Source organism: Lactuca virosa, chromosome 6 (genome assembly GCF_052849685.1).
Source record: "Lactuca virosa cultivar CGN04683 chromosome 6, Lactuca_virosa_CGN04683_v6, whole genome shotgun sequence".
Classification (NCBI taxonomy): domain Eukaryota; kingdom Viridiplantae; phylum Streptophyta; class Magnoliopsida; order Asterales; family Asteraceae; genus Lactuca; species Lactuca virosa.
The window spans coordinates 72,148,601-72,220,689 of NC_136431.1; the positions used below are offsets into that span (position 1 = coordinate 72,148,601).

A 72,089-nucleotide genomic window follows, 5' to 3' on the forward strand; every position below is an offset into this window, starting at 1 on the left:
ATTTAACAACGACTCTCAAGATGAATTATCTTTAATGACTACGTAAATTCAAAATAAGATTGCGGATCTGCTAACAAAATGCTTGGAATGAGAGGTCGTTTTGAGGAATGGTACAAAAACCCATAGATTAATAAGTTATTGCGAAGGAAAACCCAACCTAGTTGACTGGAGATCCTAAGATCTAGGTTCAATGGGACAACCTACTTGTATATAACATTTGTGAATCACTGTGGGGGTTAACCCCAACCCATTCCTAAAATAAACAGTGATGCAGGTTAAGCTTATAGCCGAAGATTATAAGTTGGAAATCACCATGCATTAGCTTTTAATGATTATTATAGAATCACCTATGTGAGAGAGAAGTGGGGTCGCTTCAAAAGGAATTGTATGGGCACATTCCTAAGAGCTCTTACAGAACCAGGCAAGTGTCCATGACCATAACGGACACATCAATGAGAACCTAACTAGGTTAGGGAGAATCATGTGAGACACATATTGATTATTTACACAAACGGCAGAACAGTTCAAGGACATCAAGTCTACTGGTCCGCTAGTAAAATAAATATGTATCTTAAGGGAAGGTTCAAAGGGTAACACCTACCTATCCTATGCATGATTCAACTGTTGGATTTTATCTAGGTAGCTTGAAAATGCTTGATCAATTTTCATTCATGTGGGGGATTGTTGGAAAATTGGTGTTAACCAATTTATAAAAATGGGTTTTCCCCATTTTTTTAACACGTCCAAAATGGATTTATATGAATGAGAAATTAATCCTTAAAGTAAGGGTGTTGGAAGAAGTAAATAAAAGAGTTTAATGGTTGGGAGAAAGAAAAGAAAAGATTGGGGGCCTTTCTTGTAAACATTTCTTTCTTTTGTAACTGAAATTGTAATTAATATTACAATTTAATTACATATTAACACACATTAATTTTTGTGATTAATAGAGGTGTTTAATTGGGAGGTTATAGAATGTGTAGTATAAATTCTACTACTATACAACCATTTGAGTACACCAAAAAGAATGCAAGAAAACTCTCTTCTTCCCCACTTCATCTTCTTCTTTTTCTAACTATATTGAAGGCAAAATTCAGGCCTAATGAGGGTTCGGGTGGTCTAGAAGAACCACTTCTAGTTGTTGTATCCTGGGAAACAAACACCCGATAGCGGGCGAATTTGTTTTAAGGACAATGTGTTAAACACATGCCTCAACTTTTTCCTATTTCTTATTTGTTTTCGTACATTACCGGAATATTATTCCTACATCATCATCATCCAACTCATCATGCACTTTTTGAACTCTGTTGCGACTATCAACGGTAACTCGAGGTTACTTTCTATGTGGTTGTATTGATATTGCGGTATCAGAAAATTCGTCAACCAATTCATCATCTTCTGAACTTTCTAGGTTGACGACTTCTTCCCAAATCCATTTATAAAGAGCCAATGTCCGTGTTCGGATCCTCATTTTCTGGAACAAATACTCAACCATTATAAACTGTTAGTTCATATGATTAAAGCATGGAGTACCTCATCATAAACTTCCCGATATAACTGGGATTTGTAATGACTAAACTACATGGTAAACATAATTATTTGGACATTGTCACCATCTGATTTAGCTTTGATTTTGGCATTATCAGTAAGACCTTCGATTATTTGGACATAGTCATCTGATTCAACTTTACCTTTATCCTCCTCACTGGAAGTTTGGAACTTCTATATTAAAATGAAAAATTATAAAATATTAAATTAGCTAAAAAGTTAACCACTCTAGCAATCGAAACAATGACATATGATAATCTGAAAGAAAACATAAAAATGAATGGAATGTCTAATTGTTCAAGTCTTAGACATAAAAATTAACATAAACTGATAAAAAAAACCTAAAATTTTGGAAGCAGAGGAAGTAAAACACACGTAAAAATCACATTGTGCAATAAATTTCCTTGGTTAGGTGTTCTTCAATCACATACATGTTTTTGGTCAATTTCTGGTCCATGATTGATGAAACGATTCAAGCAATTCACAAAAGTTGATTCCAAAAATAAGAACTCAAACGTACTCTTATATAGGGGTAAAATCGGTGACGTACACACATCTACAATTTAGTTTGTGGGGATCGTGTGTGATGCCGGAGGAGGAATAAAAAACGGATTGAACCAAATGTATGAAGTGTTTGTAGAAGGGAGCTACATATCAAGCGAATAACCATCAAGTACATGTAAATAGCGATTAGAACAGTCCATAAGAAAATAAAATAAAATTGTATGGTCCCTATTAATCAGTAGGTTATTCACTGACATTTTATAAATATATAATAAACTATGTTTTTTTCTTTTTTGAAAATTATTAGTCGAATTTTCATATAACAATAACTATCACACTATCATAAAGGTCGTTCCATTCGGGGCCTTGTACGGGTGCAGATGCCATTCTCCAATATATTGGGAAGAAGTTGGAGATACTCAACTAGCTAAAAAGCATGTTGGAGACACTCTACTCACTGGTCCCGAGATCGTTCATGAAACGACGAAGAAGATCGTTCAAATAAAGGAACGATTAAAAGTCGCACGTAGTCGACAAAAGAGTTATGTTGACATCAGACGCAAACCATTGGAATTTAAATATCGTGTCTTGCTAAAGGGTGTCATCAGATTCGGAAAAAGAGGTAAGCTAAACCCCCCGTTACATTGGGCCTTTCGAAATCCTGGCAAGGGTTGGTCCGGTGGCTTACAAGCTCAAATTACCTCAAGAACTCAACAAACTTCACAATACCTTCCACGTATGTAATCTCAAGAAGTGCCTATCTCATGAGAACCTCGTCATTCCACTCGATGATATCCAGTTTGACACTAAGCTTCACTTCATGGATGAACCAGTGCAGATCATGGACCGGGAGATCAAAAGAATCAAGCAAAATCGCATCCCTATAGTAAAAGTACGATGGAACTCTCGTAGAGGGCCGAAGTTTACTTGGGAACGCGAGGACCAAATGAAATAGAAGTATCCACATTTGTTCAATGATGCCCCCTGTACTAGTGGAACGACATAATGAAAGTACAAAGTAGCCTAGAACTAAATAATTACGGGACGAAATTCCCTTAACGGGGAGGTAATGTGACATCCCGTAATTTAGGTTATAGACTACGAACGACTAAATTACAATAAATCTTTTTGTAATTTAACTCATTCAATTTTATGCATCTAATGTAAAATAAATGAGTTCATTTCAAATATTATAAGATATAAAATGATACCTTACTTCCAAATGTGTAAACTGTCAAACGAATCAAACAGCACAAACTGCAACACCGGTAATGCGTCTGAAAAACTTAAAATTCGTATTAAAAAGTTTTGAGCAAAGAAAACATTAGAACCTTATATTACATGTTCCCCTATTTCCAAAAATATAAACAACGTCCAAAACAGAGTTCATATGCAAAAGATACGATAGTTTTAAGAAAACGGATAGTAAAACACTGGTTTTCTTTAATTGCGTAAAACCAAATTGATCTGTTGAGGCACTTGAACATCTCTGATGGGAATTTCAAGAGCGTTTTTGGACTCAGGCTATGTCATAATATTTAATTTCATACTCAAGATATTTTTTGCGAAAATATTTGCAAACGTCGGAAAATCGAGCTTTACGGGTCATTTAGACGCGAAACTTTAAACGCGATTTCCCGGAGTTCCGTAACTCGAAAATTTAATCCCTTTGGGTTTTTGGAATCCTTGAAGTAAACTCTATCTAACACCACGTTCTTTAAAAGTTTCTCGACATTCGGATTCCGATGAACCAAAATAAGTTGATACTTGGGCATTTAATGAATGTATGACATCATGTAGGACCCACATACCTTGCCCAAGAGTGTAAGGCCAACTCTTAGTCCCTCTTGCTTCCTCCCTTTGTCAAAACCCACATGACTACTCTACTCTCTTCACCTTTTGCCCAAGACTCCACCACAAAGGACTAGGAATTACTAGTTGAGTGTTTAGCACTTGAATGAAGTATGGAGCTTACTTAGAAACCTCAACTATAAATAGAGATCATTAGGAACCACATAACACACTCACAATATCATCTCTCTTCTTCCTCTCGCAAATATATATATATATATATATATATATATATATATATATATATATATGTATACCCTCTCTATCTATTTCTCTCTCGGTTACACACACATACACACACCACTATACACCACCGATTCCACCACCCTAAACCACCCTACACCACCCGTATAACCCCTCCCTTAAACATCAACACCTACCTAGCCCTCCCTCTCGTCGAATCTAGCTCAAAAACAGAAGAAGAACCGAAGACACCAAGCCCTCAGAACCCCCCTGCCACTTCGTCGGAGCTTCCTGCCGCCGTGTGCCACCGCCCTCAGCCACCTCCTTCGGCTATAAGTGACCTCCTCCACCTCCTTGACATTTTTGTTTTTGGTTCTTGCCTCATTTGACGATCATAGAAGCCACATGACCATTTCTCTTTTGGTTGTGCATGGTGCATGACGAGAAGAACATGAGGTTACAAACCTCTTGTTAACCAAACATGCATTGTCTCTTAAATGTTTCTAACCCCAAGTCAAATTTCTTTTCAGAACTAGTCTTAGCCATTTCAAACTTCATTTTAAAATGTCACAAACTACCCCCACTTGAAAACTTTATGAATATAAGTCCCAAACAACTAACTTTCATTTCATTTATTTACATATAACACTATCTTGAGATTTATTTCCAAAATAAGTCCAAGATTCAAACTTATAAATGAAATAAACTATTTTAGTCTTTAAATGGAAATTATTAGCAAACTTAGTCCATTTAAGTTATTTAAATTAGCAAATGGACCATATGCTTTGATTAAGTTACCAAACAACCCTCCACATATTAATTTATGTTAACATTTTTTTAGGAAACTAAATTTATCCCGCAGTATCGTATTCACGACAATACATCCTGGTTTTCTCGCATCAATTCTCGAAAATGAATCAAGAACCACACTTTAAGGTGAGTGTTACGACATCTATTATATACATTTTTGGGGGGAGAATACATGTACTACTTATGCTAGATAATACAAAAATACACATAAAGTATTATTTTATAAAATATAACTTGTTTATAAATTATTGGTTTAACTTTGATATGTTACGAACACATAAACTAGTTTTAAACTGCAATATTCTCATATGTTGTGTTGTTAAAATAATACATCTTTTAAAAATAACATATGCCTTTTTATTACAAGACCCTATGATTTTTACGTGACATTGGGTGTCATAAAATGCATGACATAAAACTTTGTAGTATTCCTAAGGATTTGAACTATACGTGTATACATACACAGTTTATACAAGAAACATACTTAGTTTATAAAAGCTAGTGCCTTATACTATACATGCATACTAATTATGCTCGACTTTTATAAACTCTTTACGATTCATTATTCCTTGAACTTATCAACTTTTAAGTTAGGGCTGAGAGCTATTGATACCTTAGTTAAGGGCTTTATCTTGAGACACTATTCATTAGCTAAAGTCTAAACACTTAGCATACCCACACTACTATAACTTTTAATCTTCGAAATGAGATACATATGTATAGATCTATACGGGGTTGACATCCCCACCTATGGTTGCTAGCTACAACCTCGATCGATCAATCGAAGCGGGTGATAAGTGTCTATAATTGTTACTACAACGTCCAATGAAGCGTTGTAGTAGGGTACATTCAGTCATATAGAAAATACTTTTTGAACGATTTTAAAAGTATCATTATTGCTGTTAGCAGAAAACCTGCAACCTTCACCGACCTTGTGTTGACCCTCAAAACTACATGTATTCTCAGGGAATCAGTAATCAGGCAAATTCAGGCGACGGATAGTCATGGATCTCACGCAATTTAGTTTACTACTTTTTGTTATGCCCGCCTACATGTTTAAGGAAACTCATATATTATATTATTATCTGTAAGAACCCTGTATTCAAACTTAAAAATGGAATATAAATGCTTTTTGTTTATTGTTGTACTTGTGCTATATATTCAGTTTATATGTGATCCGTGAACTTAGTCGCACAACCCGGCATGTTCCGTCGCCTCAGCCGAGGCTGTGACAGATTGGTATCAGAGCTACATTGACTATAGAGAACTCGTATCCTCGAAAGAGGAAGTACAATTATAGCAACAAGCTGCTAGTAAAAGTATTATCATTAATTACACTACTTCTTGGCTACGTACAGTACGAGGAATCTGGTTTGAAGGACCGCATAGGGTTATTGGATTTTAGAACAACTTAGTTACCAAAATGATCCTGCCTTCCGGTATTTCCTGTCTATACATATTAGCCTTGGAGTACAAATTTTTTTTTTTAATAATACCACAAACCTCACCAACACTAATATATAAGAGTTATATATATATATATATATATATATATATATATATATATATATATATATATATATATATATATATATATACTCTGACCAGCGATGAGAACACTTAATAAAATTCTAAACATCCCTTCAACTAAAACTACCAACTCAAACCTTTAGGTCAGACGCCTCAATTTAGGTTAGTACTGTACATAAGCTATACCAAAAATAAACCTGGAACGCGCGCCAATGTTATTTATGGCCGGGACGATGCACAACCAACCTTGAGCAAAGAGTTTGACAGACTACAACGGTTGAAAGTTTTAGAGATTGAAGAATGTTCTCAAGATTTTATGTAGATACCTAGTACCTTAGAAACCTTATATCAACCCCAAAACAACGTATACATTTTAAATCATAAAAATATTTAAAAATCTGGGATAACGTTCAGATTTTCCTAGTTTGCCTAAATCAGAAGAACCGATAGCTTTGCTACCTTCGTAGTAGAGAAACTTATAAGTTCCCACTCAACCATTTAATAGTCTCCAAACTTCTCTCTTCCAAAGATGATAAAGATTTCAATTCTGTTTATTATTTGAAATTGAAAAGATTTCAATTCCCTCCCTATCATTTATAAATTTGGAGGATTTCCGAATCAATCACCTTTCCCCTGGCGTTTGGAAATCGGTAGGATTTCAGAAATCAATCTCAATCTATAATTTGGAAACCTATAGGAGCTAAAAACAAATTATACTAACACACTATCATACAATACAACTCCTACGTACTTGTTTATGATTAAGTAATATAAAACAATTTAAGTGTGTCTTTCTAAACGTTTAGGATAAAGGCCCCTCGAAGGAATTCGCGAGTTCACCCACCACCATCATTTCGAATGGACTCAGCACTAATGCAAACCCTGATCGCACAAGGGATTTCCATAACTTTAGCTATGTATGAGGTCGCCCGGAACGAATCTTCCGTGAACAGTGGAAATAGTGGCGATATTCCAGTCTTTAACAAAAAACATCCCCAAATCATGTTCATACAAGTATTTCTTAGCCTATCAAACCTCAATCATTCTTCGGTACGGAAGGAGCCATTGGTCTATCATGTAGGATATAATTGATGTAGGCATTGTTTCACATCAGCTCTCGCACTAATGACTACCGTGTTAAGTATGCCACTTGTACGCTAATGGATTCTGACCTGACTTTGTGCAATAACCATACCAAGTCTATAGGAATCGATGCAGCCTGTGCCATTACTTTGGAAGCCTTGAAATATATGTTGATCGAGTAGTATTGTCCTTGCCAAGAAATTCAGGCTCTAGAACAAGAATTGTTGAACCTTACTATGATAGAGTCATAGGCGACTACTTACACCTCCCGGTTTAACTACCTCGCCAACCTCTGCCCGAGTATAGTAAACTCGGAATACAAAAAGATTGAAAGGTACATTTGGGGGATAACTCCCCCAATTCAAGGTCTAGTTGCTGTATTCAGACCCACTACCTTTGATAGTGCTAAACAATTGGCATACCATTTGACTGAACAATATCTCCATCTGAGTACCACAACCCAACAGACGAAACAGAACCGAATGGAGGGTACGAAACAGAAGTACCACGAGGAGTCCAAAAGGAACTTCAAACTCCTCAAGCCCAAATCGGAAAATATAACTGACTACAATGCAAACACAAACACCCCTATCCGTCTAAGTCCTACTTTGGGAATTTACCGCATTGTACCAAGTGTAATTTTTACCAATTTAGGAATTGCATGGTTTGCAACAACTGTAACTTAAGAAGTCACACCACTAAGTTCTACAGAAAGATATCAACCACTGATGTAAGAAAAATGTGTAACTAATTCAAATGCAACCAACCGGGACACTTCAAGAAGGATTTCCCTAAGCTGAAGAATCAGGGTGGCAAAGGAAGAACATAGTGATTGATGCAGAAGATGCTCACCAGGACCCAACTGTGGTTACTGGTACCTTTCATATCAACAATATTTATGCTTCCGTATGATTTGATACAGATAACAATATAAGCTTTATTAACCATAGTTCTAGAAACACGATGAAACATAAATTTTGCAAACTCAATAAAACTTACATAATAGAAATGGCAATCAGAACAATTAGAAAACATTTTAGAAATACTCACAAATGGCCTTCTTACCATGAATAACCACATCTTTCATGTCAACCTAATGCCTATGACATTGAAAGTTCGATGTGATCATCAAAATAGATTGGTCACACCACATCAAACGGAGGTTTAATGATATGAAAAAGCCATTTGAATACCTTTACCTAACAATGAAGACCTCATGATATACGAAGATAATTTATGAAAGAATCTAAGAATCATCTCTTTCATGAAGGTGAGAAAGTGTTTACAGAAGAGATGCTTCACTTTTTTGGCCCACTTGGTGGATATGCAAGAAAAGGGTAAGGAAATCAAACACATACCGCAAGTGTGCGATTACCCGGACGTATATCTAGAAGATCTACCTGGAGTACCTCCAGTTAGATAGGTCAAATTTTGAATCGACCTAATTCCGGGTGCAACACCAATGGCACAATCTCCTTATAGTCTGGCCCTATCGGAAATGCAAGAACTATCCAGTCAACTTCAAGAACTTCTTGACCAAGGTTTTATCTAGCCAAGATTTTCTCTATGGGGAGCCCCGGTATTATTTGTCAAAAAGAATGATGGATCATTCAGGATGTGCATCGACTATCGAGAGTTGAACAAACTCACCATCAAAAACCGATATCCACTCCCGAGGATTGATGACCTGTTTGACCAACTGTAAGGATCCTGCTACTACTCGAAGATTGACCTAAGCTCTGGCTACCATCAACTTAGAGTTCAAGAAGCTGATATTCCAAAGACGGCATTTCGAACTAGATATGGTCACTACGTGTAACATCCTGACTCCCAGGTATAATATTAAATTAATTTACATTCATGATGTCAGAGCAAATCGACGAGTTGGATGCCTAACTCGTCGAGTAGAGGAGCTAATGGCCGCGTGATTTTTAGAGTCTACTCGACGAGTAGGTGTTGAGTGAGAAAACCCTAATTTTCAGGGTTTGTGTCCTATTTAAAGGACCTTAAGCCTTCATTTCCACCTCCTTTATCACACTAACACTCTGTGAGAAACTTTAATCGAGCTATATCCTTGTGTGAGAGAGGCTAATACTTCATATTTTAGTGCATTTTTTAAGGAAGATTGAGGAGAAAAAGGCTTAGGACGAGAGGGAGCTCTTGGATCCGGTGTTCTTTCATTTATAGCTTCTGTTTGAAGGTAAAAAGCTACCACCTTGCTCATTCTTTGGTTAGATCTTGTTTATAGGGAGTTTAGGGTCTTTTTCCATTCTTCTTTGAGTCCTAGAGTGTTGTGAGCTTGCCATGGAGTTGAGACTTCAGATTTGGACCATATGTAGTCCGTTGAGCCCAAAGATCCAGGCTTTATCAAGCTGGTGGCAATTTTTTATGCATTAAACCCTATATAGAGCTTGTTTTGGCATTTCGAGCCCTAGATGCCATGCATGAACGTAAAGCTTGCAGCTTTACGTGGTATTTCAGCATTGGGAGGCTAGATCTAGAGTTTGGTACATTATTTCTGCTTAGAATCATCTGAATGAGAAATGGTCTAGATGGACTCGGCGAGTGCATGAGCCAACTCGACGAGTCAGCTAGGGTTTTCCCCGATGACTGAACGCGCTACAACTCGACGAGTTGAGTTGGAGTTTTCCCGATTTTCTGAGAACAAGAGGAACTCGACGAGATGCATAGGTGCACTCGACAAGTTCAGTCAACATGGACTGTTGACTTGAGCGTTGACCTTCGTTAACTGTTAGGGTTGGTCAACTGTGGACCTTGGAGATCATTATGGGGGTAAAATGGTCTTTTCACCCTTTTGAGATTTAGTGGAGGAGTTAGCTTAGCATCTCGGAGTGGTTATTATAAATTGCTTATTAGAGATAATTATATTATGTAGGCGGAGTCTAGACTGTTTGTGGGGTACTAGATCTACTTGCTTACTTCCGAGGTGAGTATTCTCACTATACTTACCTGAGTGGTAATACGGTGCGACCGGAGGGTCTTATGTGCTTACATTGAGTATGTCATATCATGCATTAGTCTATGTGATTTATGGTGTATATTATCTTGTGCTTTATTGGTTAGGACTGGAGGGTCCAACCCGAGTTGTGAGACCGGAGGGTCTTCACTGAGACACATGAACGGAGGGTCCTGATTGAGATATAGCCATGAGAGGCTAACTATTGTGTGTGGTATTTTGGGGAAATCACTAAGCTTCGTGCTTACCGTGTTGTGTGTTATGTGTTTCAGGTACTTCTCAGGATCGCGGGGCTTGATTGTACACACCTGTTCAAGACTATGATGAGGATTCTGGGATATTATAAGTTGTTTTGTTAAATTATGTTTTTGACATTTGATACATTAGGGTTTTGAGTAAATGTGATACTGATTTTATGTGATTTAAAAATGAAAAAAAAAATTGTTTGAAAATTTAGAGTGTTACACTACGAGTTTATAGTTATGCCATTTGGACTGACCAACGCACCAGACGTATTCAAGGACCTTATGAATCGGGTGTGTAAACCCTACTTGGATAAATTCGTGATTGTCTGCATTGACGAAATATTGATATATTCACGAACCAAGGAATAACATGGTCGAAACTTGCGTTTAATTCTGGAACTATTAAGAAAAGAGAAACTTTATGCAAAGTTTTCGAAATGTGAGTTTTGGATTAACGAAGTACATTTCCTTGGCCATGTGGTCAGTATTAAAAGGGATTCATGTCGATCTTGCAAAGATCAGAATGGTTAAGGATTGGAAAGCACCAACGAATCCAACCGAAATACGCCAATTCCTAAGGTTTGTAGGCTATTATCAGAGATTCATCGAGAACTTCTCCAAAATAGCCAACACTTTCACTGCAGTAACCCAGAAAGACAAAAAGTTTGATTGGGGAGATAGACAAGAGTCTGCCTTCCAGAAATTGAAACAATTGTTGTGCGATGCACCAATTTTGTCTTTTCCAGAGGTAACATAATACTTTGTAGTATTCTGCGACCTCTCACAAAGGGTTATGATGCATATTGATGCAACAAAATAAATTCATTGCATACACATCAAGCCAAATAGGACAAACTACACCACCCTAGAAACCAAAATAGTGATGAGTACTTCATATCACCCTCAAATGGATGAACAAAGTGAAAGGACGATACAAACCTTAGAAAACATGTTCCACGCCTGTGCGATAGACTTCGTTAATGCATGGGGTACTCACTTCCCGTTATTAGAGTTTTCATATAACAATAACTATCACACTAACATAAAGGTCACTCCATTCGGGACCTTGTACGGGAACAGATGCATTCTCCAATATGATGGGCAGAAGTTGGAGATACTCAACTAGCTAAAAAGCATGCTGGAGACACTCTACTCACTAGTCCCGAGATCGTTCATGAAACGACAATGAAGATCGTTCAAATAAAGGAACAATTAAAAGTCGCACGTAGTCGACAAAAGAGCTATCCTGACATCAGACGTAAACCATTGGAATTCAAAGACCGTGTCCTGCTAAAGGTTGCTCCGTGGAAGGGTGTCATCAGATTTGGGAAAATAGGTAAACTAAACCCCCGTTACATCGGACCTTTCGAAATCTTGGCAAGGGTTGGTCTGGTGGCTTACAAGCTCAAATTACCTCAAGAACTCAACAAAGTTCACAATACCTTCTATGTATGTAATCTCAAGAAGTGCCTATCTGACGAGAACCTCGTCATTCCACTCGATGATATCCAATTCAACACTAAGCTTCACTTCGTTGATGAACCAGTGCAGATCATGGATCGGGAGATCAAAATACTCAAGCAAAGTCGCATCCCTATAGTAAAAGTATGATGGAACTCTCGTAGAGGGCCGAAGTTTACTTGGGAACACGAGGATCAAATGAAATAGAAGTATCCTCATTTGTTAAGTGATGCCCCCTGCACTAGTGGAATGACATAATGAAAGTACAAATTAACCCAGAACTTAATAATTACGAAACGAAATTCCCTTAACGGGGAGGTAATGTGACATCCTAGAATTTAGGTCACAGACTACGAACGACTAAATTGTAGTAAATCTTTTTGTAATTCAACTCATTCAGTTTTAGTGCATATAATGTAAAATAAACGAGTTCTTTTCAAATATTATAAGATATGCAATGATACCTTACTTCCAAATGTGTAAACTGTCAAACGAATCACACAGCTCAAACTGCAACACTGGGTAATGCGTCTGAAAAACTAAAAATTCGTATTAAGAAGTTTTGAGCAAAGAAAACATTAAAAACTTATAGTACATGTTCCACTGTTTCTGAAAATATAAAAAAACGTCAAAAATGGAGTTCGTATGCAAAGGATACGATAGTTTTAAGAAAACAGACAGTAAAACACTGATTTTCATTAATCGCGTAAAACCAAATCTATCCATTGAGGCACTTGCACACCTCCGATGAAAATTTCAAGAGCGTTTTTGGACTAAGGTTGTGGCCTAATATTTAATTTCGTACTCAAAATATTTTTAGTGAAAATATTTGCAAAAGTCGAAAAATTGAGTTTTATGGGTCATTTAGACACGAAACTTTAAATGCGATTTCAGGGAGTTCTGTAACTCGAAAAATTAATATGTTCGTTTTTTTGGAATCCTTGATGTAAACTCTATCTAACAACACGTTCTTTAGAAATTTCTCGATATTCGGATCCCAATGCACCAAAATAAGTTGGTTTTTGAGAATTTAATGAATGTATCATGTTTATATGGAAATATAAAAAAATATCCCTTATTCGGTCTTATAGAGAGTGATGAAGACATGTTTGGACTAATATATATAAATGTGTGTGCCGTTTAGTAGATATAGTTATGTCTATCTGATTTCAGATAAACATAAAGCCTTTAAAATGTTTAAAGCCTTCCATAATGAATTGGAAAATAAGATCGGTAAGACCATTAACGCTTTCTGATGTGATCATGGTGGTTAGTAAATGATTCTAGATTTTCCAGATCATCTAACAAATTTAAAAATTGTCTCGTAGTTGACTCCACCTTGTACACCACAACATCAATCGGGTGTTTAAGTAGGGGAATCACAACTTCTTAGATATGTTCTAATACATGATAATTTTGGCTACACTTGTAATATCTTTTTAGGGTTATTCATGTTGGGTTTTATTCAAAAATAGTCTAATTATAAAGTCAAAACTACGTGATTAGCAATGGAAGCATTTTAAGATTTAAATAAACCTAAAACCATTTTAACCAACCAATTATCATTTTGAAATCATGGAAATATTAATTCAACCATATAAAGGAAAAGATTACAACCTCTGAAATCTTTGATTCTCATGGGAGATGGAAGTTGATGAAGTAATGCATAGAGCTCCAACGTATAAGTTCTTTAAAGGTATCCACCAAGCAAGAGTAAACCACTAAAACATGCTAGTATTCACTTGTATATAAGTTTTTCATATGCCTTAAGACATATACCAAATAAGTCTTAAGAAGAGGAAACTTATAAGAACATAAATCAAGAAAAAAAAAGCAATATCATGAGAGGGGAGAGAGCATAGAAACCCATGGTTTTGGCTGCCCCAAAAGAGAGAAAAGGAGATGAAAAAACTAGCTAGTTTTTGTGTCATACTCTTCTTTATATACTTGGAAATTTGTACTAAAGTATCATACCTTCCATAAGTCAAAGCATGGTCTTTAACATCAAGTGTAAGATTTAAGAAATAAGATCACAAGCAATGTTAACCCTCTTGAAGGGTACTTATGTTTTTTGACAAGGAAGTCATAAATTTTGAGTTCTTTCACTTAATATCACAACTAGATTGTTACATGCCAACTAGATGATTACTCAAAGTGTCCATTTAGTTTGTGCATACCTTATATATTCATACTATATGAATATAACTAGTTTTTCTTCTCTTTTATTATTCTTTCCTAGAAATAATAATTACCCAATTAGTTTTTAAAATATTATTTTCATAAAATAATAATTCTACAGTGAAATACAAGTGTTGATTTTATTTACTAATAATCAAATTACTTTAATAAATAATCAATAGTAGTAACTTGCTCTAAGGTGTGACCTGATAGGCTCATATGTCATTAGAAAATATCATTCTATAATGACACTTAGGAATAAAGATATTTTAATCTTCCACTTGCACAAGACTCATCATAGATTGAAATAAACAGTGGTGAAAGTCTAACAACATTTCACCGCCCCAATAACACATGACATAGAATGTCATTCATCAACATCTAATTCCCAAAAGCTTAAAGCTACAATTGATGTATAATATAAGTTTATCTGTTATCGCTTTGTTACAGACATCCTATTGAACATGGTACTTGGATCACAATTAATCTGACTTGGTGTTCGACTTTAAGTAATACACGTTAGATGTCTAGCTCTAAAAACATAAGAGGAACAAATCCCATCTTGACTGCATAAGCCTCTTGTATAGTTCATACCACACCTGCTAATAACCTTTATAATTACATGTTTAAAGATTAGCATTTAACCATATCAAAGTATAACACTCCATACACTTAAGTCCCACTATGTATCTCAGGTATTAAGGATACAAAGACAATACATTTTATAAAGCATCAGTCATGATAGCGATCCATGAAGTGATCTTGATGCGAGTCATGTATAGTACTTGTTCTCTAACAAGACCTATGAATCTTGGTTACAACCTATTGCCTACTTTCATCTTATGAGAGTCAACCAATCCAATTCATATTAGTCTTACTTCATAATTGCTCCCACAATTATGACCGACAATGAACTTTTAGAATAATTATATTATTCATGGATTAAACATGTTAGAATACAACAAGTATCTCAATATATCTAAACAATATTATAGTTTTGGTCATAATGTTCTGATATCCAAATACTAAATACAAATCAAATCCCATTTCTAGAATAACAAAGTCCTATGACTCAAGCTTGAACTTTCATTCTTAGTTTAAAGGAATGAACTTATTAATGGGTATGACTAAATTCTATTTATGTGAATTCTACGAATACGATCATCTCCATAGTTGACTTTATTCTAAGTATAGTTAAATATCTCGAAGAATATGATTAGTGTTCTAATGTGATTTAGAGTCTCTTAGCTTGATTAAGTATACTCTTCAACTCACAAAAGATTTCTATGTGATCCTTGAATGGAAGGACTCAACTTAGTTTTTCAATGAACTCATTCATCCAATCATATTTGATTGGATCTTCTGAAGTAGTAGTGTATTCTTATTTTGTAGTAGATTGTGCTATTATGTTTTACGTGTACCTCATTCCAACAACACTTACTCTTCATCCATAATGAAGTCATAATCCAATTATAATTTATAATTATATCTATCTGTTTTGAAGTCAACGTCTTGTGTAGCTCTTTACATAAAGATCTTCGTGTAAACTAATTATCTCATGTATATTATCTTACTTCTTCTTAAGTACTCTTAGAATATCCTTACAGTCATCTAATAACTTCCCCATGCATTTAATTGGTATCTTATGATATGTTCATAACATAATCATATACCTAGTCTTGAGCATAATTTGGCATAAATGATGGATTCATTTGTCAAAGCCAATAGAATATAAATCATTTTATCTAACTCAAACCTATGTGCTAGGTCCTCTTGAGGCAAGCTCAAAGTGGCATCATGTGGATTTTCTTACAAAAAGAAAACCATCCATGCATGTTTTCTAAAAACAAAGATTATACCAAATAATCTAATAATCTAACCAATCTTGCACAAAATAGCTCTGATGCCAATTATTGGGTTTTATTCAAAAATAGTCTAATTATAGAGTTAAAACTACGTGATTAGCAACGTAAGTAATTTATGATTTGAAATAAACATAAAACCATTTTAACCCACCAATGATCATTTTGTAATATTGGAAAAATTAAATCAACCATAGAAAAGAAAATATTACAACCTTTGAAGTCTTTGATTCTCACAGTATATGGAAGTTGATGAAGTGATGCATGAATCTCCAAAGGAGAAGCTCTCTAGAGGTATCCAGCAAGAAAGAGTAACCACTAAAACATGTTAGCCTTCACTTGTATATAAGTTGTTCTTAATCCTTAAGACATATACCAAATAATTCGTAAGGTGAAGAAACTTATAAAAACATAAATCAAGCAACAAAAAGGCAAGATCATGAGAGCGGAGAGGGCATAAGAACCTATAGTTTTAGCATATCCTCTGTCTTTAGTTTCTATACACACGTAATTATATGTAAACATATAATATTTTGATTTAGTTATGAATACTACAATGAGTGAAGGGATGATAATTACTTTTATTAACCTCATGGTCAAGTGAAATAAAGAAATATGTATGTACAATTATGAACATTAAAGAGAAATATGTATGTACAATTATGAACATTAAATTTTGTTCAGAAATGAATGTATGGGTATGTTTAGTTCTTAACATATATGTATTTTTAAAGTTCAACACATACTTATGTTCCTGAAAGAAATACCACATAAATAACCATATACATTGGCAATTTCATGAAACATATGACCAATGTTCGGTTATGAACATTGATCAGTTATGAACAATTGGAATTGCCTTTGTATGAATAATGTTCATATTAAAAAAATTCATGAACATATATGTATGATGAATGTTCAGTTATGAATAATATCAAGTTATATACTATTGTAATTGCCTCTTTATGAACAATGTTCATATTTACATAAAATTGCATTTGAATATTAAATGTTCATAACTTAACATTTCTGATTTATTGACATTGTTATTAACTTTTAGCAATTGACATGGGTAATTTTTATTGAAATAGAACCATGAACGGGAGGTAATAGTTCATAACAATTGGGCAATCTTCCTTGATGATTATTGAAATCAACTATGCATGAACATTTTAAAATCCAAAAATAAACGTTGAACAAACTGTAACCCTAAAGTAGAAGAAATCATCATACCATTTAGAGAACTTGGTGTCCGATGAATCGTAATTGTAACCCTATAATCGATAATGTTTTTCGAAAATCGAATTACTTTTATATTTTCTGAATTAGTTTTGTATTATGTGAATTAGTTTTGCATGTTTTTAGTCCATCTGTATTTATTTTAAAATTAAAAATTATATGGGTTGGAAGGAATATGAAGGATGAAACCTATATATATATATATATATATATATATATATATATATATATATATATATATATATATATATATATATATATATATATATCATACATACTTATAAAGCTAGCATTTTTTTCTTGAATCTCATTCATTTGAAACCCCATTTTTTAACTTACTCAAACCACATTCATTTGAAACCCCATTTTTTAACTAATGCAACTTAAAAGTTCTCTTTTATATATATATATATATATATATATATATATATATATATATATATATATATATATATATATATATATATAACTTCTAAATTCATTTATTCAAATATGTGTTTAATTTTAGTATGTAAAAATGATACAAGTAATGTGCCAATTTTGTATGGCATAACATCGATTTTTTATGCAATTTTAGGTTTAATGTATATCGTTGGATTCTATTAATAAAGTTATTATAAAGAATTATAGTGTCATTTATTTAATTATGACGTTATATTTTTCGACAAGATATATAATTCTAAAATAAATAATAATTTATGAAAATCAACAAGAGCAGTTATGTCATTTACCATTACTGGCACTCCAAATTCCATTTTATATTTCAACATCCAAACTTCATTATAATAGAGGTAAATTTATTAGCAAAAAATTGATTTGAAACTTCTACTACAACTCAAGTGTTTTTCTAATTTATATGTAGTTATGATTTCAAATTAAATGTAATTAGTTAGTCACTACAATTCTTGAGTTTTTTAACTCATGGTTATTAATTGGTAATGTCTTTTTATTTTCCAAATATGTATACACATTGTAGCTATTTTAGTAATATATAAATAAGTTTTTTTCATAAAAAAATCACGTGTTTAAAGTGATTTGTTATTCAAATATGAAGGGTTAAAAAAAATAAGTTTTTACGCATCAATGGTTATTGTAATGCAAACTTTTGTTTGGATAATAATGTTTCTATATATCAAATATATGTTGATTTCTATATATTCTTTTTGTATGATTTATAAGTGCTTAATAAGTTCTTTTTGTTAAATTTTTTATAGTAGATGTTGTAGTGTTTTTATGTTTTTAAAAGTTATAGTATTTTTTCATGCTATACATTATTATTTATATATAAAAACATCATATGTTTGATATAAAATTTAGACAACTTAAAATGATGTATACAATAACCAAAAGTTGTAGTATTTATTTTTTTAATACAATTTATTATTTGTTTTATAAAGAAATTAACATACTTTTGATATACAATTTATACAACTTAAAATGGTTTATAAAATAATCAATTAACGGTAGACATAACCAATTATTTAAAACTATGACAATTAATAAATATTATTGGTTAACTATATGTTTGTTTTGCTGATTTTCATGTATAAATATTGAATTACAATTTATAGTATCGTTAATTTAATTATGTAGTTATATATTTCGACAAGATATATAATTAAAAAATAAATAATAGTTTATGTAAATCAATAATGATAGTTATGTCATTTACTATTACTGGCACTCCAAATTCCATTTTATATTCCAACATCTAAACTCTATTATAATACAGGTAAATTTACTAACACAAAATTCATTTAATACTCTCACTACAGCTTAAGTGTTTTCGAATTTATGTTTAGTTATGATTTCAAATTATTTTTTGGAAACGGCCGAGATTTTTATAAAGAAGACCCCCGCTAGCAAGAAACTAAACGAGGGTCATTATGATTTCAAATTATAACTAATTAATTTATCACTACAACTCTTGAGTTTTTTAACTTATCGTAATTAATTAGTATTGTCTTTTTATAATTTTCCTCTTATATATAGACATTGTAGCTATTTTAGTAATATATAAGTAAGTTTTGGTCACAAAAAATCATGTGTTTAAAGCGATTTATGATTCAAATACGAAGGGTTGAAAAAAATGAGTTTTGACACATCAATGGTTATTGTAATGCAAAACTTTTTTTTGGATAATAGTGTTTCTATATATCAAATGTATGTTAATTTCTATCTATTCTTTTTGTATGATTTATAAATGCTTAGTAAGTTCTTTTTGATATAAATTTTATAGTAGATATTGTAGTGTGTTTATGTTATTAAAAGTTATAATAATTTTTTCGTGTGATATATATTATTCTTTATATATAAAAAGCATCATATGTTTGATATAAAATTTACACAACTTAAAATGGTGTATAAAATAACCAAAAGTTGTAGTATTTTTTCTTACAATTTATTATTTGTTATATAAAGAAATTAATGTACGTTTGATATATACAATTTATACAACCTAAAACGGTCTACAAAAAATTCAATTAATGGTAGACATAACTACTTATTTAAAACTATGGGAATTAATAAATATTATTGGTCAATTATAGGTTTGTTTGGTTGATTTTCATGTATAAATATTGAATTACAAATTATTAAAAAATATTCTTGTAACTATATAAATATAATATCGCGTAACGCACGAGGATTCACTTAATTCTATATGTTGTGGGAAGAGAGGAATGGAAGTGAAAAGACAATGAAAAATTGATGTGGTAATGAGATTATAAGTGCATAAGTTGAAAGTAGATTCGAGAAAAATCGATATAACCTGTCAATCCAACCAAAAATTAATAGGTTAGATTGAAATTTTCAACCCATTTAAGTTAAAGGGTCAACCGGTATAACTCATTTCATTAAATATGTTGGATTTGGTAAAACTATCACATTGTTTTCAACCCGCCAACTCATTTAATTTTAATATATATTTTAAGTATAAATTTATAAATTACATTGTTGTATTATTATTTATGTTTAAAAAATACGATCATAATTCTCATCTTGTTTTTACGCCGACAACACCAGTCATTTTTCAAAATCATTTCAAAATTAAACAGTTTTAATAATTTTTAAACAATGTATATGTATTTATGAATTTGGATTGTGCTTTTGTCATTTTTGAAAGTTTATTCAAGTTTTGAACTAATTTAAGTGCTGTAATTTTTAGTTACTTTATTTACTTTTTGATTTTAAATGTTTTACCCAAGTTTAACTCATTTAGTTAATAGATTGGATTGAAAAATACATAAACATGTCCATATGGTAACAATACATTTATCTGAAAATGTTGGGTTACAAATATCAACTTATTTAAATAAAAAAGGCGGATTAAGTTGAAATCTTCGACCCAATTAATAAATATATTGAACCTGAACCCAATACAGATCAATCGGTTATCAACTTTAGTCGAAAGGGATCGAATTAGGACTCTATCCACCTTTAAGTCGTTACAATTTTTACGGTGATAATGTCACTTAGCAACTACGTACTCACCCTGCAGATATATAATTGTTCTAGATCTTTCGACAAGACGAAATGATTTTCATTAATAATCATTATTCTATATTTTCAGTTTCGATTGATTCAGACTTTTAAATTGTTGTAAGTTTGTAACATATTTTTAAGACAAAACTTCAAAAATGGTCCCTGTGGTTTTCGAAAATATCAAGTTTAGTCCCTAAGTTCAAAAAACCTCACAGATGGTCCCTGTGGTTTCAAACTTTTAACAAATGGTCCTTTTCGCTAACTCCGTTAGCTTTTGGCCGTTAAGTGAAGGGTATTTCCGTTATTTCACAAAAGAGGGACCATTTATGAAGTTTTTTGTTATTTAAAAAAATATAATTATTTAATAAAGGGTCCCACCCTCTCTCTCTCTCTCTCTCTCTCTCTCTCAAAAGAACCCATCTTAAACTGGATCTTCACTTCGTCGACGAACTCATCTTCCGCCATATCAAACGAAGAAGACTTATCCCCTTTCATCATCAAAACCTTCGCCTCGGGTAACCCCGAAACCCGACTCCACCACCTCCGTCATTTCTGCAGATCCAAAGAGGTTGAGATCAAAGAAGTCTGCAAGGTTCATTATCAGAACTTCATAATGGCTTTCGATGACCTGCGTTCTCTTCTTTCAGGAGTCGAATCGCTTAAACCATACATCTCCAATTCAAACTACAAGTTACAGTATGTTGTCGGCCCTCTCTTAACATCTCTCGATTCTTTCATAGAAGCAAGAGGGTTTCCACTTCCGCTTGGAATTCGCGATCGACTTGACCAGTGTCGCTGGACAACCATTTAATGGGGACTTTACGGCCGTCTGCGAGGGTGGCTTTGAAGACGAGAACAAATCCTCCACATCTGATTATGTTTTCTTGATCGAAACTGTTGGTTGATTTCAAAAGATCTTTGTTGTTTCCGTTCGATTTCTAGAAAAGAACGACTAGTCTCGATTCGTGTTCTTCTTTGTTGCAATCGGTTTCATCTTCTTTTTCTTGATCGACTTCTTGTCTGGTTGTTGCACGAAAAATGATCAAGAACATGAGTAGAAGAATGAATAATGTTCCATTCCGATTCCGATTTCTATACCTGCAATTGCACCTTTGCTTTACCTGGATTTCCTATTTTGGGATTGTGGAAAGAGTTCGTTTGATTTCTAGCAAGTGTAATCGCATAACTTGTTTCCTTCAAAGATTGAATTTGTAAACATTGTGAACTGATCCCTTTGAATTGCAACTGCCTGTTATATGTTTCTTGTATTGATTTGGGGGGTGGCTGTATGCGATTCAATTAGAGGGATAAAAGGGGGATACATGCTTTAATTTCTTCTTCTGTTATGTATTTTCTTGATGTATTTAAGATGTCGATACTTTTTTTTCATATAAATGGGAGCTGGGTATTTCTTTCACAGAACAGGGTCTTAATGGAAGGCCAAATCTGGTTGTGATAGTGACGACTTTAAAGGTGGAGCTAGATCCTAATCCATCGATTGAACTAGATAGAATGAATCATTAATGTGTGTATGTGAAAGGGAGGGAGAGTGAATCATCAATGTATGTGTATGTCTATGTTGGTCCGATTGAGGTTTCAGAATAGAGTGATATATGTTCTTCAGTTTGATGTGTGAGAGAGAGAGAGAGAGAGAGAGAGTGTGTGTGTGTGTGTGTGGGGGGGGGGACCCTTTATTATATATTTATATTTTTTTAAATATCAAAAAACTTCATAAATGGTCCCTCTTTTGTGAAATGATGGAATTGCCCTTCACTTAACGGCCAAAAGCTAACGGAGTTAGCGAAAAGGACCATTTGTTAAAAGTTTTGAAACCATAGGGACCATCTGTGAGGTTTTTTGAACTTAGGGACTAAACTTGATATTTTCGAAAACCATAATGACCATTTTTGAAGTTTTGTCTATTTTTAAATAACCAAAATAATTATATCAAATTATGTCAATCAAACATGAATTGGGAACTGCGGAACTAATCGTGTGCAAGATTTCGTGATATCTCAGAGTAATAAATATATTTTATAAGTATTTGACATAAAGATCGTTTATTTTTTTATTACTTGTAACTTGTACTGATACCGTGTTTACCATTTCGTCTTCATGTCTGGGATAAAATTTCACATGTCTGTGATGCTATCTCATTCTCATAATCTGTATAATTAATCTATACATGATATATATATATATATATATATATATATATATATATATATATATATATATATATATATATATATATATATATATATATATATATATATATATATATATATATATATATATATATGTCTTTTGATATTGTTAGACAGAAAAAAATAGAAAAGAAATCATATATATATATATATATATATATATATATATATATATATATATAGGGGAAGGTTCATCCGAAAATACAAATAATTTGCGAAAACAAGAAAACAAGAAAAACCTATGATATTGTGTCACCTCAACATTATATTTTGGAAAATAATTCATCCAAACTTTGAAATACATGATGATAATCGATGATAGATGAGAAATTGTTTCATATTAGCAAAGTATGATTTTTAACATTTTTATTATGAAAACATGAATTTAAAAATGATTAAGCACGTGAAAAAAAATTATTAAAATCATCTTTAAATCTATATTACCATAACATCATCCAATGTAAACGTACTATCATTAATTTATTGCTAATAAATTTATTTTTTCATAGTACATGTGTTTGATTTTTATAAGATAAAATCTGTTTTCACATTTTCGCAAGGTATTTATGTTTTCGCATGAACCTATTTCTATATATATATATATATCTATATATATATATATATATATATATATATATATATATATATATATATATATATATATATATCTTATACTATATTATAAAACATATTAGTCATATCTTGAATTTTAAGAGGCATAAGTTACAAAGCTTTATGTACAAATCAATTATGCATAAATAGATCATTAATACTTGCAAAATTTTAAAATATTTGAATTAAGGAAAGTAATTAATAAATTCAATTTGGAGAAAATGAAAATTCTAAACTATTAAATTCATGTATATAAATTTATTTACATATCTTAAACTAGACACAAATATTAATTAATTTACATCAATAGTATAAACACACAATATAAATATAAGGTATAAACATAAATATTTTATTAGAAAAATGTTAATTTATTATTACATAATAACTAATAATAAAACCTAATAATTATTCCAGTATAAAAAACTATTCACCAAAAAACTATTTATCGCTGTCGCTTTGCGCGGGTTAACATCTAGCATATATATATATATATATATATATATATATATATATATATATATATATATATATATATATATATATATATATATATATATATATATATATATATATATATATAGGTAAAGGTTCAAATGAGAACCAAAAAAGATTAAGAACCCCTAAGAACCATTTCATTAAGGGTATTTTTGTCAAATACATTCATAACATTACACCCATTAAACATCAGATCTGATACACTCAAACTTCAAAAAAACTTTCAAACTCTCTCAAACTTTTTCAAAACTCTCATGAATCTTCAAGAAACATAAACTTCAACACCACCTCTACCACCGACTGCCACCACCTACCTCCGCCACACATCACCGCAACCATCTAGAATCGTCGCCTCCCTCAAATGTTGCAGCTCTACCACCACCTCAGATCGCTGACCAAACTCACCAGCACCATCTCCAAGCTCTCGGATCTGGAGCTTGACGTCATCCGCTAACTACCACCTTCGTAGTCTTCTCTTTCTGATGACTTCTCTGACTGAATAGTAGTGCCGCTACAAACAACCTCTGATCGTCACCTCCAGAACCTTACATAATCGGCGCTGCTCATCGTCAACCACCAGATCCAACATTCTGCCGTCCAGATCTGACATTCCGTCCTCCAGATCTGCAATCTTCGGTTCAGATCTATGATTTCTGCTACCACCGACGTTCAGATCTGAGAGCTCTGGTACAGATCTATGATCTCCATTGCATTAGATATTCCAGATTTGTGATTTTCCAACCATCGTTGCATTAGATCTTCTTGATCTGTGATTTTCGCGACCTCATTTTACTCCTCTAGCATCTGCTCCGCCACAAACACCACCACAAACACCTCCAGGTATCAGATTTGTTCCACCAGCTGTCAACTCCTTATCCTTCCGCTTATGCTTCACCACAGCCGTCATTTTCTCCTCCAAACACCGCCTTCACATTGTTTCAGATCTACTTGCATGATGATCTATACTATTACAAGCTCAGATCCGGAAATCGACTACACCGGAGCAAATCTGAAGCCAAAAAAGTTTTTTGTGGTCAGATTTATCAAGAAATAACAAAAACTCGTCTTCTTTGGTGGCTGGTGGTGGTTCCACCATCTTATGATGTTTTATGGTAAGATCTGGTTATTTTTTAATAAGAACTCATCTTCTGTTGTTGCCTCCCTTCTTTGCTCTCTTTCTTTTTGATATTTTAAAACTAATTTCTAAAAACAACATGCACACAAGGTGTTTGATGAAATATGTCAATGAAAAGATCTATGTTTTAAGCTGTGAATACTATGAATGAGTATTTGAACTAGTCTGTTAAGTTGTGAATGCATGTCTAAAATAATCTTTTAAGTTATGATTGAGTGTGAACTAATTTTTTAAATTGTGAAATATAAACAAAATAGTATACTAAACCATGATTTTTTTTAATCTATATATGATTATTGTAGCATGGTAAGAGCTTCATATTTGATAAAATATGTATTAAATTGTGAATATATTGAATTAGATGTGAATATACTACATTAAGTTGTGAATTTTGTGAATTAAACTATAAATAGACTGAATTAAAATGTGAATTTGATATATTAAATTGTGATTTTTATATAATTTTTATGTTAAATTGCGTACGAATGAATTAAATGTTCAAATAATACTGTAGGGTTTTACTTCTATCCTCTATGGTGTTGTTAGTCGTAAAAAAATTGTAAATAGACTAAATTAAATTGTGAATAGACAAAATTAAACTGTGAATTTACTATATTAATTTGTGTATAATACACAATTTAAATTGTGAAATTATTATATTAAACGGTGAATTTTGTATATTAAATTGTGAATTCACTGTATTAAGTTGTGAATCGACTGTATTAAATTGTGAATTCACTGTATTAAGTTGGAAACTAACTGTATTAAGTTTTAAACTAACTGTGTGAAATTGTGAATTATATTAAGCTGTGAATTTTTTATAAATTTTGTCTTAAAATATGAATTATTTATGTTTGAATTTTGTATTAATTTTCTTGTAAATATATTAATTTTCTGTATTGTATAAATATGTAAGAATGTAGTAGTTTTATAATTGTTTTACATTAACTCTAAATAAATGAATTAATATTTTATTAAACTGTGAATAAAGTATTTAATCAGTGAATATATGATTTTATATACATAAAGATATGATTTTGAAGGAATGATGGTTGCAATGGTGACACATGGGATTGATGGCAGCGTATTGTAGTGGGTGGTGATGATAAACTTTATTTAACTCCTTTGAAATTTTGAATTATTGTAAAATGGATTGTACTAAATTGTGAATTTTGTGAATTCAATTGTAAATAGACTGTATTAAATTATATAATTTATATTATATATATAGTAATAAATTATGAATGAAAATACTAAATTGTAAAAATTCTGAATTTTCCATTTTTTTATGAAAAAGCACTAAAAAATTAGGATTTTTATATGTTTATTAAGCATTCACATGTTTGATAACTATAAAATGGGGTTATTAGAGTTCTTAATCTTTTTGGGTTCTCATTTGAACCACTCCCTAAATATATATATATATATATATATATATATATATATATATATATATATATATATATATATATATATATATATATATATATATATGAGACGGTTCACTTGATATTAAAAAAAATAGAGATCTTGAGATTCAACCTCAGCCACATATTTCTCATTTACCACTCTAACGCTCCAGGGTATCGGCAGCAGCAGGGTATGATTAATCATAGATGATTATACATATATGTCTATTCACAGACTGAGTAATCATAAATGACAACTAGTGTTAGAGGTGGTTGTAGTGGTGGTGGCGGTGGCGGTTGTGGTGGTGAGGATGTGGCGGAGGAGAAAGGAACGGACGACGCTATATATATATATATATATATATATATATATATATATATATATATATATATATATATATATATATAGGCTTAGGTTATTTTGTTTCTACTAACTATTGTGTGCCAGACTGCACATATCTGGACTATCGGATGGAATAGAATCAAAGGTCATGATCTAAGGGTCTATGATAGTAAAATAGGGTAACATGTACCATATAATCACCCAAATTTCAGCATAAGGGCATTTTAGTCAATTGAGACAAATTTAAAAAAGGAAAAATCGAGATTTATGAGATAATTAATGATTTTGATTTAAAAAAATGTTAGGTGCATTTTGTGCACCTTTTTGCACACCTTTTAGTCCCATTTTATGCATCTATTTAGCATAGTTGTTCTTCATTTTTCTTGCATTTCATCATATTCATGTTAGTCTCTAGAACAACCTTATTTGCCCGCTTTCATGTTCTTTTCAGGTAAACCGGAGGTTAGAACGCACTTTGGGAGGTGACGAGAAGTATTGGTGAAGATTTCGGGATGATCGGGCGAAGAAAGGAAAAGTTGGAAAAATGAAGTTTGGATTCGGAGTCAGAGGGGTACACGGGGCGTGTTGGTTTTACACTGCAAAAGGAGCACGAGCCGTGTTGACCAGAAAACGAAGCTGTTGACCATGTTGAACACGGGCCGTGTCATTTTAGTGCAAATCAACATGGGCCGTGTTGACTGCTGAACACGACCCGTGTCAGTTTAGTCTATTTCGACATGGGCCGTGTTCGACCCAAAAACCAACTTTTGGTAGTTTTTCCTATCTTTCATATTACGGGATGAGGGTCATTTTTACACACATACAACATACCAGAGCACTATTGGAGAGGGAATTTCGAAGGTTTTTTTTGTAAGGATTTGATCGTTTAGCATTTGGAAACATTATTTCTAGTATTTGTAAGTTGTAATTGCACATTATTTCCATCTTTTATTCTTGTGATCTTGTTCTAGCCATGTGTGGCTAAGAAACCCTAGTTTCTAGTTCTCGTTCAAAACATGTTGATTGCTTGACTTGAAGCATATGATTTGATGTTTGATTTGTGATTCTATTTTAGTGATTATGTTCTTGTTTAAACTAGAATCCTTAAATTTGATTTGTGTTTGATTGGCCACTTTCATGAATTGAATTGTTGTGTAGTTAATTAACTTTTAGGGCACCTAATCGTTCTATAAGTTAATGGCTGGTAACAAACAATAGGTTTTCTTATTGTAGAACATTTATCACATGTTTTCACGCTTCCGAGCGTATGAGAAGAAATGAACATTGTTGGGAAGCTTGTACAAAACTTAATGCAGTTTTTCAATACAATCTAAGAGCGTGTTTAGGTTGAATTAGTAAAGCTAGGTCTAGTCAAAGAGCGTATTTTGGTTAGATAATTTGGCAAGCAAGAGGTATTAGAGCGTGTTAATATCTTTCAGTACCAACTTAGAATAGTAATCACAAATTACATCAAGTCATAATCAGGTTAAATGACAACATTGAGAACTAGAACTGGAAGCAGTTTTACAACTTGTTTACAAATCTATTTCATTTTCTGCATGTTTCAAAGTTGATTGTTATTTTCATTATTTGGCTTTTGCAAAAAATCCCCCTTTGTGACCAAAGTACCTTGCGCAAAGAGGTATAGACTTTTATCCCATGTCTCTGTGGTTCGACCCTGCCTGTCTTGTACTACCTTTTTAGTGCATTAAAGCAGTGTATTTGGAGTCTGTTGTACCCCTATTATTTGTTGGGTTTGACACGCCTAACAAAAAATCTGAACTTTTTTCAAATTAATTCAATTGAAACGTAATTTGTAAACATAAACCGATTTTATTCTATCAGAATGTAATTTTGTTAGAATGATATTCTGTAATTCTGTCAGAATGGTATGCAACTATGAACATAATATTATAAACACATATTATCAAGACCAATAATTTTTAATGAATACAAATTTTGTATAAGACGAAGTTTAATAGTTTAGAATAAGTAATTACATTCATTCTTAAAGAATACAACTATGAACATAAACTACATTCATTCTTGAAATCTTTTGCAAAAAAAATATCAGAATTCTTGAAAGAATCCTCATTCACTTTCTTGTTTCGCTTCTAGATGTTATTGTATGTTTGACCTCTAAGCCACTTCAAAATATGCTAGCATTCTATGAGATTGACATTTTGTGAGATTGGCATTCTGTTAGAATTGTATTGCATGAGAATGATTTTATACAAGGAGCCTTCCCCATCAGGTCTTCAAGCCATTCTTCAAGCCATAAATGCATTGTCAAATCTTTTGAAGTGATACACTTGTAACAACTGCACATTAAACATATAACTAATTAACTACAATTCTATCTGAATACAACAATAATATTCTTACAGAATAAACTATTCTTGCAGAATTGTTTTGAATATTCTAAAAGAATTTGTATTATCAAGAATAAACCCAACGAACAAAAGAAACCATTGTTGGTGCATACTTTACATAAGGTTGTATTGGACTCGAAATGTTGTGCATTCTGCAAAAAAGAAACCAAAATAGTAGATTTAAAAAAATCTTATCTAGAAAAAAGGATTAAGAAAAGGTTGAATGACGGATGCACCCTTTTGCGCTTCCCTGTGACCTTGATCTCACTTTTGTTGGATTTTCCAACATTGAAATACACAGAAGTGACTCCTCCATCATCCTTAAAGGCGACATGACCAGAAGCTAATCCAATAACACATAACCTTTATTCAGAAAACAAGAAAGGGACACTGTCAATGTTATAAAGTATAAACAACTTTCAGTTGGTTGTAGTTTCTGAATCAATAATTCAAATATTATCATCTATTTTGAAGATTCATACCCATTTGCATGGCGATATATATATATATATATATATATATATATATATATATATATATATATATATATATATATTGATCATGCTCCGACTTTATAAAATCTATCAAAACACAAGAATGTAACCAAAACAATGTTAGAAAAAGGATAATACTAATAGTAACTTGACCTATATTTGACATTTTATAGTAAAAAACTACAAATTTGATACACACATTTGAGCATTCAGATTAAATTAGCTAACTTTTAACTTCAAATTTAATAGTAATAATTATATGTATCAAAAAGTTTCTCTTGAATTCGAATATTAAAATAAAACTAGATTATACTCTGTAGAATCATAGGTTGTTACTTCTAGGGCGGAAGGAGAACAAACCGTGAATCAAATTAATGAAATTAAAGGCACTGTTTGGTGAAATTCCATACTAGGAGCGAAGTAAGTGACGAAATTGAATTCAATTGCAGAAGGAGGAGAGAGGAGGAGATCATTGACGTTAGGCAACAAAAGCTCATGAAGCTCTTTTCTCCATCATCTCCTTCACCATCAATGGCTACCAAGTTATCTTTAACAACAACCGGGACTTGTGATTCTTGATCGGCGGCTGAGTTGGTGTTTAGTGTGGTCGATTGAACTAAATTGGAATCAGAAATTAACGGCTAACCTAGCAACAAGATTCCCAATCGATACAGGTCTTTGATTGAAGATAGAAGCTAGCTTCGATTGGAGATGGAGCCGCCGAGAATAACATCTTCTTAATCAACGGAATGGGGAAACAGATTTGCAACAAGAGGTTTGACTACCTCTTTTGATCAGACGCGGTAATAAGAAAATGGGAGGAGGCAGAAATAGAATACGTATGATATGAGAGACTAGGGTTAAATAGTTGGTCAAACAGATTTTTATGGTAATTTTCATAAATTAAGGGATTATATTTTAATTATCATGCTAAATTTACATAATTACCTTTATTACAATTTTTAATTATTTAATTATTCCTAAATTCCTATTGATGCATTCATGCACACAATAGTTGCTAGAAACATTTGAACCTATATATATATATATATATATATATATATATATATATATATATATATATATATATATATATATATATATATATATATATATATATATATATAAAGAGAGAGAGAGAGAGAGAGAGGTAGGTTATATATATATATATATATATATATATATATATATATATATATATATATATATATATATATATACATAAAGAGAGAGAGAGAGAGAGAGAGAGAGAGTGGTAGGTTCCGTTGAGATTAAAAATAATATAGAGATATTGAGATCCAACCACAACCAAAATTTTCACATCTACCACTCTAACACTCCGAAATACCGGCACGGCAAGCCTGTTATAATCATAAATGATTATATAGCGCCGCCCATTCCTTTCTCCACCGCCACCATCCCCACCACCACAACCGCCACCGCCACACCACTACCACCACCTCTGACACCAGCTGACCCCACCACTGTTACCTCCGTCACTTATACCACAACCACCTCTGTCAACACCTTCTTTTCTGCCACTAACTATCATAATCATTTATGATTACTCAGTCTATGATTAAGCATCTCAAGTGAACCGTCACACACACACACACACACACACACACACATATATATATATATATATATATATATATATATATATATATATATATATATATATATATATGTTCATGTGAGACGACCTAATTTTGTGAGACCGTGACACCACTTTTTTTAATGAAATATTTGTAATATTCTAATATTTTAAGCCAATAATTTTAACATATTTTACAATAATTCTAAGCCAATAATTCTATTTTTACGAACAATATATAGAATATTAGAATATCACATTGCTTACGAATTTTGAAGAATACATAATGTTTTTTTATATGCTCGAGCAGTACATAAATTACATACCATGCAAATAACTTTGTGATGTTCAAAGTGACTCAAAGCAATGATTTTTTTGAATGAACGTTTAAGTAATAATTAGTAATGAAGCACATCTGTAATGTAATGATATATGTAATGATATGGTATTTTAAATACAAAATGCATGTTGCTATGGTTCATTAACGGCAGGGAAGCCCCGAGTACATGTAGAGTGTGCAACTGTACAAAGCCTATATTGTCATTATGTCTGGAATTTTATTCCATCGGGTTCCATCGCTAATGCATCACTAATCCGTTGTAATTAGGTCAGTAATTTGTCACTATATGTCCTTATCTGTTGCTAATCCGAAATTAAGGGGTTCATTTTAAATTTCCGCGCAACGCTTTCAAAGTCAACGGACCGGTCTTGATAACTAAAACAATATCTCACATGTCTTTTTTTTTGTTATATAATATTAGATATATAGAGAAACTTGTCAACTATTATTAAAAATAAATTTTGATTTAGCTGATTCCGTATATCGTTTTGGTTTTTTATATGAGCACCTTTTATCTAGCTGTACACTTTCATATTATGTGACTAGCTTCCATATCCTTTTCATACAACATCGTTAATATACTATTATAAGTTTGTAATAATTTTATATGCATCTATTTTATTTGCTAGTTTATATATTTTGCAAACTATATGATATCAAAGTTTGTTTATTTTTGAATATAATAAAAGAGAGAGCCGCCTAAAGTGGTTAAATCTGACACTTATTACTAGTAGTCACGGAGGTGTAGAGACAGTGACAAGAATTGACAAAATCAAGGCAAGTAAAATTGGAATAGAGGGTATAGGATTCCCAAACCCTAAATTCTCTCAACAACATTAGTGCTATGCAGCTATGCAAAACAGTTGTATTAAAACAGACATCAGTGATTTCAACAGCGTATGTTACTGAATATGTTCTTTTTTTTTTAGAAAAAATGTAAGAAAAAAACTTTGTTTTGAAATACTGTTGAAAACTTTTATTTTAAATAAGAAGATATTTAAAATAGGTTTTAAGAGTTTTTATTTTTATGTAAGAGTAAATTACACGGATGGTCCCTATGGTTTGGGGTAACTTGCATGCCTAGTCCCTAACTCTATTTTTACATTAGGACAGTCCTGAAACTTGTTACACGTTTAGTCCATCAGTCTAACAGATGTTAAAAGCTTCTCTTAAAACACAGCACGTGCAAGGCACACAGGGGTAATATTGTCTTTTCCTTTTGAGAGAGGGTATACGCCATTTTAGAAGAGTAATCATTAAAGAAAGAAGGCAGCAGCGATCATTTTTCAAACAACCCCCTCCCCCCCCCCACACACACACACGCACACACACACACACACACACACTCAATTCTACATTTTCGACGAAAACCCTAACATCATCGCCTGCAATCGGACACCGTCGACATGGTTTCTTGGCATACACGTGCAACAATGGCAGAAATCGATGTTGGTCGTCGATATGGTAAGCATTAACAAGATTTCATGATAATTTTGAATGTACTGAATGATTCTTGGAAAATAATTTCAATTTTTTTTTCCTTTTACAGCAGGACATCCAACAATTTTCTCTATTTTGTTGCACCATGGTGGTGAGTTTATGAAGTTCCCTGGAAGAAAGTACATCAAAGGAAAACAAGATTACGTGGACTTATTAGACATTGATACATTTTCAGTTCATGACATAGACGACATGATGGAGCAACTTGGTTATGTTGATGAAGGTATTCCTCTGTATTATCACTTCAAAAGGCCCCTTTTTTATCTGGTTTTGGGTTATTCGCTTTAGGGAGTGATCAATATGTGTGTCACTTGGGACCGTATGTTTCTAACAAGGGCGGACGCAGTAATTAATACTAGGGGTTACACAATTTTTTTTTCCGGTCAAACATAATATAAAACATAAAAATGATTCATTACGTCTAATACAATTTTTTTTTCTGGTCAAACATAATATAACAACGATCTATTACAATTTAAAATTGTCCTCTTCGTGCGTACATCTTTTGAAACTGGTCCATTACTTTTTCATTTTCAACTTTCGCAAGTGCTTCGGTCTCAACATTACAAAACAATGCGTCGTTCAAAAAGTCATCGCCAACCTGTGAGGCGTAAAATGTCATACATCATATGTAAGTAAAACACAAACTCATATGATTTAAAATATGCTAAGATTTCGGATGCGTGTTGACGGTTTGCCAATGACCATCCATTCTCTTTCTCAAAATCTAAAACTACAAGAACATCCGCAAACAACTTCATCAAACTTGTGAGTGTGTTGAAATGTGAACCCCATCTTGTTTCTCCCGCTCGAACAAGTGTAGTTTCTTGATTTAACCCTCTTCCGGTTTCAAGTTCACCACTACAAAAGCCTTTTTGCACACTTTCTCTTGCTTGTTCTCGTAGTAAGTCTTTTCTTTACACGAGGCACAAACAACATTAACCACCAATGAAATTTGCTCAAAAAAGTCACTAAGATCATCATGCTTCTTTGCTACAACCACAACCATTAATTGAAGTTGGTGTGCAAAGCAATGTACATAAAAATCTATGTCATTCTCTTATAATATCAAAGCTTTCAAACCATTGAATTTCCCTCGCATATTTCTAGCCCCATCGTAACCATGTCCTCTTATCTGTTAAAAAAATTCTCTCTCTCTCTCTATCTATATATATATATATATATATATATATATATATATATATAACACATAAAGCGAATTAAATTAAATTGGAATAATAAAAAAGTAAAGAATAAATTACCTGACTAAAACTCAACTTATTACTTATAAGTAATTAATTTATGGCGTTTTTTAGTGTCAAAGAGGATGTATCATTCACGTGCGTAAGTCCAATCAATCTTTCCTTCACAAAGCCAAGACTATCGACATATTGCAAAACAATAGCCATTTGTTCCTTTTCTGAAACATCACTACATTCATCAACCAATAAAGCAAATACATTTTGACCAATCTCTTCGCGAATACTCAAAAGTACTTCTTGTGCAAAACATTGCACGGGTTCTTTTTGAATTTTAGGGGAAATCGATTGATTGTTTTTAGGAGCATTTTCTAAAGTATTGTTGAAAATATCTTCACTAGTCTCTCGAATGGCTTTTAACACTTCAATGTAAAACCCTCTATTTTCTGAGTTAACCGACTCGTCATGACTACGAAATGGTAAATCGGTTTTCAATAAAAGTCTAACAACAATAATAGAAACACGTAATCGAGCTTTATATTTATGGTCCTCCGCTCCGGTTTGCCTCCTCAAGACTACATTAATAACTTATTTTTCTCTCATTAAAAATTCATACCTTTCTTTTGCTTTGTTGTGAAAACTATAAACACCACCCACATGAGTTCGAAATGCATCTTTTTTATTCCAAGTATCAAAACCTTGGGAAACAAATGCATCTCTCCCTCATCTTTGATTCATGAGATCTCTACACATATAACAATATAAAAAATATGCTTTATTCTTATGTACCCTCATTTGACAAGGTCCTTGAAGCAAATACGCTCTTCTTACATCATCTCTTATATTTGATTTGTAACTTGTGCATGGTTCATAAAAACAAGTTCAATGTAGTATCCACCAAAAGAATGAAGTATTGCTATCGCCGTTAAAGTAAGAAGCTTGTAGCTAGAAGTGCTACATGCTAGAATGTAATTATAACACATTAGAACATGAAGGAAGGTATCTTCCATTTTGGAATCTGAATCAAAAAGATTTGAGTCTAAGAGTTGCATCATACGTTAAGAGGTCATTAGAACGTGACCCATCGGCCTGTTACGATAATCAAAGTAAAAAAACTTATCTTAGGTTAGGTCTGTTTATGCCAACAGTCAAGAAGTCCAAGAGTTAGAAACTCGTTAGAAAAGACACAAGAGTTACGATTATTACCTAGGATGAAAATATAATGTATGGAGTCATTATACAAACCCTGTTTCGTTGATGATTTTGGGACGTAATCATCCTAAGGGGAGATAATTGTAACGCCCGCAGATTCGGGCTAGTCAATTTAGAGACAATAAGCGTTAAATATTACTTTTTGATAGAATATTATTTAGAGTAAATAATCTTAACCATAGTTATAGTATATGTCACAAGGATCCCGTACATATAAAGAACACTGGAATCCGACTTATAACGAAGAAGTTATAACCCGTCGAAGTTTTGCGACAAAAACGGCACGACGCTGTGTGTCGTAAAAAGTGAGTTTGCGATAAAATACTTTTGGCCTTAGCAATCTAAATGAAAGTCGTAGTATACGTTAAACCGAGAACATGCATATAGAGAACGTCTAACTCTGACTTCATTGAGGAAATTATGATTTTTCTAAGATTTGGCATAGCAGTATGCAACCAGGAAATCGAATTTTAGATCGATCAATTTTTAGCTGACATAATCTAAATGAGAATCGAAGATCTCATTAATAAGAGCTCAAAAAATATAAAGACAGATGAAAAAGGATGTCGGATGACAAAGTTATGAATTTTTAACGGACTTTATCTGTCTAACCCTGTTAAAATATAACTTTAAAAATAAAGTCAAAATTAGTCGATGGAGTCTAAACGAAAGTTGTAGATCATGTCGCTACCTACACAAGGATATAAAGAACGTCAAAAACATAGCTCGAATGCGAAAGTTACAAAATTTAGAAGTTAATTAAATTATGGGTTGATGCGAGGCTGACACGTGGCTAGATCTTGACCCTCCCTTTCTCTACACGGTTTCACATCGGATCTTGACACCTACCCCGTGTATGCGCATCGTAGGGCTTCGGACGCGTCGCGTCCTTAGTAAGCCCAACATACTCCAAAGTTACGCCCCGCGTACTCGCATTTCTCAGCCTATAAATAGAGGCGTAGATCACCCTAAAAGTAAGCCCAACATACTCCAAAGTTACGCCCCGCGTACTCGCATTTCTCAGCCTATAAATAGAGGCGTAGATCACCCTAAAAACTCACACCTTTCTCATTCTTTCTCTCTCAAATATCCCTCTTAGCCGTTCCCATTCCCTAGCACTTCCCAAGTGTTAGAGGCGAGTCCCGGAGCGCCAGAAGGCTCCGAGAAGAAGAGCTTTCGGCTCAAAAATTCTGCCCCCTCAGAGCCCGAATCCTAACTAAACCCCCTTGTAAGTAAGTTATGATTACCCTACTTTAAGTATGACTTATGTTTAAGTTCATTATCGTTATTATGAACCTATAAACAATATATGTGCTAAGTATTATAAATTATACAAAGTGTTATTATAATACCTTTTAACGGCTCACGGTACGGGAAATCTGGTTTGAAGGGCCGCATAGGGTTGTTGGATTTCAGAAAAACTTAAATGCCAAAATGGTCCTGCCCTCCGGTGTTTCATGTCTGGCCCCTGTCTGTACATAGTAGTTGAAAAATATTGTTTAACACTTATATAGTTCAATAAAAATAATATTGCTCGTAGGCCTTGAGTTAATGATAAATCTAGACTAATAATTAGTCGTAATAAATATTAGACTAAAATCTGGTGATAATGATACTAGGTTTCGTCGAAGGAAAATAAACTTGTTAGAAGTGAAGCTCTGCCCGAGTTTGGAGTCTTCACTTTAACAAGTGAGTGCATAGTTATTTTCATCTTACACATATATATATGAAGTATTTAATATTAATACATGTTATATGTGCTTATTATCTAGTGTTCCTGATATCTATGCTAGATGAACGATTTATACATGTTTTACGTGGTTTAAACTGTATATGTATTTTATACCTATAAATATATTGGGTAAAGATAGGTAAATGAGTGATGAGAGATAGGTGATGATAGAAAGGTGATGATAACTAGGTGATGATAGATATGCGATGATGAATAGGTGTTGTGAGATAAGAGATGATTATGAGACGCCATAACCTTGACCTGCGATATTGTGATATTGCGATGTAGTCATCTACCATAGTGTAGATGACGACCAATGATTAATCTAAACAAGTCATGTGGAAACACCGGCAGGGTCATAACCTGTAGGTGATGAATTATGAGTTCAGACGATGTAGTAACTACGTATTCATGCGATGATACTCTAACCCTTATTGGACACGTATTGGGGGAATAATCCCCAAATCAGTACTGTTTATGCGATGTAGGAGATGATCCTTAGGAAAAGTCCTTAGGAACAAACATATAAGGAAATGTGATGTAAGGCGATGAGAGGTAAACACGATATAGGAGATGACCCTTAGGGAAGAATAAATAAAGATAATAGGGGATGGATAATCGGGTTAAGTGTTTGGCATGAAGTACGTGAAGAAACAAATTAACTATATTATTGTCGGTTGAAAACCCTATGTACTCACCAGGTTTTCCAACCTGACCCACTCAGTTTATTTGTATCATAGGTATCGATACGAAGACACATTACACAGAGAGATTAAAAGAGATGTAAATCATTAGTGTAAATGAATGTAAGGTCTGTTTATGCTTATGTTTTTGTATTGACGATGACATCCCAATGTTTTAATATAAATAAAATACATTTCTTCGCCGTGAATTTGGATACTCTGATTTGGGGATGTCACAAAAAATTTTAATATAAATAAAATACATTTTTCTGGGAATAAATTCCGCAATATTATTCTTTGAGTAAATTACACGAATCGTCCCTGGGACAAGTGCCAAATTGCACGTTCAGTCCCTATTTTTGACAATTAACTCGGACCGTCCCTCATGCATTTGAATACTACCTGCCCAGTCCCTATTGTCGTTAAACGTTAGATTTCTCCGTTTGGGTGCCCCACGTGCCCTGCACGCAGGGGTATTTTTGTCATTTCATGTCGCGTGTATATCATCAACTGCGTATGGCGCCATATCCAGTTCACCCAAACGTTGCATACCCAGTCCCCGATCAAAACCTTTCTCGTCTCACAAAAACCCTAGTTTTCCGTCAAGAGTGAAGATGAGTGGGTGGCGAATACGACCACAGATGGATGAAATCGATTTGGAAGCAAGTTACGGTAAGGAAAGCCAACCATTTTATGCTCTGTTCTTGATCACTTTGTCTCTGATTTTGAAAATATTGTTGTTTTTTTTCTTGTGAAGGTGGGAATCCAACTGTTTTTAGTATACGGTTGCACTATGGAGGAGAGTTTACCAAATTTCCTGGGAGAAAATACATCAAGGGACAACAAAAATTTATGGATTTGATCGACAGTGATTTGTTCTCTGTTCACGACATTGATGATATGATGGAAGCGTTGGGTTGCGTTGAAAAAGGTAAGGTTATGTATTATCACTTTAAACGACCGTTAGGGGATTTAGATTTTGAGTTGTTTGCGTTGGGTACTGATCAAGATGTCAACCACTTAAGGTCCTACGTTGCGTCACACAAGCTTATAGATGTGTATACAGAATTTTGGCGTACCAACTTGCATACATATGCTATGTCTCCTAACCCTTCAAAACTCAGGATTGAAGAGATTGTTGAACCCTCTTCTTGTTCTAGAAGGTTGTGTCTCGAATGGATCGACACAACCACAGTTGAACCCCTGTTTTAGAACCAAGAATGCAAACCCCTACAATGGAACCTAACATGGAATCCCCTAGTCATATTGATGTTGCACATATTTCACCCCCTAGAACGGAATCCCCTATTGAAGTTGAATCTGTGAGAGAACCAAACATGGAACCCCCTATTATGGAAACCTTTAGTGAAGCCCTAGGTGGATCTAGTGATAGTGAGGGTAGTGGAGATTCAACTGATAGTGAGGATAGTGATTTCATTGTGGATGAGGATAACTTGTTGGATGATCCTGAGGTGGACATGCATGATTTCTACCTCAACATTGATGATAATTTGGAGTGGGTTGGTGATGCCCCTATTACAACAGAGAATGTAGTAATGTATGATGAGGAGATGGAGGTGATTAACACTGATGTTCTACAATCTGAGTCATCATCTGATGAAGGGCAAATGAGTACAAGAAGAAATAAAATTCGGGCTGCAGAAAGGGCACAGATAAACGATGCAGCTCAAGTGAGTGACCCTTTCTATATACTTCAAAGATTCTTAAGTTCTCAAGAAGCAAAAGACAGAATTTACTTACATGCGATAGAGACAAGAAGAGAATTGGATATTGTCAAGAATGATAAAAACAGGGTCAGGGTAGTATGTAAAGGAACAATACCAGATATGGGGATACTTGAGACTTCTGGGAAATGTGGGCCAAGTCAAAGGAGCATAAATGTCTACAAACAAGAAAAATCAAAGCTTGTAATTACAAGTTTCTTTCCAAACAAATTCTTGAGCAGTTAGAGTCTAACCCAGAAATACCAATTAGGGCTTTAAAGGAGCAGCTAGAGAGAAAATACCAAATTCAGATGTCGGACATGAAAGTGTTTAGGGCAAAAGAAAAGCCCTACAAACTATTAGGGGTGATTTTGGGGGTCAATATTCTATATTGAGGGACTATCTACTGGAGGTTCAAAGTCGAAACCCAAACACAACAGTCAAGCTTCAAGTGGATAATTCTTCCAACCCTGCATCAGATACTAGAATTTTTAGACGTATATATATATATATATATATATATATATATATATATATATATATATATATATATATATATGTCTTGGGCCACTGAAACAAGGATTTGCAGCAGGGAAAAGAGACTTTCTTGGACTGGATGGTGCATTCATGAAGGGTCCCTACCCTGGTATGATTCTAACTGCAGTGGTAAGTAATTTTATACATGGATTAACTACTTAATCTTACTTATGACTTATAGATGTTAACCTAATTTGTTCTTACTATTATAGGGATTAGATGGAAACAACTGTACTTACCCAGTGGCTTATGGTCTTGTAGAGTCTGAGAACTACAGCTCATGGACATGGTTTCTAAAAAATCTTGGTGATGATTTGGATTTGACTACGAATTCAAACTTTACATTTATAATTGATAGGCAGAAGGTAATAGTATACACAGTTTAACTACTTCCCCTTTCTATTATCTGTACTAATTATATAAAATTGACTGTGTTTATGTTGTAGGGTGTGTTGCCTGCAATTGCAAAATTGTTTCCATGTGCAGAAAATAGATTTTGTCTTCGTCATATCCATGAGAATATGAAGTGGAAGTGGAGGGGCAAGGAGTTTAAAGATTGTCTCTAGAAATGTGCAACAACAACAACTGTTTAGCAATTCAATCTTGCAATGGAGGAACTGAAGAAATTGAACAATGATGCATATGAATGGCTTAAAGCCATTCCACCCCAACATTGGTCCAGGTCTCACTTCACAGGTTAGTTATACATGTTAGAATTCTTCAACATTGTTGATTGTATTCATCTTAAAAGATTACTGAAAATTATGATGCAACATTGTTATTCTATAGGAAGAGCACATTGTGATGCATTGTTAAACAACCTTTGTGAGACATTGAATAGCAAACTTGTCAAGGGTCATGACAAACCAATTATAAGTTGCTTGGAGTTTATTAGAGAGTACATAATGAAGAAGCTTGTTATTGTCCAAAAGACAATTGACAAATGTTCTGGCCCACTAACTCCTACAACTACCAAGACTCTAGAGAAGATCAAAGGTGAAGCTGCAGAGTATAGGGCTGTGCTTTGTGGAAATGGGAAGTATCAGGTCACAGGTGGTGAAGGTGTGGACCAATGTGTAGTTGACATAACACAACTTACATGCTCATGTAACAAATGGGAGGTCACTGGCATACCATGCAAGCACACAATTGCAGCTATATGGGATATGAGGAGAAATAATGAGAATGTTGGGATACCTGAAACATGGGTTCACCCAACATACTGGTTGAAGACATGGCAAGAGATGTATGCCTTTAAAATTGAACCAATTAATGGGAGGATGATGTGGGCAAAAAGTACTTGTCCAACAAAGTTACTACCACCAAAACATCATGTGCCTATTGGTAGGCCAAAAAAGAAAAGAAGAAGATCTGCTACTGAAGATGATAGTGCTACAGGGACCAGAACAGTTAGATGTTCAAAGTGTGGAAATGTTGGGCATAATGGAAAGAGCTGCAAGGGGCAGGTAGTGGGAGGATCACAGGCCAGTGGTAGTGATGTGGGACAGAATGTTGGTGTGGGACAGAACTCAGGTGCTGTGAACAAGGGGAAAAGTCTGATGGTTTAGTGTTTGTGTATTACTTTATTGTCTTTTGAATGCTAATGCTTTTAATGTACTTGAAACAATGTTATTTCATGTATTTTGGGTCTGTAATTTCAGTTTGAACTAATGTTGTGCTACTTCTTTAACTATGATAGTTGTAATGGTTTGATGACTTAATGTTTGTAATGGTTTGAATGACTTAATGATTAATTAGGTTGTTAATGTATGGATGCATGTTTGAATGGTTTGATGACTTAATGATATGACATAAATTGTTGTTTTGGTAAGAATACTTTGGTCTGAATACATGTTTGGCAGTTACCAACTTTGGTCTGAATACATGCAAACTGATACATCCAACTTTGGTCTGAATACATGTTTGGCAATTACCAAAAAAACACCCAATTTTCATTAACATTTAAACTGATACATCCAAAAAAACACCCAATTTTCATTAACATTTAAACTGATACATCCAACTTTGGTCTAAGAACTTATCCTATACTTTGTACACTAGAATTGACACAAACAGAAACCAACTAATAGCTAGATACAACTTCAGTTTCAGATTTTGTTATTCAAGCTTCATCCTTATGTTCATACAAGCACATTTCTGATCCTCCACCACCCATCCAATGAACTTGCAACCACGAGCCTGCAACATACCGTGTAGAAAAATTTAGCAATGCTAAAATTTACAGAAAATAGGAGAAATTAGGAGATTAGGTTAGATTTATCAAGAAATCGAAATTAACCGGGTTAGAACAAGCATAGTAACGTTTTCCAGGGTTGTTCTTGCTCCATGAGGTACGAATCACAGCTTCAGCTCCACAATTGCATCTAATTGCCATTTTTGTTGATTGGAGAAGGGAAATCGAAGAACGAAAGGGGGAAGAAGTAATGGGGAAGAAGGGTGACGAAGATAAATGAAAGCAGGGGAGGGGCAACGGCTCTAATAGGGGCACGAGACATGAAATGACAAAAATACCCCTGCGTGCAGGGCACGTGAGGCACCCAAACGGAGAAATCTAACGTTTAACGACAATATGGACTGGGCGGGTAGTATTCAAATGCATGAGGGACGGTCCGAGTTAATTTTCAAAAATAGGGACTGAACGTGCAATTTGGCACTTGTCCCAGGGACGATTCGTGTAATTTACTCTTATTCTTTAAAATGGATACTGATTTTTAAATAAGCATAAATAAAAAATTTTAAAATGACTGTGAATTTGGGGATGTCACACTATCCGCCGGGTCCTTTGGAAGATATTTCACGTCAACATTATCATTAGGTTGATTAGAGCATGGTGTTTGTGGAGTTGCATTAGAAACCGACGAGATTGATTGATTGGTGATTGGTGTTTGTGGAGTTGCATTAGAATTAGAAACAGAAGGGATTGATTGATTGGTGATTGGTGTTTGGGAACATTCTTCACCACTTTCATTAGGATTAGGTCTTGGTCTTTTGGTACAAAAAACCACTTAGTTTCACCTATAAAAACAAAACAATTACACGTAATCAAACAATAATTTCAATAAAACATAGAAATTTAACCTAATCAAACAATAAATTCAATAAAACTTAGAAATTTCACCTAATCACACAATAAATTCAATAAAACATAGAAATTTCACCTAATCAAACAATAAGTTCAATAAAAGCATAGCAATATAACCTAAGAAAACAATAACTTCAATAAAACATATCAATTTCACCCAAGTCAATCAATAACTTTAAAAAAACATATCAATTTCGAATACCTAAATGAATTGGTAAAACTTACTTGCTTCATTCTAGGGCTTGATGAAGTTGATTTTTTAATCAAGAAAGTAGAAATCGCAACTTTACACCTTTATCTTTGTGCCAACTGCCATGGTCGATGGCTCGTTGCCTCGTTAAGGGGGGAGAATGTTAAAAACACGAAGTCACGAACGAAGATCAAAAGAAGTTAAGAAGTCACACTCATTGCATCGTGTGTTTTTTTCCTTTCTTCTAGCCGATAATACAATTAGTGAATTAGAATTGGGCTTTTTTTACAAGCAATTAGAATTGGGTTGATTTGTCCAACTAATGCTTTATTTGGGGGTTTGGGCTTTTTTTACAAGAAATTAGAATTGGGTTGATTTGTCCAACTAATGCTTTATTTGGGGCTTTGGGCTATTAGACAATAAGTTGTAAGCTTGTAATTTTTTTTCGTTTGGTAATTCCTGATAGAGTGACACATTTTTTACGTAGTTGCACAAAATGTTTTTAATAGTTGCATGATCTTTTTCATAGTGGCACAACAAGTAAAAATTTTAAAAAATCACAAAATTTTCCACTATGTACGCGAGAGCTAGTTGTCGTCGGTGCCACACCGGGAACCTAGCCAGGACTGCCCCTTGTTTCTAAACATAAATTGATTAAAGTTTACATAGAACATGGTAGTACTCATTTACATACCTATGCAATGTCCCCAAGTCAACCTAAAATTCGTATAGTTGAAATTGTTGAGCCCCCATCCTGTACACGAAGGTTATTTTTAGGTTGGAAGGATACCAATATAGAGTATGGGTCATATTCAAATGTACAAGTATAAGAACCAATTGTATCACCAATTATTGACTTGGAAAGCCACATATCACTTGTTGAATTAGATAAACAAGGGCATATTACGGGGGATAAGGACAATAATGAGGCTAATATTGGTGAGGATAATTGGAAAAATGTCGGGGAGGGTATTTGGGATAATGTTGATGATGGAAATTGGGATAATGGTGAGGAGGGTAATTAGGATAGTTTTGGTCAAGGTAATTGGGTCAATGGTGAGGAGGGTAATGCTAGTGTTGAAGGAAGTGAAGATAACGACAGTGACTTTATTGTAGATGAAGATAATGTATTAGATGATGTGTATGTATACATGGAAGATTTTAACAAGAATGTGGACCATGATGTGGAGTGGGGAGGGGGTCATAGAAACACAACAGTTGAGAAAGAGCTCCAAAAAGGAGATAATGAAGTGTTGGATAATGACATTTTGTTGTCAGGGTCATCTTCAGATGAAGTACCTAATCATCAACGAAAGAAGACTATCAAATCTATTAGAAGGGCACACGATAATGATGATGCAGTTGTTAGTGAGTCGTTTTATGTTTTTCAAACATTTTCTTCGGCTAACGATTTTAAGAATAAGGTTAATCTTCATGCAATCCAAACTGGGAGAGAACTTGACTTTGACAAAAATGACAAAAATAGAGTTAGAGTGGTTTGTAAAGGGAAAATACCAAAACTTGGGTCGTTTGACAATAGTGGACCCAGTCAATAATGAAGAAGACAATAAATGTCCTTGGGTCCTTTTAGCAAGCAAATGGAAACGGGACAAAGATTCGACTATCAAAACATATGTAAAAGAACATCGGTGTCTTCAAACCAGAAATGTAAAAGCATGTACTTATAAGTTTCTTTCCAAAGAGATCATAGATAAGGTAGCATTTAACCCATCTATTCCAGTCAAGGCTCTACAAGACGATCTTCAACGTACGTACCAAGTGAGTCTTTCAGAGATGAAGGTTTTTAGGGCTCGGGATGCAGCTCTAAATAGTGTCCGGGGTGATTATGTGGGGCAATACAAATTATTAAGAGATTATCTCATGAAGCTTCAAAAACGTAACCTGATACCACTATGAAGATCGATGTGGAAAGTGAAGCTTCAAAAACATAACCCTGATACCACCAGATTCAACTACAAGAACTTTCAAATGTATTTACATTTTCCTTGGCCCTTTTAAGAAAGGTTTTGCTGCTGGTCAAAGAAACTTGTTGGGTCTTGATGGTGCGTTTATGAAAGGTCCCTTCCCCGGTCAAATCCTTTATGTTGTAGTAAGACTAATGTCTTATGGGTTATTATTTAGTATATTTTGAAATAATGTTAGTTTAGTAATACTTATACTTGTTTATTGACAAAAAGGATTGGATGCTAATAATGGAACATATCCTTTGGCATATGTTGTTGTTGAATCTGAGAACACCAACTCATGGTTGTGGTTTCTAACCAATCTAGGAGAAGATTTGGGTTTGCAAAGTAACTCCAACTTTGCCTTTATAACAAATCGACAAAAAATAATATTTTTGTAGACTACCTTGATTATTTTACGTATGTGACAAAAAGGTTATAATTTCAAAACAACTTTGTAATTTGTAAGGTGTAATACCAACCATAACAAAGTTGTTTCCATGTGAAGAACATTGATACTGTCTTCATCACATTCATGGAAACATGAATTTTTCTTGGAGGGCTAAGCAATTCAAAGACATCTTATGGCAGTGTGCCAGATGCTACACAGTTCAAGGGTTTGATAGATCTATGGAAGAATTAAGGAAACTCAAAAATGATGCATTTGAATGGATTAAAAAAATTCCACCTCATCATTGGTCTGGATCCCATTTTACAGGTTCCTAATTGCTTAAGTTTCTTTTTTTTTTTTTACTTTATTCTAGTTTTTTATTACTTACTATGTGTTTTCATTTTCATCGGGTAGAGCACATTCTAAAGCATTACTCAACAATATGTGTGAATCATTTAACAACCAGCTTGTACATGGTCGTGATAAGCCAATAATCACATGATTAGAGTTCATTAGGGAGTACCTAATGAAAAAAATCGTGAATGTGCAAAAAAATATTGATAGAGCTCGTGGTCCTTTGACCCCCACTGCTACCATTTGGATGGAATAATTAAAGACTGAGGCAACACAACTGAGGGTTGTATTCTGTGGAAATTGAAAGTATCAAGTAATTGGGAATGTCATGGACCAATTCGTGGTTGATATGGGCCAAAAAAGTTGTTCATGTATGAAGTGGGAAGTCACAGGGTTTCCATGTAAACATGCCATAGCTGCTATATGGGAGATGCGAAAGAACAATGAACACGAAAGGATACCAAAATCATGGGTTCACCGCACATATTGGTTGGAAACATGGAAGGAGATGTACTCCTTTACAATTGATCCACTCAATGGTAGAAACATGTGGGAGAAGTCATCATGTCCAACAACTTTACTTCCTCCAAAACATCATGTTCAAGTGGGAAGACCAAAGAAGAAAAGAAAGAAATCAACTTTGGAAGTAGAAGATATTCTGAAAGGTAACAAAGTGTCAATATCATATAAATCATTAACATGTTTTAAGTGTAGCAAGATTGGGCATAATGCTAGGGGTTGCAAAGGTCAGACTGATGGTGGTCGCCAAAGTTTAGGTGTCCAAAACAATGGAAAAAACCAAAAAAAAGAAAAGTGCAGGTGTCCAAAACAAGGGAAAAAGCTGGAATAATTTATCTTTGATGTTTTTTGGATGCTCTTTTAATTACATTTAGATGTTGTTCTTAGCAATTATGGATGCTTTTGTTATGTTTTGGATGGTGTGTTTAGCAAGTATGGATGCTTTTATTATGTTTTGAATGTTTTTTTAAATACATTTGGATGCTTTTGGATACACTTTAAATGCTTTATTTGGTTTGTGTATAAACTGCAATGCTTATATGATGATGACCATAACGCTTTTGAATACTAATATTTTGTTTGTGTTGTTCAACTACACCCATTAAGCCAATAACTTGCACCAATTTTTGACTGCTTATATTTAGTTTGTGTTGACATAGAAGTGCACCCATTAAGCCAACAACTTGACGTTCGTGTTGTTCATTACAAAAGAACTATTATCATTCTTAAATAAACTTGACATTTCATTAACAAAACAACCATTACAATTGATCTTCAACAAGTGCTTATATTACAATACCATCACAGACTAAACCTAACATTAGAACTAAGATAATAAACCATAACTCCATAGGAACCCCCCCCCCCCCCAACTGATTACCCTAATCCTTATAACATATAAACTATTACCGCAAAAATCAACACCCAACTACAAATTAAGCATATAATTAAGATTTGGATTTTGGTTTGAAGCTTCTTCTTAGACATAAGCAACTGAGAAATTATGAATAATGTGTGAGGCTGATTTTCATCATCTACCCATGCAATAAACCCTAGTTGTGGTCCTTGTCAAAAATTCGAGAAGAAATTAGGGTTAAGAATTGACAAATTAGGGTTAACAACACCCAACTACATATAAGAATAATCGAGAAGAAAAAATCTGATAATACCATTTTTTGACAAGCGTAAAAGCGTCTTCCTGGGTTGGTAGTTGTTCGTGACGTCATTATAATCACATGACTGCCACATCATTCTCTTATCACCTTCATTTATCGAAGAATGTAGCCGATCGATTTTTGAGTTCAGAGAGATGAAGAGGGAAGACGATGAAGAAGAAAGAAACGAAAAGGGGAATTGCATATAAGGTAATCGTTTGAATGAGAAATTACTTAATTACCCCTGTGTGCCTTGCACGTGATGTGTTTTAATGAAGGCTTTTAACATCTGTTAGACAACGGACCAAGCGTGTAACAAGTTTCCAAACTGAGGACCATCTGGGTGTAAAAATAGAATTAGGGACTAGACGTGCAAGTTACCCTAAACCACAAAGACCATCCGTATAATTTACTCTTTATGTAATTTATATTTTAAAAAATTTATAATTATTTTTGATCGAACACTTCTATACACACAAATAAAAGCTCCAATTTAATATTATATCTTACAACTTCCAGCTCATAATACCACTTATCGGCTAACAACTGCTTGACAAACATAACTTTTATATACAATATGTTATTTTTCTATCTAAACTGGACTCAAATTGTGGGCTTTGGATTGAGTTAAAGATCAAAGCCAATGCTGAATTAACGACTTCGTTATTTTAAGTTATTAAGAATTAAGAAAAACAGTTTATTTTCCTAGTTAAAATTGAGTATTAGATTAAACACAATTTTTTTCTACAGTTAAATCAGAGTATTGGGTAAAATATGTGATATATGTTACATAAGAATGCTAAATGGGAAGTGTGCAGACACATGCAGAAACACCCATGCACACTGGATGAGGTCTTCGGTATTCGAGAACTTTTTTGGTTGATGGGCTCATTTTCCAAGGATTCCCTGTCACTGCAACCCATTAACCTTAACCCACCATTATTTTTTCCTATTTTAGGAAAGTTCTGCCTTTATGATGCCCTATACACAAATGGGGTGTTCATGAACTAATTTTAATATAAATAAACAAATAGATTTAAATGTAAGTTGTAAAATAAGTGGAAGTGCCCACCAAAATTATTATATTTTAAGAAAATGATAAATCGTATCATTTATATTTTAAATTATATTATTTGTTTGGTCTTATCAAACCTGCCGCAAGTTATATAATATAGAATAAATATTAATGTTCTAAATAACGTAATGTGTGACTTGTTGGTAATGTTAAGTTTCAAACTTTTTCAAGTCTTAGCAAACCACGTTGTTTGTAAGGCGTGACTTATGACGACAATTTTATATATAATTAATATTTTTATATGTATTTTCAACTATTATTTTATTTTATATACATATATGAGTTAAGACGACATTTTGATAAAATTTGGCGACATGTATAAGACTTGGAGCAATATCGAACTTTTTAGAACCTTGATAAATACTAGTAATTAGTAACTTTATGTATAACATTTTTATTATTTTTTTAATAAAATTACAAAATGAGCATCATCCTTGCAACTAGTAATTTGCAATTTTTTTCATCTCAATGCCACCTCATGATCACATTACTTTCTTTTCACTCTTTAGAATTTAAGAAATAGTCACATTTCACTTCAAATTACTTTTTCTCATCTTTTAAAAATAAAATTACTATTATTTAAAAAACTATAACTTAATAAATAAAAACAATCAATTAAATAAATAGCTAGTAAACACAAAATGAATAAAAATCATAATATTTCATTACTTGGAAAAAAAACAGTACGTAATTGAAAATCACACAAAACTAAAACAAACTACGCGATCAAGTCTAGTCGATATATTACTTTAATTTCCTCCTTCATCATCAAAATCATTGGAGGTTGTCTCCCAAAAGATGATCGGTGCGTTGAATAAAAACTTCATATATTCTATGCATTTTTTCCCTCGTGCATTTTTCTTTTTTGGTATATTTTTCTTTTTTAAATATCAAACGTTCGGTAAAATTCAAGTCATATTGTTCGAATCTCGTTGTCATTTTCTGCAATTCCTATGATTTGTTGCGGAATCCCGATGCATTTGAAGAAGACACATTCCTCATACTAAGCAACAACAATCTAAGAAATGTCTGATTGTATATAACCAGAGGTGAGATAGCCATCCAGACAGATGATCCTACCCTAGAACCACAACCAAACAAGGAACAGGTTAGAGAGTCTAGATCAAGAGTCTTCAGTCTATCCTACATGACTATACACAATCCTTATGACATCCCACTACTAAAAGATAACCAAAACTAGTGGACCGACATTGGTGTCTTCGACCCACGGAACAATGAGGCGAAACTCACCTGGAATGAAGAAACCCGAGAACACCACGATCTCATCCCCACTACACTACTTGCTCCTGCGGCTCCACTAACATCGAATACCACATAAAATCTTAGTCGCCAATGCAACCGTCAAGTTTGACCTAAGTTAAATTTGGTCAAAAGTCAACGGGGTCAACAAGAATCAAAGTCCATGGTAAAACTAGACAAAAATCCATAAGTCAACTGAGTCAACCCAAACCGGGTCAACCCAGTGAGCGTACGCGAGGCATACCCTGTAGGTACGCTAGGCGTACTCCATCATTGACCGACATCGGGGGCTTTGACCATGTACGTGTTGCGTACTCAATTTATGCAGGGTGTACGCCCAGACCTTCTAATCCATCGTTAAGTGCTTAATGTCATAAGTCCTTACATCCAACTTTCATATCCAAGGCTAAAATAACCTCTAGAGTCATAAAGTTTCCAACTTTACGACTTTATATGTCCATTAAGAGCTTAACTCAACATCTTAATCCATTAAGACCCTCTAAATGATGGATAGAGCAAGACCAACCACTTAGATCCCATTTTTATGACTTAAGACCCCTCCTAAGGTCTGAAAGGACAACATAATGCGTCAAGAACATGTTATATTCATGAATCACCACATTTGGGACAAAAAGGAATCAAAAACCAACCCAACACAAGATCTAAATGAAACTTCACCACGATTAGAACTTTATACCTCCAAATAATGCCAAAAGGTGGTGAGATTCTGGATCTAAAGAGCTTCACTCCTCCAAGATGGTCTTCACTCCTTTATTTCTTATTCTAAGGCACAAAACACCACACTCAAGCTTAGAAATGCTTCATAAGATGGATTAGGGTTGCAAGAACGTTCCAAGAGGATGGAGGCTGATGAGGTGAGGGGAAATGAGGCTATAATGGGGTTTAAATATGAGATAAAACCTAAAAATTAGGGTTCACATGAATGACACGTACGGACTGCGTACAGACATACGCCTAGCGTACTAGGGTGCGCCCTAGTATGCTCGGCGTACCTACATATGTATGGCGTAATCCCTCAAACTCAAAATTATGAAAATTCTACTAGGGCCCTTATTGCACTCTTTCTTATACTTGAGGTCTAATTTGCAATATAAATAGATAATAGGGCCAAAATTAAGAGTATCTCATCATCGGGATGTTACACTTTCATTGTGCATTGCGAAACGATTAATACACCTCTTTGATAATTTATTCATCACGTTGTCTACTTTCTTTTGGCTTTTTAGGTTGTTATAAAAATCGTTCATCTGTGTAACTTGTTTGGAAATATCATGTCACTTTGTATTGAGTGGATGTTTAGCACGGTAATCACCTTTCCTTATTTGTGCAAGAAATCTTTTGGTAATGTGAAGCCAAAAATGATCAATCGATTGTGCATTTCCTTCCTTTGAATATTAGATATGTCAATCCATGCTTGTGTCAACAATAATTCTTCCCTTGGAGTCCACCTGTAAGGGGTTGCCTTTGTTTTAGTTGTCGTCGCTTCTTTCCCCTTGCGACATGGAGGCGTTGGTTCTCTAAGATATCTTCTGGTGAGGGGGTGAATGTCTTGTACAAAGTCATCATCCGACCCATTGAGGGTTTGATTTTGTATATCGTAAGCGGTTTAGGCTTGGTGGTGCAAGATAGGGTTGGGTTTGAGTTGGTAAAAGTTGATCCAGAAAAGTATGGAAATTGTTGATAATGTTGAGGGTAACATTTAGCATAGCCATTATATAATATTGTTGAACATTTTGGTATTGAAAATGTATATAGGAATGAATATGGGCATAAAGTTGGGGACGATAAACCGAAATCGACAGATCGAAAGAGAAAGTGGATCTAGTTAGCGTGCTTGAACTAGAAACATGAAATTTTATTCGATCATATTTTTGGGGTAAGGTTTTTGCTGTCCATTTGTAGTAAAAATAAATGAAAGACAGAAAGAAAAAGAGAGAAGTTTGTATGATTTTGAAGGTTAAAATTGGTTGGTATATACTATATAGAGTGGTAAATAGGTATAATATATATATATATATATATATATATATATATATATATATATATATATATATATATATATGCTATAAAAATTACATCAAATTAATGAATTAGACAATGCATGTGGATGAGTAATTTTTCACCCCTTGAATAATCTCCTTTACCTATTGAATTACTATTTCGATGATGTATGAATAGGATGTTATGTAGTATATCAAATATAAAGAGAAAAACACACAATCTTGATTGCAATCTTCTAATTGTTCAATAACCCTCTAAAATCTCCTTCTTTTATTTTATAATGTTTAAGTTTAGTTTTGTTAGTTTTAGTTCTAATTACGTCGAATTTATAACACATTATCCGCACAAAAGCTCTAATCAAGTCGAAATCACATCTATCCTACTCAAGGTATGTGTTACTTAATAAAAAAGGGTATTTATTATAAAACAACCATTTAAAACAAATAATGAATTATGAAAAATTGTTCGTTATTAACGACTAATGATATTTATTTATTTTTTGCAAAACTATTATTTATGTATTCTAACTTAAATAATAAACTACTCCTAAATTATTCCACCCATGTCCACAGTGAGACTTGACCCCTCGACCTCAAGGAGGGAGTGCACCACCGGTTACCGTTGGGCTAGAAGCCCTTTGGTTTTCTTTATGTATTTATGTTATGCAACTAATTTTTATTTATGTATACTAACATTTAAATTATGCAACTAATTTGTATGTGTATTAACATTTGTTTATACCACAAAATGAGTAAATTCTTTCACTTTTCAAGGTTATCAAGGTCAAAATGATTCATCCAGTTATGATTCTCGTAGCTATAATGACCATAACACTTAGCTTCCTATTTTTTAATCTCACACCGAATGTATTTTATCCTAATCTATTTTATCCTTTCTTAGTCTTGTATGGGATGATTCTTCTCCCGCTTATGTTTTGTGCAATACATATTGAAATAGATGGATTTTAATTTTCACTTTGTTATTTTTTTAAAATTTATAGTTACAATATGTCCAACATTGCAAAGCTCGAGTTTGCAGAACTTGAAGTTAGTGGGAAAAACTATGTGTCATGGATGATAAATGTAAAAAATGCATTTTAAGTCCATGGGAATCTCAAATACTATATATGAATATAATAATTGCTTGGCACAAGACAAGATGAAAGCATAAGTTTTCCTTTGTAAGAACATTGATGAAATGTTGAGATTTGAACATCTTGATATTATTGATCCAAGTATTCCCTGGAATCTCTTGAAAGAAAATTTTGATCAGAAAGTAAATGAATACAACTCAGCTTTGTTCAAGAAAGTAACTGAATACAACTCAGCTTTGTTCATAATATGTTCACAACTCAAGTATTGTGGACAAGAAGTTACCGATGAAGATATGTTGGAGAAAACTTACTCCACATTCCATGCAACAAACATTACCTTGATGCAACAATATCGATTGCAAAAGTTCACAAAATATTTTGAACTGAATGCATGCTTGCTTGTTGCAAAGCAAAACAATGAGTACTTGATGAAAAACCATGGATCTCGTCCAATGGGATCAATAGCACTTACTGAAGCAAATGCTACAAATACTAATGATCATTGAAACAATACGCGTGGATGAGGGCATGGTCGTGGTCGAGGAGAAGGTCGTGACTATTTTAATCAAAACCAAAGCCATAATCAGAACCATAATTCTGGTCGTGGACAAGGTAATAATTGTGGTCGTGGCCAGAAAAATGAACAATTACCAATCTTCACAAAGAAACAATGTCCATACAAGACAACGCCAAAGTGGGAAGGCATGATGTTGGGACATCATAAAAATCAGATGGTTCATGTTATAGATGTGGTAGCATAGGCCATTGGTCAAGGACCTGTCACACACCTGCACATTTTTTTCAATTTTATCAAGAATCTATTAAAGGAAAAAGAAAGGAAGCAAACCTAATTGATAATATTGAATACACTCCGTTAACTATTGTTGATTTCTACAATGACATGGAAGACGTAAACTAAAAAAATTCTATTATTGTTTGAATAAACTTGTTTTTCCTTTGTTTTTCACATAATGTCTTTCCTACAATAAGTTAACTTTCTTTATAATAATTATTAGGATTATGTTTATTGGCTTATTATTTCTTTCATATGTGAAGTTTAATATGAGTCCAACTGAAGCGCAACACCAAGAAAAGGTTGGAGATCTTTGTATAGCAGATAGTGATAGTATGCATACTATTCTGAAATCAAAGAAATATTTTTCAAAATTAGTGCCAACAAAAACAGTCATACATACAATATCTGGTCCTGCAGACTTGATAGAGGGAACCAGGAATGCCCAATTTATATTGCCAATTGGTACAAGCTTTTGTATAGAAAATGCTTTATTTTCTCCAAAGTCTAATAGAAACTTACTATGTTTCAATGACATATATTTAAGAGGATATGACACGAAAACTGTGACCTTTGAAAATAAGAAATATATGTATATTATAGACAAAAACCATGTGCTTGAAAAACTACCAACACTTGATTCTGGTTTGCATTATACATATATACATATGATTGAATCAAATATTATAGTCAAAGAAAAACATCGTGATACTGGGACATTCAATTTATGGCATAATAGGTGGGCCACCCAGAATTAACAATGATGCGAAGGATAATTTAGAATACGCATGGGCACCCATTAAAGGACTAGAAGTTCCCTCAATCCAGTAGCATAAGACCATGTACATCTTGTTCCCTTGGAAAGTTAATTATAAAACATTCTATGATGAAAGTTAAAAGTTGAAAGGGAGTCACCTATATTTCTAGAAAGAATTCAAGGTGATATATGTGAACCAATTCATCCACCATCTAGACCATTTAGATACTTTATGTTCCTAATAGATGTATCCAGAAAATGGTCTCATGTTTGCCTATTATCAACTTGTAATGTGGCATTTGCAAAGTTTCTTGTTCAAATTATTAAATTAAGGGCACATTTCCCTGATTATACTATCAAAAGAGTGAGACTTGATAATTCTGGTGAATTTACTTCACAAGCATTTAATGACTATTTTATGTCTGTAGGAATTGTTGATGAGCATCCAGTTGTTCATCTACACATACAAAATGGTTTAGCTGAATCACTGATTAAACGTCTCCAGCTAATAGCTAGACCATTGATAATGAGAACCAAACTTCCTGTTTCTGTTTGGGGTCATGCAATCTTACATGTTGGATCATTGATACGCATGAGACCAAGTTCATATCATGTATATTCTCCCCTACAACTTGCTTTTGGTCAAGAGCCAAATATATCCCATTTGATATTTTTTTTGGTGTGCAGTATATATCCCCATTGCACCACCACAACGGACAAAAATGGGTCCTCAAAGAAGGTTGGGAATATATGTTTGGTATGAGTCAGTCTCTATTATAAGATACCTTGAACCTTTAATAGGTAATATTTTTATAGCATGCCTAGCTGATTGCCAACTTGATGGGGCAAATTTCCCATCATTAGGGGGAGAAAAGAAGATTATATAAAAGGATGTTTCATGACATGAGCCTTCTTATCATATCTTGACCCTCACACAAAGCAATGTGAAATGAAAGTTCAAAAGATAATGCATTTCCAAGAAATGGAAAATTAATTGCGTGATGCATTTACTGGCATGATAAGGTGACTAAATCATATATACCAGTTGTCAATGTTCTAACTGGAATTGGAATTCCATATGGAAAATGTGATGATAAAGTCACTCAAGAGTCTAAAAACACGCTTGAAGTGTGGAAGACCATTTGGTTCTAAGGATAAGAACCCACGAAAAAGAAAAGGGGTAGAAATGCACTAGATCATGAGGAAAGTGTTCCTGGAGAAACACAATATATCAAATTCCCCCAGAAAAGAAGATGTTGCATTAAATTATGGTCAAACATATAGAATATGTGACCAAAATGAAACTGATGATATAAGTGCAATATTTTCTTATTCAGTTGCATGTGATATTACGAATGATGATTTTGAGCCACAATTTGTCATTGAATGTCAAAGAAGAAATGATTAGGCTAAATGGAAGGAGGCTATGCAAGTTGAATTAAATTCTTTTAATAAGAGAAAGGTTTTTAGGGCCATTATCCTCACACCTGGAGTTTTGAAACCATTAGGGTACAGATGGATCTTCGTACGAAAAAGAAATGAGAAAAATGAAATTGTAAGATACAAGGTTAGGCTTGTGGCTCAAGGTTTCTCTCAAATACCTAGAAGTGATTATGAGGAAACTTATTCACCGTTAATGGATGCAACCACTTTTAGATATTTAATTAGCTTGGCAGTCTCTGAAAAATTAGAGATGCGTCTTATGGATGTTGTTACAACTTACTTGTATGGATCACTTGATAGTGATATCTATATGAAAATCTCTGAAGGATTTAAAATGCCTGAAGCATTAAGTGCAAAATCCAAAGAAATATATTCTATAAATTTCTAAGATCTTTGTATGGGTTAAAGCAATCTAGATGCACGTGGTACAATCGTTTAAGCGATTATTTGATAAGTAAAGTCTATAAAAATAACACTATTTGTCCATGCGTGTTTATTAAGAAAACAACATTTGGGTATGTGATTATAGCGCTCTATGTTGTTGATCTAAATATCATCGGAACGAATAAAGAAATCCTTGAAGTGATTGAACTTTTAAAGAAAGAATTTGAAATGAAAGATCTTGGAAAAAACAAATATTGTCTTGGTTTGTAGATTGAGCATATGCCTAACAAAATACTTGTGCCTCAATCAAATTATACAAAATGAGACTTGAAACGCTTCAATATGGCCAATGCCAATCCTTTAAGCACCCCAATGGTTGTTAGATCATTAAATATTGACAAATATCCATTTCGTCCTTGCAAAGAAAATGAAGAAGTTCTTGGTCCATAAGTACCATATCTTAATGCAATTGGGGCTCTTATGTATCTTGCCAATTGTACTAGACCTGACATTTCTTTTGTTGTAAACTTGCTAGAAAGGTTCAGTTCATCCCTAACAAAAAGACATTGGAATGGGATTAACCAAATTTTACGATATTTTCAAGGAACTACTGATTTAGGGTTATTTTATCCTAATGATTCAAAACAAGGTTTGATTGGCTATGAAGATGCATGCTATTTATCTGATCCCTAGATCTCAAACTGGATACGTATTCATGAACGGAGGCACCACAATTTTCTAGCGCTCTCAAAAGCAAACACTTGTTGCCATATCCTCAAATCATGCTAAAGTAATTGCACTAAATGAAGATAGTAGAGAATGCACATGGTTAAGATCGATGAGACAATTCATTTTGTCTTCATGTGGACTAGATAAAGATAAAGTTCCAACTTTAATTTATGAGATACCTCAGCATGTGTCACTCAAATTAAAGAAGGATATATCAAGAGCGACAGGACAAAACATATACCTCCAAAGTTTTTTTAGTGCATTCAAGAGCTTATAAAAGATCAAAAGGTTGAGATAGAATATGCTCAATCCAACAACAATGTAGCAGACCTCTTCACGAAAGCACTTCCTACTGCAATCTTCAGAAAACATGTACATAGCATCAGAATGTGACATGTGCATAAAACATGTCACACCCCCAAACCAAGGATGGCGGAAACGTCCGGGGGTGGATGACTTCATGTATAGTATCATAACGACAATTGTAATAGTAATTGAAGCAAACACAACCAACATATATATAATTGGAAAAGTGACATCATTGTATGAATTACATGTTTACGAATCAATTACAATATGTTGACAAAATATGAAATAGTAGACGCCTTAGCGCCCCATCCTCAAAAGCACTTGGTTACCTGTTTAATGATTTCCTGAGAATACAAGTTGTTTGAAAAAGTGTCAACACAAAGGTTGGTGAGTTCATAAGCTTTTGTTTGGTATTATTAAAAGCCTTTCGTTTGTAAAAGTAGTATTTGTGTTAGAAAATCCAATATTTTCCTTAATGTGTAAATGTAGTCTTAAAACCCAAAGACCGAAATGTACAAGTAATTTGTCATATTTATAGTAAAACAATGCAACTTTAAATCGACATAAACTCGTTAAATTTTAATGAAGTTCCCGTAAATTCCAATGTTTATTAATACTTTATGTGAGTTTATTATAACCATACTATGACCAAGGTTGCCTAAAACGACGTTCTTCAGGCGTCGGAAATGTTATGACATTTGTCACCCCAGACCTATCGGTCTAACTGTTGCATGCAGTTTAGGTGTGGGTTTGTCAAACCCAATATAGATCTATACACAAGTATCACGCTCTCCCTCAAGGAGACTCTGGTTATAATACATGACTTAATGGTAATTTGAAGTAAATGTCTCACAAAGTCATTAACGGAATTACGTGTTATGAAAACTTGGTACCGTATGGCCGTACCTTGCTTAATGAAAATATCCTTTGTATAAATGTACCCTTTTTAAATGTATGTGTTATGTAATGTATCATAAACTATACCTATTATAGTTTATCAACCAAGGGTAGTACGTAGTAATGTATGCAAACTATATTCAAAATAGTTTATTAAATGTTTGAATGTATCGGTTGTACTTTGATTATAATCACTTGTTATTCTTTATATTTTATATGTCCAAATCCATTTGTAAACTGATGTGTGTCTAAATATTAAGATAAAATGTCATATATTGCAATAACATATAATCACATAAAGATATACACCTTGCTCAACATGTTACAAGGTGAAATGAAATTGACAGCAACTTTTCGTTGAATACAGTTTCTGTTACTGTTCTTAGAAAATTTATAGAAAAATCATCAAAGCTCTAAATCCAAATCCGCAAATTTTGAGAGTTTGGAATATGAGTCTAGTTTGTTCGTAAATTTTATCATGATTTTTAGTGATCTCTAACAGAGGTGAAAATGTTCATAATCACAGACTGGTCCGGGTTTGCCTCTGAAATGACAGGCAGTTTTGTAAAAATCACCATAAATTGTAGAAAAATCATATGGAGATGTGCAAGTAGCCATTTTAAAGCTAAGAGTTTGAACTACTTGCACCTGGAACATTTTTGAAAACTAAAATATTTAAGTTGACCAAAACAGTCTGTGATCGAAGTTCATCTTTTCTGATGTAATCTGATAGAAAAAGTTTAATTGTGTTCTTGATGATTTTACTTGTATTCCCCCCTTAAAACTTAAGAAAAACATGTAAATGTAGGGGTATGAACTCACCTTATGTGTTCTTAGAGGATGGATGTTGGAGAAGAGAAGTGTTCAACTCAAAAACACTTAGAAGATGCCTTGACGAATCGAGAACCAAGAGTGGAAGAAAGCTTGATGATTAACCTTGGAAGTCTTGAAATTGAGAGAGAATGGTGTAGAAAATGAGTGACTTAAGCCTTGTATTTATACTAGTAAGAATTACTATTCATATATAATTCTTTAATAATAAGTGTTAAATGTAGAAATTCTCCATATGACTAGTTAGTGTATATGACATATTCATGATGTAATCATGACAAATGTTTCTAGAAGATGGTTAATACTAATTGGCTAATAATAGTAATTTTTAAAACGTAAATAGTAAATAGTAGGTAGTAAATAGTAAATAGTAAATAGTAAATAGTAAATAGTAAATATGATGAGATTTTTACAATTGTCATATTTGTAAACCCCGTTAAGCCATGTTTAAGAGTCTTACACAGCCCCCGATAACTGTGCAATAGTGTTTTATCGCTTTGGTTCGTTGTTTAGCACTGTTAAGGCTAAGGAAAATCAAACACATGAATTTTCCAAATGATGTTTTCTCATTAAAATAGCGAATTGTACAACGTAAACCCTAACATACAAGGGTTAATGGAGTTGACCGGTTTGACTTGTTGACTTTGTTTGACTTTGACTTGACCGAAATTTGACGGTTGTCACAAAACATAACGTAACATATATCTAAATGAGGGGGAGTCAACTATATACTAAAGTTTTTTCCCTTCGTTAAAAAAAATTTCCCACTGGTTTTTCTTTAGCAAGGTTTTTAATGAGGTAATACTTCAAGGTTGAACTCAGATTAGAAAAAATTGTCATCCAGGGGGGAGTGTTATAAAAATTACATCAAATTATTGAGTTAGACAATGCATTTGGATGAACAATTTCCACCCCTTGAATAGTCTCCTTTACCTATTGAATTACTATTTTGATGATGTGTAACATCCGGACTCCCAGGTATAATATTTAAAGTTTATAGTCATGTTCTTAGACCTACTCGACGAGTTGGATGCCCCAACTCGTCGTGTAGAAACGATTCAGGCCGCGTGAATTTAAGGGGTCTACTTGACGAGTTGGAGGAACCCAACTCGACGAGTAGGAGCTGGAAAATGAAACCCTAATTTCCAGGGTTTTGCACCCTATTTAAAGGGTCATTAGCCTCCCTTGTCGTCCCTCTTGAGCTCAAAAAAAACCTAATCTCGCCTACTCTCCATTTTTATGTGTAAAGAAGCTTGGAAGGTGGATTTTGTGAAGAAGTCTTGAAGTCTAAGGAGCTTTGAGCAAAGAGAAGCTTGTGGATCTGACTCTACTTCATCTTGGCATCATTTTGAAGGTAAAAAGTCGTTACCTTGACTTATCTTTAGCTAAATCTCTTCATGTAAAGGTTTAGGGCCATTTTCTAGTTGGTTGTGGGTTATTTCGGGTATTGGGCATGATCTAAAGTTGTAACTTCAGATCTCGACTCCTCTAAGTCCCTATAGTCATAAAGTTATCAGATTTAGCAAGCCTTGGCCCTTCTCTTTGGGTTAAACCTTTCCCTTAGCCTGGTTTTGACATTTAGGACCATGCATGTACGTAAAGTTTGCAACTTAACGTGAAAACCATGCCCTAGGAGGTTAGATCTGCAATTTGGAGCTTTGGGGTAGCTTAAAATCGTCTGAATAAGAAATGGACTGAAGGGACTCGACGAGTTGCATGGTCAACTCGACGAGTTGGATGAAGATTGGTTGTGGTGGGTTTCTATATAGACTCGGCGAGTCAGTGAGACGACTCGACGAGTCAGTGAGACGACTCGACGAGTCAGTTAGGGTTTTCCCGACATTTGGACACGCATGGACTCGACGAGTAGTCCGGAAACTCAGCGAGTCAACTAGGGTTTTCACAATTCCTCGAGTTCTGGAAGGACTCGACGAGTCAGTGAGCTGCACTCGACGAGTTAGGTCAACATGGACTGTTGATCTTGACCGTTTACTTTGACTTTGACCAAGGGTTGACCAGTTTGACTTCTGGGGGTATTTTAGTAATTTGGGAATTTATGGAAGTGGATCATTGGTGAATGTAGGTGTTGGAGTTGGAGTTGTATTTAGAGGAGTTTGACATTATCATTCCGAGCTACTTGTAAGGTGAGTTGTCCTCACTATACTAACAGGGTCGAAGGCACCAATGCCAGCCCTTTTCGGATTTGTATCCGGGTTTATTGCTTGATATGCTTATAGATTTACATCATGGTAGTTAGGATAATGATATGCTTAGTGACCTGGTTAGGTCGGTATCCTGGTATATAGGATAATGCTATGTTAGTGACCGGTTAGGTCGGTATCCTGGTATATAGGATAATGTTATGTTAGTGACCGGTTAATTTGGTATCCTGGTTATAGGATGTTGTTATGATTAGTGATCTGTTAGATCGGTTTGACTGTTATATGCATGCTAGCGTATGATATTTATGTACACATGATTGTTTGATTGGGGTTGGGTTGAGGCAGACATGCTTTGTGCTGAAGGCCAACATACCTTGGGTGGACCGGATAGACTGTAGACACGGGAGGGCATATTAGTCAGACCGAAGGCCCGGCGAGTGGTCTGGATAGGCTGAAGGCCCTGAGAAGCGGTCCAGATGTGCCGAAGGCTCGGAAAGCGGTCCAGGTAGACTGATGGCCTGCAAGGCGATCCAGTCAGGCTGATGGCTCAATATGCATGTTGTTTGTTTATATGATATGATTATGATTGTATGGCGTTGGTATTTTGGGGAAACTCACTAAGCTTCGGGCTTACAGTTGTTGATTTTGTTTCAGGTACTTCTGATGATCGCAGGAAGGCGAAGGCGTGATCGTGCACCTCATTATGTTTTTATGATTTGATTCTGAGATACTCTGACATTAAACCATTTTGAAAACATGTTTGTAATAATTATCGGTTTTTGAATAATTTAAAAAGTTTTAAATTTGCTTGAATTTTATGGATGTTAGATGATGTATGAATAGGATGTTATGTAGTATAAATACCCATCAAATGTAAAGATAAAAACACACCATCTTAAATACAATTTTCTAAATGTTCAAGAACCCTCTCAAATTTCCTTCTTTTATTTTATAGTGTTTTAGTTTAGTTTGGTTAGTTTTAGTTTTAATTACGTCGAATTTATAACTATATATATATATATATATATATATATATATATATATATATATATATATATATATATATATATATATATATATATATATATATATATTGGAATATAAAATTTTAGTATTTTTAAAATCTTGACATTTAAAAAATATGATATTTTAAATTTCAAAATTTTAAGAATTCTACGAATTTCTCTTATTTCCATAATTATCTCAGCAAGAACTGCCCTCTCACTAACGTTGATGCGCACACTGATTGACATGTTGCTTTATGATGATGAGACCAGATGGGGGATAACTGTGCCACTAAGTGTTCTTTTGGGCACATATCCCCTCTATCTTGAACAACATATTTATGTTTTAATGGAATGAGATGAAGTTAGGTGATCTGGCACGACTAATTTCCATAGATGTTGTCACTACAACTTCACCACCTCAAAGATCCAAAGGCGTCTTCAACAAGACAGTGATCCCACTTTCTCCTCCTTCATGTATCTCAATGTATGGAACCTTCGAGTGTTGTCTTGGTGACTATCATAACTCGAAGGTTACAAAGATTGGGTCCCTTTAACTCATTGGTTACAAAGACTTGTTCAAGTTTTTTGTGTGTTCTTAGTGAACATGAAGCTTGGAATCAATCTGCAGAACTTCAATGATTAAAGGCATTCTCTCTCCTTGTTTACTATGAGTTGTATTATTGTGTGATATGGTTGATCTTTTTTGTTCTCTTTTATAGATGAAATTTCAAGTAGTAGATATCTTGGAAATGGAAGTGCATTAATTACCATTCAATTCCAAGGATATGATGGAACGAGTCTTTATTACCTTTCTGAAAAAGCTGCACATATTTCCATGTTTCAACTATTTTCTTGCTTGACTAATTCTTTTGTTTGTATTCTTATATTGTTTATTCATTTGTACCATTTTGTAAAGGAATTCGATGGTGGAAATTCTAAGCCTATTATGCAACTTTTGACACATCATCGTCCTTAGAAGCATGATGTTGTATGTGAAAAAATCTCTCTAAGTTTCTCATCAGCGAGACCATCTGCTGAGAACATTGAGTCACCCTCTCACGCTGATTGTTTAGCACCGTCTAAACTCTCCAAGTGAGATCGCTTGGTCTAAATATAAAGTCGATAAACAGGCTAGGTTGTTTATTTTAAATTTAATCATCTTTACCTGACCATGTCCCTGGAAGCATGCTTGTCGTATGCATCAAGTCTCATGTTCTGCTAAAACATTGAGCATAACCCAATGGTTTACCCTGATTGCATAGTCATCAGCGTAAGAGATACTTATCAGGTCCTTAAAGGACAAAGGGTTGTTTATGTCTCTGACCTCCTAGTTTGAGGTATGCCATGGTACCATTATGATTTAACGGTGAATCTTTGATTCTAGATTGCAACTTACTCTATGATACAGAAGTTTAAACCACTTCTTGTTGATGAGTTGAACTGTTAATAATTCACACTGATTTCACCTCGGCGTGACTGAAACAATCCATTCTTTCATTTATCTTGTTAACAGAGCTTGATAATTCACTGTGTAAAACTACACACTAATAAAAGTTTAAAAGTCTTTGCCGATGGTTAGTCTATGTTTCGTAGGCTATCACACACACCAATCCATTCTTACCCTTACATTCTTCTTTAAAGTTTTATGATTCGGTGTAATGTACCATACACTTATGAGAGGTTGAAAAATCTGTGTTGATGGGTATATCATTGTTCGTGATATATTACACGCACATATCCACTCTTACCATTTTTCTTATAATAAAAAAGATTTAAGATTCAGAGTATGAAACCACACGCTAATAAGATCTCAAAACACTATGTCAGTGAATGGTAGTTTTAGCCCACACTATCAGGAGACATCACAAACTTACTAAGTGACCATCTCAAGTCACTCGTTGATCGACTATGTTGATACTGATGACGTGTCTAAAGTATCTATCTTATCCAAACGGTAACCTTTTGAATGACGATTACATGGTCTATCATTATCTTGGGATACGAGATTTTTACGGCACATATATCGTCACTCATGATTACATAAAAAGGAAGAAACTTTTGGGTATAAATTGGGGATTCTTTATCCTATGTCACTTTTACAAGCAATTCAAACAATTAAGCTCTCTCTCTTAAAAATACTCCAAATCTTCATCTTCCTCAAAGCTTTCACCATGTCAAAGTCCTTGTATGAGTTTGCTCCCAACGCTAACATCATCAAACGTCCTCATGCTTCTGACTCTACCATCACCATTCAACCAACAAATGTGGCATTCTCGGATGAAATTCCAAAGTATTTTGCAAACTCAGGAATCGAAGACTTTGTCGACTTTTTCAAGAACGGTCCTCTTCGATATGCATTCTGTGACTTTCCTGATCCATTCTACACTAAACAAGTATGTGAATTTTACTATACATGCTTTGTTAATACTGTTGCTCGAACCATTACTAGAACAATTGGAGATGGTCAATATAGGGTTACTATTGATGTAGAATCTTTCCGAACTGCTCTTCGTCTTCCTCGATTTGAAAGTTACTCTAAAATTCCTTCTGAAGAAAACTGCAAGATTGTTCGTGAAACTTAGGGTATAACTTCAAACTCAAGGGCCTCACTCGTGATCCTTACAAGAACACTCTTCATCTGTGTTTTAATGTAGGATGGAAATACTTAACAGGTGTGATTGGAAAATGTCTTGGTCACAAGACTGGAAGTTTGGATCAACTGAATCTCTTTGAGCAAAGGATCTTATACTCCATCGTTTACAACAAAAAATTGGATTTTGCTCAAATCTTTCTTGATCAGATGATTGAATGTATTTCTGGGAACTAGAGACCAGTGCATGTTCCCTCCCCATGTTGGCTTGGGTTGATCTTATCTCATGAAGAAGGCTATGTTGAAAGTCATGGGATCATCATTCCTATTCCTGCTCTTTCCTCGAAAATTATCAATGTTGCTCAATCTAAGTATGATTTGCCTATTACTGCAAGGATGCAAAAGTGGATTGAAAATCCCTATGTGGTTGAATCCTCAGACTCTGAAGAAGATAATGATGATGCTGGTAATGAAGAAGATAATGATGATGATTCAAAAGCTGGTAATAAAGAAGGGGTTGATGAGGGAGAAGACACTGATAAAAATGAAAAAGACTTAGCAGCTGACATGGGAGATGAATTCACTCAGAAAATAAACTCTCCACCAAGGTTGAACAAGCACATACATGTTTCAACTACTTCATCCTCTTCCTCTGCTGATGACACTAAACATCGTGGATCAACCTATCCTGTTGGAGATTCTACTAAGCCAATGATCCGGGATGAACCTTCTCCAAAACCTTCTCCTTCTCCTCAACCTGATATTGTTCATCAAGCTGAAACGATTCCCTCTACGTCATTACCCATTACCACTATTGCTCTTCTTTAGGGTGATCAGGGACAATCCATCTCCAACTTTGAAACTACTGTGCTTTCCTAACTCTCCTTAATTGTGTAGTTAACTCAGTCAATGGATAAAAGGTTGACTAAAGTTGAAAGGGATGTCGCTATAATGAAGAGACTTATGGCTTTGGATGATGGTGATGATGATATGGTTTTTGATGACACTCCACCAAATTCTCCAGGTGATAACCCTCCTCCACCTCCACCTCCATCAACTTTGAAAAATAACACATTTGCATCAAATATAATAGAAAAAAACCCATGGCTCTCATACCACTGATGGGTTTTAGTATACTACAACATCCTATGGTGCACATACAACCCTAAATGCTTTGGATCTATGTTTTCTCTAATTATACATGCAATATTGTTTCCAAAGCATTAAGCCTACATCTAGCATTCAATTGACATAAACAACATAAAATACTAGTTAGGAGTTTACCTCTTTATGTAGCTTGTAGAACTTGTTGTATTTGGCCTTTAAGAACTTAGTGCCCCAAGTGTGACACCTCAAATGGTTCACAACACACCTTAGACAAAGGATGACTTTTGAGAGAGTTTCTTGCACACCAAAATCGATTATGAACTCCAAGAACATATGGGGTGGTCGATTTTAGCTTGGGGTCGAGTATATATATGTTGGGAATCCAAGAGTCATGGGTAAAGCCTAATCCATACTCTTGGGCTTATTATCCATGATCCATGAATCAAGTGGGCTAACTCTTTATGGATTCTTCCAAAAACTTAGTCCATCATGTATCATAAGCCCAAAACATATATATAACTAATTTACACAATTAGTCCCCAATAATTTAATTAGTCTCTTTTGATCACTAAATTAATTACAAATTAATTCTTGATCAATACTAATTAAATCATATGATTTCATATTAATATATTAGAACTTATAATATATTAATAAATTATAAATAACCTCTTCTCAAAAGTCCATCCTATCAAACTGTCGTGGTGATATGCAAACCAAATGGACCATGATACTCTCGGATCAAGTACATACCAATTATAGTTATGCGCTTAGACACCTAATCCAACAGTCTCCCACTTGGATAAGTCTAATAACTATTATTGCAAGTACGACTCCACAACCCGACTAGCAATCGTAGCTCTTAAAAGCCGTTATCGAACTCTGACCTAGTCAATGACGTGTCCATTAGATAAGGGATCATATATTCCTCCATTCTAGATATCATATGGACTGAGACATGGATTATAATCATTCTCTCTGTCCATTTGTTGTTTCCCGATTTCCAATTTATGATGACTGACTAATTAAAAAAATCAAATCAGTCCAGGCTTGGGCAAGCACTTAGGGTTGTCATCACTAAATCATCGAGGGGCCCACAGATATCGCTTTTATCCACATAGGGTAAAAGGAACGGATAAACTTCGACTCAATTGCTTGCTTGTACTTACTCATCAAATTACATACAACAATATGTTTTATAACACCAAGTTACTGGTGCGTTTACATATGTCAATGTGCAACTGACTCGCAACTACAACTCACATGTCTCCGTTTCAAGAATATAAGATATTATCGTCTCACTAATCACTCGTGATAAAATCCATGAAGTGATTCAGATGAGCGCGAGTTTAATCCAATACTCGAATCTTATTCCAGGAGTACTCATGAACACTGCAGCAAATTTGTGATGTGTCTAAAACACCTAGACAATCTACAGTCTTGCCTTAATACCTATTTCCAAAGTATGATCGACTGTGGATAGTTTGAATAACCTAGTTATTTGGGAAGTAAAAACATGCAAAGTGAAACACAAGAATAATTGAATCCAATATGGTCTCAGAACTTATGAATATAAATAAAACACCTTTTATTTAATCACCATATTGATTACACATTATTCATTGTATAATGTTTCGATTAATCAAATTAATACTTGAATTAAAACAACAGATATGCCATGCTCCAAGTATGCACACTATGTTTGCCTATGGTCATTTCTTTGTGAAATAGATCAACTGAAAGCATTTCAACAACGCTCATTTCACAATTCCAAATCCTTATCGTAAATGTAAGGATACCGAATTCTTGCCATTTGCTAAAATCTGTTAGATTCTAAACTTATATGCAATGATCCTCTTGTAATGACTATGCACAGAAGTCATAGAGACTTGGCAACAGACATTACAAAGTATTCCAGTGGAGAGCAATTCCATAGAAACGAAGTCTCACGTTCAAAGTACATTCCTTTGAACATCCTTCTTGCATTAAGTTTTCTAATCTTACACAGATTTAAAGAATAACTTCCACTTATGGTTTCCATATTCCCATTATGAAACATTTCCATATTTTCCATATGACAGCTCATTATCAATAGAATCTTGTCTATTCATAATAATGTCAATATGGTCCATCCATTACAATACTTCAAATTTCCCACAAACAACCAATATTTGGTAAACCTCAGATTGTCCACGACAATTGCTTAACCATTTTAGTCATATCCAGTTCTGGTCCATTTTCCCTCTTAATGCCCTAGGCATTTGGAAAATTCAGAACACATAAATATTATAGCATATGCAATCGACCCTATATCTGAAGCATATGGGATACGATCCATAATGTCTCACATAAAGATGTGATACTTTACCAGTCTCTTGGTATAATATTTCCATATATATAATTTCCTTATGTCGAATCTTTTCAACATAACATTCATATATATTTTTGACTAAACTTGATTAAAATATCAATCTAAGCTTTTAGAATTGAAATGAAGTATGAATTCCTTCCCTTAATTATAGCAAACCAACTTTTCAAACCCTGCAACTTTGCGATTTGAAACTTTTGTTTTCTATAATTAACATTGCTAACTTGCAACGCTTACCATAATAATTATGCTCCCACTAGCATAATAATTAATATCTTACTAGCATAACACTTATGCTCCTACTAGCTTTGACATGTACCCAGAAATCAGCTGGACTTCTAGAAATCAATACTTATTGACTTCCTTACCAAAGTTCAGATTTCTGATATGAGATGCTTCGAAAAGACTTTATCTAGGCTTCTCAAACTCATACACCTTTCCTTAGATAGCTCATATGTGTGTCTAAACAATTTTAGAACTTACAACAATAAGTCTCAAATGTTTAGACATTTGCCATTTATCACAATTTGAACTATGAAGAGGGATGTCGTAATCATAATCGAATTTGAGAATGCAAATACCATAATTGTTGTCTTCTTAAAATCTACTTGGTTAAAGCGTTTCCTCACAATCATTTTCATGAAGCGGAGAGAAACCTTATGACACTTAGATTTTATGGTGTATGTGTTCTTATCCATGTGAATTTGACAAACCATAATTATAAGACAATGTCAGTGACAAATCCAAACTCATATGGACTAAACTTGTTCAATCTTAATTTCCTGCCATTTAGTAGCACAAGGGCCTACCATTGCTTCCAGGTTGTTATGCAAACAATTGAGAACTCATAGAACTCACATGCATAGTCAACTTTTAACTGGAATGAGCACATAAAAAAGAATATGTCAACACGATAGGTTATAAACCTCAAGTCATGTGCTAGTGATAAACAATTGGTTTAATCTTGATTAGTTCTTGAAACTCTTCAAGATCTTTAAGACTCCCACTGACCTATTGACATATAAGATTCTCTTTGTCAAGAAACATTACTTGACAAACAAATATTCAAGAGTTAGTGCAGTTTCTTATCAAGACAAACACTTCTGACAATTGGTCTTAGTTGGTCTTTTTTTTATCCAAAACATCACAACTTACCAATTTCAAATGTACAAGAGTAGAAAACATTTTACTCTACATTTGATAAGTCTTATAAACCTTTCTTAAGACCATGTCACTCAAGTTACAATCTTGGAGTATGACTCTAAGACCTGATTTTGGAACGAAGTATGATTTATCTTCTTGATTCAACCATTTCAACAATTCACGATTCCTCTTCTTAGCCATTCAAATGCACTAACATGTCCTTAGAGGATCAATTGTGATATGGTTTCATAATCACTAAGATAATCATAAAACACGAACCTTAAGTACTCTCCCTTCTTCTCAGATTGGAGAAACTTTTATCTTTCTGCCTAATTTGATTCTTCTTATTCGTTCTGCTATACATTGAAACTTTTTCAATGATTCAGAATTACACTTAATCTTGTAAGTATAACCATATTTACTAAACATAACTAATAGACTTATCGTTCTTTGTGGTGGACCAGCCCGACACACAACCAAGTGTACCCGATCCCTTCGTCCTTCACTTGACTCACATATACATGTGAAAAAGGAATTAGTCTTCATTCCCTAAAGATGAAGGTTCTCATTCATCATACAATACAAGTTGCATGATTCCAAGTTTTTTGGGTGATGAGAATCTTTCCTTATTTGGTAAATTCTCTACACTACCACAAACAAAAGAATCAAATCCATTTTCAACATTGCTAACAACAGAAACATACAAACATCAATTTTCACAAATGTCATTGCAAGGAGATATAAAATATAATATAAAATCAAATTTTTATTTATTTATAAAATGCAGAAAACTTTTCCTTACAATGCATTTACATATGAAAACTATGTTGTTATATATTTCTAAGCAATCTATCATAACTCTTAAGTAGCAGCTCACAAATCTGATCTTCAAACCATACGATCGAAATCCATCTCTTCGCGATCAGATTCAGCATGCTCTTACTTTTAAGCTTCCTTCCTTTTGCATGATCCTACAAAACTTCAAAATGCAAAACTTGTCACATTATGTATTAAGAATCAACAATTAGGAACTTAATAGAGTTAGATAGTGGACATACCTGAAGCAGAACCATACAATTTGATTAAAGTTCTCAGGTAGTCAGGGCAGCTTCGCTTCCAATGTCCCTTTCCTTGGCAATAGAAACACACATGCTTATTTGGAATGGCACATGGAACATTCTCAGGATTGGCCTTTCTCTTATGATCAAAGCTTTTGACCATGGACAATTCCTTTCCTTTAGGAGAAGGAATCATTTCTGGGATGTCCATGTCAGCTTGGGATGTAGATCTTCCAATCAAATTTGCTTGACCATTGCGCCAAATCATTGTTGATTTAGCAGCAATTAGCAAATAGGTAAGATCAATAAGGGTCATGTCGTGATCTGTCAAATAGTAGTCTTTAACGAACTCACTATATGACTCGGGAAGTGACTGAAGAACCAAGTCAATTGCCATCTTCCTTGGGAACACGACACCCAACATTCCCAGCCTGTCACTATGCAGCTTCATGTCCAAGATATTAGCACATATAGACTTTCCATCTTTGTGTTTACTAGCCAATAGGGATTGAGTGATCTTGAACTTTTCAAGTCTTCGAGATTGTGGGTCAGGGAAAATAATTAGAGGAGGTGGAGGAAGTGAAGTATGATTTCCACTTCCATGATCCAATCGTGGAATATCATCTTCAAGAGGAAAGCTTGTTCCAAAAGATTTGGGAAGACCATAGTTGTCAAAACTAGACATCTACATGGAAAAATTCAAGTTTAGTTGATTTAAGTCCTTAATATAACACCCAAAATGAAATATTAAGGCTACGACCCAACAAAATATTTTACAATTTGGAAGAGGGATGCTGTAATCCAATTGTAAAATATTTGAAGGTAGGTAAATGACAATTTA

The 72,089-nt window shown here is 33.8% G+C and overlaps 2 protein-coding genes and 1 pseudogene across 2 annotated transcripts; 1 reads left to right on the forward strand and 2 right to left on the reverse strand.

The window, feature by feature from the left end:
• Nucleotides 1–29,495: 29,495 nt before the first annotated feature.
• LOC145121629 (uncharacterized) lies at nucleotides 29,496–31,579 on the reverse strand (annotated as a pseudogene).
• Nucleotides 31,580–33,933: 2,354 nt separating this feature from the next.
• Nucleotides 33,934–35,331, reverse strand: LOC145121630 (uncharacterized). Its single transcript, XM_079057348.1, has 4 exons — nucleotides 35,274–35,331; nucleotides 34,803–35,232; nucleotides 34,157–34,373; nucleotides 33,934–34,059 (listed from the first exon to the last, which is right to left on the reverse strand). Exons 1-4 carry the CDS (start codon nucleotides 35,329–35,331, stop codon nucleotides 33,934–33,936), a joined length of 831 nt encoding a protein of 276 aa, XP_078913474.1.
• Nucleotides 35,332–41,153: 5,822 nt separating this feature from the next.
• On the forward strand, nucleotides 41,154–42,113 carry LOC145121631 (uncharacterized). Its single transcript, XM_079057349.1, has 2 exons — nucleotides 41,154–41,241; nucleotides 41,335–42,113. The coding sequence occupies exons 1-2, from the start codon at nucleotides 41,154–41,156 to the stop codon at nucleotides 42,111–42,113; spliced, it is 867 nt and encodes a 288-aa protein (XP_078913475.1).
• The last annotated feature ends 29,976 nt before the right edge of the window (nucleotides 42,114–72,089 follow it).

Bases quoted from the DNA above. Each gene is read 5' to 3' on its own strand.
- LOC145121630 (XM_079057348.1), bottom strand. From the start codon at position 35,331: ATGCATTTCGAACTCATGTGGGTGGTGTTTATAGTTTTCACAACAAAG. The intron at 35,233-35,273 runs GTATGAATTTTT...TTATTAATGTAG, and splicing joins CACAACAAAGCAAAAGAAAG to TCTTGAGGAGGCAAACCGGA. The intron at 34,060-34,156 runs GCAAACCGTCAA...TACGCCTCACAG, and splicing joins AAGAGAATGGATGGTCATTG to GTTGGCGATGACTTTTTGAA.
- LOC145121631 (XM_079057349.1), top strand. From the start codon at position 41,154: ATGGAGGAACTGAAGAAATTGAACAATGATGCATATGAATGGCTTAAA. The intron at 41,242-41,334 runs GTTAGTTATACA...GTTATTCTATAG, and splicing joins GTCCAGGTCTCACTTCACAG to GAAGAGCACATTGTGATGCA.